Here is a 72,089-nt window from a genome sequence, read left to right as displayed (position 1 = left end):
TTCTTTCTAGTCTTTGCTCCTGTGAGCATTCTTACACGTTTCCTGTCACTGGCATGCAATAGTTTTACAAGGATACTTACGATGAACAATTTTAGAACTTTACTGAATTCCCTACCTGTTGAGATGATTGTGTGTTTTTTCTCCTTAACTCTCTTGATGTAGTAAATTAAAGTGAAAATTTTTCCTAATATTGAACCATTGGTGAATTTCTGGAGTAAACTCTACTTGATCTCTTATTGGTTAAAGAATTTTTTTACTTTTATTTTATTTAGTATTTATAGATCACAATCTGTCTTTATCTAGATTTGATATCAAGATTATACCAACCTCAATAAATTACTTAAAAGTCTTTCCCTCTCTTCCTTCCTTTCTATCTTCCTTCTTTCCTTTTTCTTTTCTTTTTTTTAATGCTTTGATAAAACCTTGTGTAACATAACAATCATTTATTTCTTGAAAGTTTAGTGGACCTGAAGTTTTCCTTGTGAAAACATTTGAATGGTTATTTAACTAGATTTCCTTCTTATTCAAAAGCAGTTATATATTTCTAGAGATTTGTCCACTTTACCTATATGTTCAAATGTGCCAGCACAGAATTGTCTAAAATATTCTCTTAGGTCTGCTAACACCTATAGCTTATTCCTTTTTCTCATTCTTATCATTGTTAATCAACGTCTCTCTCTTTTCGAAATGAGTCTTGCCAGGGTTTGCCCACCTTGTTAATCTTTGTAAAGAATAACTTTTTAGCATAATCAGCCTCTCTGGAGTATTTCTGTCATTCTTATTTCATTAGTTTCTGCTTTTTAATATTCCCTTTCTTCTACTTTAAGTTTATTGTGCTGTTATTTTTCTAATTTCTTATATCTTTAAGTCCTTTTTCTCTCTAATACATGTTTATCTCGATGAAAGTACCACTTCCACTGTATCCCACAAGATTTTAAAAAATTAAACCACTGGGGGGTGCCTGAGTGGCTCAGTCAGTTGAGCGTCCAGCTCTTGGTTTCAGCTCAGGTCATGGTCTCAGGACCTACATCGGGCTGTGCACGCAGTGGGGAATCTGCTTGAGATTCTCTCTCTCCCTCTCCCTCTGACCCTCCTCCTGCTCTCTCTCTCTTTCAAATAAATAAATAAATCTTAAAAAAAAATTAAACCCTTTATTTTGAGATTGTTATGGATTCATACACTGTCGTAAGAAATAATTAAGAGAGAGCACTTCTACACTTTGTTCAGTTTCCCCAGTAGTAACATCTTTTTTTTTTTTTTTAAGATTTTATTTATTTATTTGACAGACAGAAATCACAAGTAGGCAGAGAGGCAGGCGGGGGTGGGGGGGGGAAGCAGGCCCCCCGCTGAGCATAGAGCTCGATGTGGGGCTGGATCCCAGGACCCTGGGATCATGACCTGAGCTGAAGGCAGAGGCTTTAACCCACTGAACCACCCAGGTACCCCTCCCCAGTGGTAACATCTTATAAAACTTCAGCACCATATCACAACCAGGATATCAACACTGACACAGCCAAGGCACAGAATGTTTTCATCTCTGCAGGGGTCCTTCGTGTTGCTCTTCTCATGGTCACTCTAGTTTTCTTCCTGCCTCCATCATCTCCTTAACTCCTGGCAACAACTAACCTGTTGCCCATTTGTTTAATTTTGTCCTCTCAAGAATGTTATATAAGTGAAATTACACAATATGAAACCTCTGAGGATTGGCTTCTTTCATAACTCTCTGCAGATGTCTCTAGACTATAGGATGTATCCATAATCAAAACTTGTTCTTTCTTACTGCTGAATACTATTCCATTGTATGAATGTACCAAGTTTGTTCCACCTTTGATGCATTGAGAGGCATTTGGGCTGCTTCTTTTTTGCACATTACCAATCAAGCTGCCATGAACATTGACATACAGGTTTTGTATGAACATGAATTTTCATTTCTCTGGGATAAATCCGCAGGACTTCAATTGTTGGGTCATATGGTAGTTGCATGTTTAGTTTTTTGAAGAAATTGCTAAACTGTTTTTTGAAGTGGCAGTTGTACATTTTACATTACTACCAGTAATGTAGTAATGGAGTGATCCAGTTTCTCTGCATCCTCATCAGCATTTGGTGTTGTTGCTTTTTTTTTTTTTTTAATTTTACCTGTTCTGATAGGATTGTATTGATAACTCATTATAATTTTAATTTGCATTTCCCTAGATTAATGATGTTAAACATCTTCTCATGTGCTTATTTTTCATCTGCATATATTTTTCAGTAAAATATCTCTACACTTCATTTGCCCATGTTCTAATTGATTAGTTTGATTTTTGCTATTGAGCTTTGAGACTTCTTTATATATTCTAGATACTACTAGTTCTTCATTCCACAAGTTTGATTGATAATATTTCTCTTGTTTATTTTTTTTCATTTTGAGCATCTTCTCATTTTCACCAAGAACTATGAGTAACAATGGGTACTTTAAAGCACATTCCTTAAATGTTCAAAACAAACAGATTTTTAGAAATTATCTTTTTGTAATTTATTTGTAATTTAATTTTATTGTTGTCAGTAAATGTGACTGGACACATACCAATTATTCGAAATTTGTCAATATTTGCCTTTGGCTTATAAGGTGGTCAAATTCCATCATTATTTTCTGTGTGCTTGAAAATAACCTCTATTCTCTGGTATTAGAAATACTATTCAAAAGAAAAAGAAAGAAATACTATTGATATATGTCCATTAGATTAATCTTATGATGTCTAATTCATCTATATTCTTACTTTTTTCTCTTCTTAATTTATCAACCAATGAATGTCTCTCTCAATGACAGTTTGTCATTTCTTCTTATATTCTGTCAATTCTTAGTTTACATTTGGGGGGGAGGGGCAGACAAAATCTTAAGCAGGCTCCACACCCAGCATGGAGCCCAATGTAGGGCTCTATCTCACAATCATCCTGAGATCATGACCTAAGCCAAAATCAAGAGTTTGATGCTTAAACAACAAAGGCACCCAGGCGCCCCTGTGTTATGTATTTTGAAGATTTATTACTAAGTACAGACAATTTCCTAGCGAATTAAATCTTTTAAAAATATGTACTGACACTCATTATCTACAGTAATGCTTTTCACCTAAGGCCTATTTTCTCCAATATTAGTATGCTAGTTCTCTTTTGGTTCTTATGTACCTGTTGTGATAGAGTTGTTCCTCCAATTTGTTCTCCTCATCTTTTATGATATGATTCTTCTTCTCCCCTACTTTTAGCTGGAGACTTGAACTCCTGAGTAAAGACTACATTTCCGGGGCACCTGGGTGGGTCAGTGGGTTAAAGCCTCTGCCTTCAGCTCAGGTCATGATCCCAGAGTCCTGGGATCAAGCCCCGTATCAGGCTCTCTGCTCAGCAGGGAGCCTGCTTCCCTCTCTCTCTCTGCCTGCCTCTCTGCCTGCTTGTGATCTCTGTCTGTCAAATAAATAAATAAAATCTTAAAAAACAAAACAAAACAAAACAAAAAAAGACTACATTTCCCAGCCTCCCTTGCAGCTAGATGTGGCCATGTGACTAAGTTCTGGTCAAAGAGACAAAAATACATAAGTTGTTTGACAGCTTCAGAGAATCCACCTTAAGACGTAACACAGGATGTGTTGTTTCTTCTTCTTCATCCTTCCTTCCTCCTGCATCCTGAAATGCAGATGCTGCCATCTTGGACCTAATATGGAACCATGAAATGAAAAAACTCTAAGTTTCTGTTAGGAGGGAATGCTTTGGACACCAACACACAGGAGAGCAAAAGTAAATTTCTATGCTGTTTAAGTTACTGTCATTTGGAGTTTTCTGTTACTTGTAGACAATCCATTTCACAATGAATATATCTGTTGAATTTTTTTCTTCCTTTTGCTTTAAAATTTCCATTTCTATATTTTATGGAAATTGACTATAAACACAACTTAACTTGAGTTGTTTTGTTTTGTTTGTTTTTGCTGCTGTTGTGTGTTCTCTTTAAGTTCAAATCTGATTTGATGGGGACATCTGGGTGGCTCAGTGGGTTAAAGCCTCTGCCTTCGGCTCAGGTCATGATCCTGGGGTCCTGGGATTGAGCAGCATGTCGGGCTCTCTGCTTGGCAGGGAGCCTGCTTCCTCCTCTCTCTCTGGCTGCCTTTCTGCCTACTTGTGATCTCTGTCTGTCAAAGGAATAAAATCTTTTTTAAAAAATCTGATTTGATGGTCTTAGACTCTTAACTAAAAATTTTAGTCCATTTCTACTGTGTAATTATTAATACATATAGTAAGAATTTTATATATGTGTTTATTTATATCCTGCCTCTGTCCACTGAGTCTTTTTTTTAAAAGATTTTATTCATTTATTTATTTGACAAGGAGAGAGCCACAGTGAAAGAGAGCACAAGCAGGGGGTAGTGGGAGAGGGAGAAGCAGATTCTCTGCTGAGCAGGGAGCCCAATGTGGGGCTCGATCCCAGGACCCTGGGACCATGACTTGAGCTGAAGGCAGATGTTTAACAACTGAGTCACCCAGGCACCTAGTCCACTGAGATTTTTAAGACAACTTACAGAGATATAAGCCTTATGTAAGATAAAATAAAATTAAAATAGTAAAGGGAATTGAGAAAAAGCAAACTGTATTAATTAATTCTCATCCCCATTTTCATTAATCAAAGACATGAAATTGCCAGTGACAGCTTTTGATTAGCACATGACAACCTGAATTATGCTTATGGAACTCTACCAGAATCCCAAAATAAGATAAAGATAATATAATGAATTCAAATATATTAATAATCACACTCAATGGAAATTGATTAAACTTTCTAGTTAAGAGACCAAGATCATGAAAAATAAGCTGCTTTTTTGGCCTGTATGCTTATTCAAGTTCCATCAAACCTTCGGAAATGTTATAACTATCCCCAGGGGCCCATTCTGACCTTCACTTAGCTCATTTGAGGACTTGAGGAATACCTATTCTGAATTCCACTTGAAATCTGGAAAAGCTCCTGCTTCTCCCATCCCTCTCACTGCTGTGTAGAGTGCTCTCCACTTGGCAAAACTTTTCTTGTCCTCATGTCTCAGTCTAAATATCACCTCCTTCTGGAAGGCTTCCCTGGCCAGCCCCTGAACTTGAGCAACAGTCTCCATGCTGCGCTGCTATCACACCCAGGTAGGGCTTGTCAGAGCTGCTCTCCTCATGTGGTCACCTATTTCTTTGTTAACCCCCTCAATAAACTGTTGAACTCACTGAAGGTGGACTCTATGTCCAGGCTTTTCACTGTTGTACCTCCAGTATCCAGAGCAACACCCAGCACAGAAAGGAATCAACAATAAGTGATTATTTGATGGATGGATGGATGAACTGAAGATGTCAAGGCCACTGTAACTGATGTCCAGAGTGTGTAACTGATACCAGTATTCCAGATTACTGGTTGATATCTGCCCTTCTCCAATAACCTTGGATTATATTTCCACTGATGAGTCCCACTGACTGGTTCTAACTCCCTAAACTGAACAGAAACTGGCCACCTCTGGTGGGTGAACTCTAAGGTGGCCCCCCAAATCCCTGCCTGTGACCATCCATGGCCTCATGTACTTCCTTGAGCATGAACTCCCTTCTGAAAAATAGAATATGATAGAACTGATAAGGTGTTACTCCGAATATTAGGAAGACTATGATTTCTATATTGGTTCTCTCTCTTCTTCAGTACTCATCCAGTAAAAGTAAGCTGCCATATTGTGGCTGGCCCTAAAGAGACAGACCCATGTTATTTTGTGAGGCACTGAGGCCTTTAGAACAGCAGGCTGCAAGGAGCTGAGGCCAGCTGACAACCATGTGAGGAAGCTTGGAAGCATAAGGTAAGTTGTGGGGTAACTGATGCCCTGACCAACTATAGCCTTCACAGCACCTCATGAGAGACCTTGAGGGAGAGGCAAATACCTAAGCCACTCCGGGCTTCCTAACAGACAGAAAGCACGAGGTAATGAATGTTTGTTGTTCCACTGCCATGTTTTGAGGTAACTTGTTATGCAACAATAGATAACACGCCACCATGGAGTGGCACCTCTAAGGTGCCAGCCTCTGGGCTAAGCACATTCCCCCCATGATCTTGTTTCGTTTGGGTGTGTATCTTCATCACCTGGGAAGTAGGTGAAAATGTACTCTTATAGATTTAAGAGGCTTAGAGAAGGATTCAGTCATCTATACTTTTATTAAGTCCCGAGAAGATTGTGACACACCCCAAGTGTAAGAACCAGTGCACTTGCCTTTTAATGTCATCCGCTCCTTCTTCCTTGGCAAGGAGGGGAAGGGCAGAGGGGAGTGAAGCTGCGACACCAGTGGGTTCTCTAGTGCTAGGCTGATGGGCGATGACCGTCATCCATGCCTACAGGGGGCGCCAAAACTAGAGGAGAGGGGAGAACGGCATGCTGAGTGGACAGCTCGAGTTCATCAAGCTGTCAAAGCGTTGCTCAATGTGTTGCCAACACCAGAGAGGACATGCCTGGGAAGCTGAGCATTCAGGGAGAAGCGGAAAAGCAAGAGCAGTGGGTCAAGGGGAGAGGTTAGGGCCTTTGTGAAGGTCAAGGGTTGTCTTCTACTTGTGATGGCACCATGGGGCAGCTGCACTGTATGCACCAGCATTATCTGACAACTGGAGCCGACTCAACTAATGTGTGATTTTCCAGGAATTATCGACTGAGAAACTGGTCTTTGGCAGAGAGGGGCTGCAAGCACATAACCACTTGATCTGCTATTGGTCCGGCCAGCTCCTGAGGAGACTGCTGCTCTGTGGAGGTGAGACCCCAGGAGCCTGAGAACTGAAGGCCACGGTTGGAGCCCCACCTCCACCATCACCCTGTGTGACCTTGGATGGGTCAAAATCATCTCCCCAAGACTTGATTTCCAAATGTAGATGGGAATAATGCTTACCTCATAGTTTTGTGCGAAAGAAGGGAGAATACCTAGTTCAAAGTCCACACATGGTCAACGCTGGTAAGTTTGGGAGCCGTCTCCTTGTGGTTGTTTCCTATTTTGTGACTGATCATCCCGCAGAGTGCTTTACTACAGTTAGTGCTCAAACAGTGCCTGTGGTGTGAACAGATTCCTAAAAAAATAAATAAATAAAAGTAATGTAGTCAAAGTGATGCAATTCATTGACAAACAGCAGGCTTACCCTGTCTCTGGAACTCAGCCCCGCTTACCATGGTAAGATTTTGAGGTAAATAAATAACAGTCATGAAGACTGCTTAATAAAAAATGAATGACTCGTTGAAACAACTGTGTGAACATCAAATCCCAGGATGCTAAATGTCCACCAAAAAAAAAAATGGTGCCAGATATTTGTACTTGTTATTCAAATCCAAATGTTTAGTTACATCCAACAGCTGAATATCCAGTTAAGTTAGCCAAAGGACTGATGATTGACATAATTTTTTATTTTAATTGAGTCTCTTTCAAGATTGTGCCACTGAGACACTCTTGAGGACACAATGAAGGCGGAAATCAAGGAGGAGGCAGCCTCATGAGCTTTGGGCTGCCTCGTGAGCTCAGGCTACAAACAGAACTTCGATGTCAGCCTCACCACAGCGAGTTCACAATGAAGGAATTATTTCAGGTCTCTATTTTTAGATTCCATCACAATGAAATATGGCTTCAAAGTTTTCCAAGACCTTTATCTCATAGTTTTTAATGAATGAGAATTGCATTATCACTTAAATATATAATATTCTTGGGACTCTAAAGTCCAGCTGGTGACCAATTACATTTAAATCTATTTAATGAAATTTCCTCATAAAATATCTGACCAATGAGTACTTGTGTTGTGTGTGCTTTACACTAATAGAGGGTGACAGAAATGCCTAGTCAGAGGTACCTGTGTGCTTTCATACACCAATACTGTGTAGGTTCCTGCGTCTTATAGATTTAGAACTAATTTGCTCTCAGTGTTTTCCACATTTTTCAGGCAAACTCCCCTGTTTGGTTTAAATTTCTAATACTAAAATTTGTGTCTAGAGATTAGTCACCAAATAGAAATTAGTTACCCACCACTAAGTATTTTACGTGCAGATTTTATAGAGTTGCACTAAACCAACCATTGCAAATCTATGGTGTGCCAGTTTGCTACCTTTAAAAAAAATCTTTTTTGGTATATTAACTGCAAAATTATAAAATAAAAGATGTGAGAATTTCTCACCTTAATCAACGTGTCAAATGCAGAAGTTCAAAAAGAGCAGGAGTTCCCCTAGCTACCCAACTGAATCGGAGCACTTCTCTCCTTAGTATGTTACTCTTCGTGCAATGTTTTTCTCTAACCCCAGGAAGGGAGGGTTAAGTAAATAATGAATAAACATGTCTCATTGAAGTGACTTTGACATTTCATCTAAGTTTACATGTTAATTAAGATAAGATTGTTCTAATCCCCCAAAAGGGTTTTTTTTTTTCCTTTGAGCAACTAGACTGAAATATAGTATAAAAGTATATGAACACTCTGTTAAATGCACAGATTTAACCCCGCTGTTTTGCTCCTAATCATTATTAATTGCCTCCAGTGGTGGACATTAATTTCCCTATTGCAGAAACATGCATCTTGAGCTTGGGCATATCCTAATACATCAAATGGGACAGGTGATATAATTCAGTTGGTCACAGCTGGAAAGGAGACAGCCACCCACATGCAGGCAGTCTGTCAACCTTAGTTACACTGCAGACACCGCCACAGCCTCCGAAACAACATTGTACATTTATCTCTGGGGATAACTTTACAAGAAGTATGGCCGCTTGGCTCATCTTATTTAATCCGTTACTGTCTTAGCAGCTACAAGAATGAAACAGTTGAAACTCAAAACTCTGAATGTGTTTCTAGTCGTTGAAGGGGAATAGCAGAGACATATGGTCGGATTCCCAGTGCAGATAAAGTGATAAGTGCTTGGTTCAGTGTGGTTTATATTTCAAGATCGATGTCACCATAGGATTTAGAGTGAGTCGCTAATAATGTTTACTATGATGAGACTTCAGGGTCCTGCCTTGTTCTGGGGACCTTAAGGAGATCTTGACAAGTTGCCCATAGTACCTTGTGTTTATACATAACTGGATCTTTGGAACAGAGTTAATAGCTTTGTTATCCTTGAAGATTAGCTCAAAGCTCCTTAGTGGTAATGTGGAAATCAGAGGTAGGTCTGGTGTTAGTCTTCCACTGTGTGGCTGAGAGATGTGATGTTGGTTGTGTTGAGTGTGAGCTGACATCAAGGCTGTGACACGGACTCTGATCCCAAATTTGGGCTCCTGAGCCTGGCTCTTCCTGGCAAAGGGACTTCTTTCACTATAGGAGTCATTCTAGGGTAGGGTAGAGAAATGCAAATCAAAACCACAGTGAGTGATCACCTCACACCCATTAGAAAGGCCACTATCAAAAGAACAGAACATAAGCATTGACAAAGAGGTGGAGATAATAGAACACCTGAGCACTGTTGGTGGGAATGCAAAATGATGCAACTGCTATGAAAAACAGTATAGTGGTTCCTTAAAAAACTAAAAAGAAAACTACCATATGATCTAGCAATTCTACTTCCCGGTATATACCCAAAAGAATTAAAAGGAGAATTTCAAAGAGATATTTGTACCTCCATGTTCCAGACATTACCTCCAGAGCTGGAAGCAACCCAGATATACATTGACAGATGAATAAAGAAAACATAGTACATATGTGTGGTGGAATACTATGCAGCCTTTAAAAAGGAAGGAATATTGTCGCATGCTACATGAATGAAACTTGAAGACACACTAAGCCAAAATAGCCAGATGCAAAAGGACAAATGCTGTATGATTCCATTCATAAGAAGTATCTAGAGTAGTCAAAATCATAGACACACAGAAAGTACCAAGGGGTGGGGGGAGGAAGGGCAGGGGAAGTAGAATTTAGCGTCCAGTGGGCACAGAGTTTCAGTTTTATAAGATGAAAAATTTACACAGATCTGTTTTACAATGTGTGAATACACTTACTACTGAACTGTACACCTAAAAATGGTTAAAATGATAAATGTTATGTGGTATGGTTTTTACAATTAAAAAAAATACAGAGATAGATATATACATAGAAAATTTAAAGGAATACTGCACATGATATTAGTAGTGAGTATTAGAATTACAGGTGATATTTTCTAATTTTTTTTCTTCTCATATTTCTACATTTGTCATTTTCTCTTTAATGATATATACTGCAATTCTGTCCAGGAGTTACGATGTCAGAGTAAGTGTGTTTCATAAAAATAGCCCAAAGCCCATCGATGTCTTGCCCAAGGACAGAGAGTCAGCAGCAAAACCAGGAGGACTGTGGAGTCATTGGCTCACGCAACAAGGCAGGTAAACATACAGTCCCTTCTCTCTTGCTCCCCACCCATGGGCCCAGATTGTTTTACAGAATTGACCACACCCACCCTACCAAAGTGTCCTTGTGCTTTTCCTCGCCACCACACGCTCTCCCATTGCCCAAAGTCAGTCAAGTAACACCTGACTCGGGGGCACAACTCCTCAAGACACTTCCTTTCATCCCGCCTTTTGCATTTATCATATCCTGTCTTGTATAATCGTTCTGTGTGGACCTGTTTTCTCCTTCTCATTAGACTACAGACATTTTGAGATCAAGACCCAGCTTTGCCGCATTTGTGTGTCCCCAGACACAGTGTCTCCTCGCCGTGACTCCCGGAAGGGATAGCTGCTGGATGAGTGACAATGAATGAATGAGTGACCAAGCCAATGAGTGAATGGCATGATCACTGAACTCTCAATGAGCAAATCAACAAATCAAGTCAGGGCATATTTCTCATGAGTTCTGGGTTGATTCTTCTTTTCTCCAAACAGCAATTCTTATCCTCAAGACTTCTTCGTCCAATTTTTATTCCTTGCACTTAGTAAAAATTATGACAAGAATCATAATTTTTGTAACCATGTTATTTCCATTCTGTATTTTAAATTATATGAATCTATTTTTACTTCAGTAAAGGCAAATTTTCATTATCTAAATTTGCTTTAACGTTGATCTCAGATATTTCATACCAAGACAGGATACATGTATTATAAAATGGTTCTGTTCTGTTGGATGTCTCCAACCTGTTCTCTAGGGGGAATGTTACAGGTGGGTGCTATTTTGTAGTGAGAGATTAAACTCTTCATAAGTCAAATTATAGTCTGGCTGTCATAGGGGTGTCACTGTCAAATGGACCTTTCCAGAAGGGTTCTTTAAAACAAGATTTGCAAAGCAAGTAACCAGCCATCATTTGTACAGTCTGTAAATTTTGCAGCATCAGATTTTCTAAAAGGGCAGCAGGAAGGTATATTTATTCCTTTTATCAGTAGGTTCAAAACAACAGCTACAACAACATAGCAAAATGCATTCAGCCTCTACATGGAAGGCATACGAAAGTCAAACCACTACGAAGAATCAGGACTTCATCAGATAAATGCCAGGCCGGCTGTGACCGTCACTCCTGCCTTGCTGTCTTCCCCTCTGCTTTTCCAGACTCAATCCTTGCAGGAGCCAGGCCACCAGAACGGATGTTGATTTCTCCCTCCTTCTGCTTTCTCTTCCAAGACTTAGTTCCCTGGGAAAGTCGGCCTCCAGGACATGTGTCAGCTTTCAGTAGAGGGCCTGGCTGGGCTTGTGCACCAGCCCGCCCTGCGGGATTTGCTGTGCACCCCCACCGGGCCCACACTCCGGGGACTGCTGTCCCTCACACATGGACGTGAGCATTGCAGGGCTTCAGATGGCCCAGCACCGCCTCAGACCGGGGGCTCCTCTGCGGTTGCTGTCAAGGACTCGAGCGTGATGTTCTCGTTATCTAGGCAGCAAGTGTGTTTGGGTTAAATTGCCAGTGCCACCATGTCACCGAGTTCTCGGCTGAGCCCCTATCGGTGATAGCTACAGCAGGCCAGCCTGGGGGGCAGCTGCCTCTCCAGGCAGCCCGCTCTCCACTCTCTGCTCTCTGCGCTGCCTCTGCTGTATTTAGGGGGCACCCCAGGCTGCCTGCCAGGACTGGGATTAGCATTCTCTCTGAGCTCGCAAGGAACAAAGACCACTCCTAAGGAAACAGAGCAGAAAGCCTGACAAAATGTCCTGTGACTTCAGACACCTTTTGCAACAATGTGTAGTCGTGCCGTTAATTAAAAGAGTTAAACTTGGAAACTAGACTTTGATGCAATATGTTGTTTCCATTCTTGGAAATACATTCACGAGGAGCTAATAAATAATCCATGAATGCTAATCTTTTTAAGTCATTTCAAAGGGATGAAGTCAGCCTGGATAATTGTAAATGCAATGGCTCAACCCCAGCTCCATTAAAATAGAAAGGTGTGAACTGATTAGACCCTCAGCTGCTTTTGATAGAAGTCTTAAATTCAAATGCCACATCATTTGTTTTTAGCAAATGGAGTAATTACAATAATATTTTCTCCATTTTTAAGGTCAGATCTCTTAAATTCTACATGCTTGGGCCTTAATTTAAATGCAGCCAGAATCATTTTCCTTGCATTCATTAATTAAATGTGTATGTAGTCTAAAGGTAACATCCACCCTTATTTTCTCCGGAGGGGGAAATAAATAAATATTCCAGGTGCCTAGACACAAGGTTGGAGGGGAGATTTGCGACATTATTTCATTTCAGATATTATTACTGTAGCTGAAATGAACCTGATTTTCCACCCTAGTAACTCTTTCTTGCTGAGAAAGGTAGCTTTTGTTTACAACAAAGGTGTTTTCCTACTGCTCCAGGTTTCAAATCTATTGTGATCTTAATAAAAAAAAATTGAGAAAGGATTTGCTTGGTGATAGAGTCAATACTTTTTAATATTCTCGCAGCATCACTGCCCAAAGCAAATTTTGTAAATATTTCTCCTCATGGGAATTGTAGTATATTAACCAATATGTATTTTTCTAAGATTTTGGTAAATACCTAGGAAATTTCTTACAAGGGAAAACTATACAAGATTTTATTGTTTCAAGTGGGCCTGACATTTTAAATGAGGCAGGGGAGGAAAAAAAAAAAAAAAAAAAAACCATAAAACTGATGTCTGCTCACTATAAATTAAAAGGCTTTCTTTTGCCTCCTTCCTCCTGACTGTCAGGGAGTTAAGCTCCGGAAGTCAGCCACTGTGCAGAAGTTAAGTGATGGAACCGGAAGCAGTGGACCCATTTATTTAGGACGGAAAAGTCTGGTTCTGGCTGCACCCCAAAACCTCCAAATGCACCACAATTTTGTGCTGTCAAAATACTCAAATTTCCTGTTAGCACAAAGCTGTGGTTCTATTGTCAAGATTCTAGAAAAACAGAAGGATGAAGTATAGTTAACAAATCCTATATAAAATATATAGTAATACTATATATAGTAATTATTATATAAAAATATATAGTAATACTGGCTGGATAGAGAGACATTGACCCAACTTGGCGGGTGGGAAGGGTAATGCCTGGGCTTTCTTTTGCCTCCTTCCTCCTGACTGAGGTCTAACTAGGTCTATCAGATAACTCTAACCAGGTCTATCAGATAACTCAGCAGCACCTTCTAAAATACATATCTGTATATCTGAAATGCTGATTCCAGGCTCTAGAGGGACCCAGGTGCCTGTGCGGTGGTGATTATGGTTTGCAACCCTGGGGAGGAGCCACTCACATTTTATTTTCGCCTGTTGATCAGGAAGAAAACATAGGAGTGAGAGTGGGGTGGAGGATATACCTGGAAAAGTGTAGCATAGGCTTACGGAAGCTGGGGAGAGGCAGCCTCTGACACCAAGGACAGGCTCTGTGTTCAGGTGCTCTCCATCTTGGCTGGGTAAGCTTGCATCCATAATTTATCTTCTCCAAGACTCAGCATTCTCATCTGTAAAACCGGATAATAATATTACCTCCTTCATTAAATTGTTAGGAGAATTAAATGAGCGAGTAAATGTAAAATTAAGCAATTAACATAATGTTTAATACATAGTAAGGGCTAAGTGCTTAAATTCAGAGATTTGTAGACCATCTAGAAACGGTCTACAGGGCTGGAAAGCATGTTAAATGTCTTCTAAGCCAACCCTCCCTCCAGCATCTTAACCACATCCCAAAAGAAACTGAATGTGTTGGCTCAAAGCAGAAACTGTGGAAGATACATTTAGAGAATGGTGAGGAAGCTCGTTTGAGGGAAGGGCTTTGACAATAACCCTGACAAAGTATGTTGGATGATGTTGTAATCAACAAGGGAGTTGATACAGGTTAAGTCTCCTTTGTGGGTGTTTTGTGCTCCAGGTGCCAATTTAGGACCCGACCTTGACTGCTGGGTATAGAAGGCTAGGAAAGGCAGTGGTAGGCATCTGAGGTCACGTAGCTTTGGCCTGGTGTGGGCAGTGGGACTAGAAGGAAGGAGCTAGGGATGAGAGGGACTCGGAAGTTGAAAGAATGAATCAACAGGGTGGCCAATGATACAGAAGGTGGACTTGAGGGTTCTGTGTTTTGAGTAGGAGCATAACGTTGTGCAGACCCTGGTGATGAGAATTTCTGCAAGGATTTTTAAGTCTGTCGCCCTCTTCTTAGGTTGTAATAATTTGATTGCCCTCATCTGTGTTCTTCAGGCAGAATATTTATACCTGCTTGTAGACTTATAACTGAATTCTATATGCACGGGAGTGTAATAAAAAATAGCTGCTATTTATTGAGCACACACTTGTGTGTAAGGTAACACTTGTGTGTGTATAAGGTAATGAATTAATTTATTTCATCCTTACAACAACCCTAAAAGGTAAATACTATCATTATCCCCGGTTCACAAACGAGGGAAAGAAAGCCCTGAGAGGTCAAGTGGCTTTTTGACAGCTAACCACTAAGTAAGTGGCAAAGCAGGGATTTGAACCCAGGCATGACTCCAGAGTCGTGGCCCTTGACTTGTGTGAAGAGACAAACACCACACAATCTACCCAAGGCATATAGTTAATGGCGGTCTTGTTGAAATTCAAACCCAGGCTTTCTTTCATTCCAAAGGTGACCCAGAGACAACTTTAGCAAGTCAAAAGTCACATTCAACCAATAAGCCAAAGGGAAACTGGGGTAAAATTTGTATGGGGGGTGGAGTTCAGAGAAGCAACCTTGCTGTATAACACAGAGATTTTTCTCTTCATAGACTACAATACTTGTATGACAGGAAATGCTTTCAAAAAAGATTTTTTGAATTTTTTTTTCTTTTCTTTTCTTTTTTTTTTGCACACTAAGCTAATGACTATATCTCATTAGAAAAAAGATGACAATGATTAAACTGCAAACTATTATATTTTGGGGGGGTGGAGTGGAGTGAGAGAGCCTTTCGGAGGGGGATTTTCACTTTTCCCTCAATGTCGCTTCTATATTGTTTGAATCTTTTATAATGATATCATATTTGTGCATTACTTTTCAAAATTAAAAATGTACTTTAAAATTATAGAGATACAGAAACTTCAGGTCCTTAGACAGAAATAAGGAAGTCCTAGTTATCCAATGATATAAACACATTTTTATAATTAGTGTTCTGAAGACAAGTAACTGATTCCAAGGTAAGTAAATATTATGTCTATATATGTGTGTGTGTGTTCACAGATACACAAGGGAGACTCCCCGAGATGGCAGGCTACAGCTGTATATAACAGACTACTTAATTATCTTTCCTTTTATTAAAGGAGGAAGCTCAGAAAAGCTTCATAGATTCTAGAAGGCAAATCCGCAACACTTGGTAGATGTAGAAGAAACGATCCAGTATCAAGATAAAGCACTTAAAAGATTAAAAAAAAAAAAAAAAAGAAAAGAAAAAAGGCAGCCAATGCTTAAATGCCTACTGTCTTTTGTCGGATTCTCCTAGTTGTACCCCATAACCCCACATTTTCAGTAACAGGGCGCTCCAGAGGTGCCAAGTTTTGCACTGAAACTCACCTATAATGTGTTGATCTTCTTATATCAGTTGGCAAGGTGACACATGTCATGGTTTGCCCAGTACAGTTCCAGTTTACTCCTCAGTTCTACCTATTATCGATGGCGCTCCCCTTCACCCAGTAGCTGAGTTTGGATGAGAAGTTATAGGGATGGGCGTGGTGTTTTAGAGCAAAGCCTGTGTTTTGCCAAGCTGAGGGAAGAGAACCACCCCATTTGTCATGTGCATGTCAGCTAAGGTCCCTTCTTGGTCCTGCTGTCTCTGTGTGACCACAGAAATGTCTTCAGCCTCTTATCCCAACCCTGGTCTCAGTCTGACCTCCCCTTTTCTTCCTATTCCTCTGGGGCTTCTCTGACAGAAAATATCCACAGTGGGTGAGACCTCCTGCTCTCTGTTCGGACACATATGACTCTGCAGTCCAGCTCAGTCACTTCCTAATTACCTAAACCTGTTTTATTACCTGTACAATGGAAAGAATAAAAGCATCAAGGCATCGTTTTGAAGGTTTGAAGATTAATGTGATAATGGAGGTAAAATAAGCACAGAAATTATTCAGTAAATGTTAGCTTATATTGCTATTATTACAGACAGACTATGACAATGTCACAATAAAGATACATTGTGACCTTAAAGGAATATGTTACTGGAGCATAGTATATGCTGCATAAATGTTAACTGTTATTATCATCACAATTGTTAGTTCAGCCAATGTAGCAATTTATCACTCCAATGGCAGAAGTTGCCAGTCTGGTTTCTGACACTGGGTTCTCCACTGTGACTGTGTGTGTGTGTGTGTGTGTGTGTGTGTGTGTGTGTGTGTGTTTTTGGAGGTTGTGGGGGGGAGCCGTTCAACACCAGGATTATGTCAACCCTGGTATTCCCACTCCAGCTGAAAATATACAAGAGACACTGAAGTCAATGCCTTCAACGTAATTTTTCAGAATTTTGCTAGCCCAGCCTTCAGCATTTCCCAGTATAAATTCGAGAGAGTTTCTGATCTAAAATGAAGGGGAGCTAGTGAGGTAATTTAATACTAAAAAGGTTTCATGACATCTGGGTGGCTCAGTCAGTTAACCATCTGCCTTCAGCCTAGATCATGATCCCGGGGTCCTAGGATCGAGCCCCACATCGGGCTCCTGGCCCAGTGGGAAGCCTGCTTCTCCCTCTGCCTCTGCTCCTCCCCCTGCTTGTGCTCTCCACTCTCTCTAACAAATAAATAAATAAAGTCTTTTAAAAAAAAGAATTAAAAAAAGAAGTTTTCTCCCACTGGACATTTTCACAGCATCAGACTTACAGAGGACCCTTTCTGACCACACTGTTCTGTTGGTTTCATCATTTGGCAGCACATACAGTAGCACTTTTATACTGAAAAATGAAAGCTCTAAAATTAGATGGTGGCTGTAAATTTTTAATGGGTGCCTTGCACCATTTACGTTCTCCCTTTTCCTCCTGTGCTCCATTCAGCAGGGACAGCTTGAAGCTGCCAGAAACTCAAAGCTGGATTTGCAGCTAGGTCAGCTCGCTGAGGAGTGGCTGCTGTCCACACCAACCGCTGGCCGGGGCAGCCGACCTCGTGCCTTTCTCAGGTGACATCACCAGCTGCTTCTGTCAGTGTGGAAAAGCCATTCTTTCTTGGTCTCCTTAGACCCCCAGCGGCCTGAGGGCAAATCTGGCTCTCTGCTTACCAGCCATGTAACCCCAGGGCAACAGCTTGATCCCATTCGTCACCTGTAAGGGGAGAATGATAATATGACTCACCTCCTCCAGTGGTGGGAATTAAATGAAATAATGTGAGGAAAGGCTCTGGGACACGGTAACTCCTCCTAAGTGTCCGCCATGACGGTTGAGCGGCCTGGCATCCCCTGAGCCCCTGCTTTGTGCCACCCCTCATGCCAGGAGCCTTCCTTGGGCTATCTTACTGACTCTCTACAAACCCAAAGGGTGGGCACTGTCATCCCCATGTCCCTAGAAGGGCACCGATTCAGGGTGAAGTCACGCGCCTTGGGACTCAGAGGTGATGAGCACACAACAGGAATCTCAACCTGGCCTGTCTGATTCCGACTCTTCCTACCACAACCACCACACAGAAACCTCATAAATAATACCTCTGTCCTGGGGCTCAGGGTCTGTAGACACTGATCTTGGCTTGGCCGTGGGCGCTTTCCCACAAGCAGCCCAGCAGGGTCTGCTCTGGGCTTTGTGGTTCCCCTACAGCCATTTGTTAGGCAGGATGTGAGGTGTGGGGCCCTCACTTACCAGCCTTGCTTATCTGCTGTGGGGCAGGGCCTTCCTGACTCAGGCCTGTGGGTTCATGACTTGACACAATTACAGCGACCGCAATGAAGCTGATGGCTTTGCCTAGGAGCCACCCGGACCAGAGGCCTGAGGGGAAGCAGGATGGGGCCTTGGTTTCTGTTTCAAAGGCTGGAGATGAAGGGCTTGGCCTCCCAGCTTCCCACCCACTTCTATCTAATAAAAAAAGCCCTTTCTGGATTCTTTTGGTTCTTTCTTTGATTCAGTTTTCAAGAATTGAAAACTGAAAGAATTTTTTTTTTTTCTTTCTCTCATACCTGACTAGCTCTCTATTGCAGATGGCAGTCTCAGAGACAATAGTCACCCATTTGGTTTTTTTCCCACCTATTTAGGTCAGCTCCTGGTAGCCTTCCTGGCAGCCATTCCCTCATCTTCTGTCCCATGTCTGGAACAAACCATGTTCTTCCATTCCTCTGGATCTTTGTATAAGCTATTTCCCTTGTCTAGAATCCATTTCCCCCTTCTATGCCTAGAAAATTCTACCGATGCCTCTATCTGAATCTACATCAGGTGTTTGCTCCTTAGAAAACATTTTAGCTTCTCGGGTTTTTAATCTATTTCCTCCTTAATTAGAGCCCATATCTTGACCTGGGCATGTCCAATTCTTCCTCACTGGACTGTGAGTACCTCTTGAGTTTCTGTATCCGCAGGTGCTGGCACAGGGCCCACATGGATGGGTGGATGGGAAGACTGACCATTACGCTTAGAAAAATCAGCTCCTATATTTGCCACAGAATCCTGCTAACTGCCATTATTTCATGTCACAGTACTACTTAATAACATATAACCCAGTTCTTACGTGGGTGTAATTCTATTCATTAATTGCCAACTTCATAGCAATTTATTTCACTGTCCGTGCCTGTTAAACTCTTTGATGCTTAATATGGGGAGGAAGGCCAGATGCTCTTTTCCATCTACTTGGTCTACCTGTTTCCTGATAGAATCTGAGGGAGGAGTTGCTCTTAGAGCCATGTCAGAAATTGGCCAGCTGCCCACCAACCCCATTACCTTTCCTTTTTGGGCGCACAGTGAGATTCTATTTCCCACCCTCCCTTGAAGTTAGCTGTACCCATGTGATGTACTTCTAGCCAAGGGAACACGGTGGAAAATGACATAAACCATTTCTAAGTCTGTCCCTGTGAGAACTACCCATGTGCTCTTTCCCCAGCTCCTGGCTGGAATGAAGTGGTGTGAGGTCCCCAGGGGCTAACAGAGATTCAAGACGGAGAGATCCATCACCGTGAATCGCCATGTAGAGAGCCACTGCCACATATCACTTTGAACTGGGCAATAAATGAGAAATACCACATTATGCTCTTAAACCCAGTGATGTGCTAGAGCTGGCTTATTTGAGTTTGTGAAAGTCAATTATCAAATGTTGAGGAATTTCGCAAGTCAATTGTTCAATGTGGTCATCCTTAAAAGTTTTATAAACTTATAATTAAATACATTATATGTTTAAAAGGTAATAAATACTCAAAACTCATCCCAACACAACAATCTTACCCTATTTAACCATCATGTCCAGCTCTTGAGATTATTTTTGTGGAAATATTCTGTAAAGGGGGTGTTTCAAATATCTCTTCCCAACTCTGCATTCAGTAATGTATGTGGATTGCTTGAAATCAGCCACGATGATAGTTACTTACACCAGGGGAATTGGCAAACATTACAAACCAGACTTTCCTCCCCGCTGGAAAAGGATAACCAGTGTATCATTCTAAGGTTTATCTGATACAGGAGGAAATACTTCCCTAACACACTGACTTCCTACTTTTAGGGACAGAGAGTATACCAGATTAAATGCACCTTGGCTAGATGCAGCTCAGCATAAAGGAAAAGCAGCCGGCATGCCCCCAGCAGCAACCCGGAGTGCCTGCAGATAAAGAAGCACTCCAACGCTCAACATGGCCCAGCTGAAAGTGACATGGGGTCCTTGGGGTCCTCGCTAATCTCCAGAGCATGAGATTGTTATGAGAGAGGCACAGCAGTGGTCATCTCCCGTTTTCACGGGTACTAGGTAACCAGTGTAAAGAAGAGGGAATATGGATGATGAGTTTCAGCCCACAGCTCTTGCTAGGGAATACAAAAGTGGAGACATACTTGCTTCCTGCCCAGTTCTTTGGGGAAGGGAATTTCTAAATGTTTGAACTCTCAGCAATAGCCTATATGTTGGCAGCAGTGTCTGGAGTTGGACTTGTGCGGAGGGGAGAAGCAGGGAGGGTGGAAAGTCCATGGCCAAGGTAGGTCCGAGGCTGCAGGTGTGAGGACAGCAGGCTTTGGGCCAGAGCCTGATCGACGGTGTTTGGAATTCACCAGGTTTGCACACGGCAAAATGATCGAAATAATTATCCTTTGTGGAAGCCATAATATTTCACTTAGAGGAAGACAGGCAGCTCCTCGGGCAGCTCAGCCCACCTCCGCAGGATATAAACTGCTGAAGTAGACCCAGAGTGCAGGGCCATTTGCAAGAGACATCGCGCAATTCGCAGGATGTTTCAGTGCAGACCCTGAATGAACTAATTCTGCTAATAGAGTATTTGATTTAATGGCACATTAAAGGGGAAAGGGGCGCACCGAACCCATTCTTCAGCTCAGCAGCTGATGGGTTACTGTAGATATTATAAGCAAAGGAGCCAAATTCTCCTCTACCGTCACCAGAACGAGAAAGAGTTGCGGGAGCAGACCCGGGTCGTTTCGCAGATGGAGTTTGGGTTCAGGGATTTGGAGCAGAAATCATCAGGTTAATGCAGTTCTTCTGCACTGAGGTTATAACGACTGGTTGGAGAGACTGACCCACATGATGACAAGTTTCTTTTCCTTTTTGTTAAAAAAAAAAAAAAAAAAGTTGCTAGATCATGCCAGAGTGGAAAAAAATAATAGAAGAGAATGGAAGTAGGAGTTCCTTAGTGGATCATGACATTTTTTTTTTCTAAGTCTTTTTTTTAAATTTAATTTTATTTTTTTGATCATTGGTTCCTTCTGTCATTTTTGATGCATTCAATGTGCCAGGTTTTGTGCTAAGCTTTTTACTTGTCTGCATATGGGTTTATGTAAATTTCATCATGGAATCCTGGCAGGGAGACACTATTGTCATCTTACTTTACAGGTGAATGATCTAAGGTACAGAGAGATTAAGTAAATTTCTCGAGATCACACAGCTAGTTAGAATCTGAGCTGGGATTTAAATCAGATTTCTCTGACCCCAGAAGCTGGGTTCTTGATAAACTCAGCAAAGTCCTGTCCTTCTAGCTGGAAGGGAGGGGACAGCAAGGCTCATCAAATATCATCACCCAGAAAATCTCAAGCCAGAGTGATTTGTTTGGAGAGTCAAACAACAAAAATCTATGTCCCCAAATATATACATTTGAAGCAAACTTTAAAATTTTTCAATATCAAATCCAGTTCTTCAATTACTAAAAAGGGTTTCCCTAAAAAAAAACCAATGGGGGTTTTATGGGTAGATTTTCTTTCAAGAAATTTTCACCGTCTTTTTCTTTAAGATTCATCTATGAACCTTAGTTGGAAAAAGTGGCAAATTGTAGTGATCTTGGTTTGCTTATTCTGTAACTGTTCATAACCCCCTTTGATTTATTTTTCCATTCAGCTGTCAGAATACCTTTCCAGAAACTGAAATCTGACCAGATTAGTCTCTGCACAGGCTTTCCTTTTAAACGAGAGCTGGAGTCCGCAGGCTGGTCCACTCCTCAGAGCTCCCCATTCACCTCTCCGCTCTCTGCCACCCTCTCCCTCTGACTTGCCTTATACACATCGACTGCAATGGTCTCCTTGGAGATATTCCCAGTCTTTGCAAGATCTGCCTTCTCCGTTCTTTGTCGGGCTAATGTGCAATTCCTGCTTCGTCTTTGAAGGCAGCTCAGTGTCATCTCCTGCATTTTCATCTCCTTGCCCTCCCTCCATCTGGGGCTGCTTCTCTCTGCCCCTTTTGGAGGCTCAGGCTTACTTCTATCATGACCTTGTTGAATTTCATCACCCTGGACCATGAGGTCAGGGATCGTGTTCTCCACCTTGTGTATTCTTGGCACCATAGTCATTCAACCCATACTAGATGATAGAATCACCCAGAAAGTCTGATTTAAGCCAGTGGTGGGCTAGGGTTGAGAACATCTAGACTCACTGAGGTTTGCTGAGCGACCAACTGAACAGCTGAAGGAATGAATGAACACACCAAGCCACCGAGCCTGAGACTCTTTCCCACCTCCCCTAGCCCTGGAGATTTCGGACTCACTCTGCCCTCAGGTACTTAGAATTTGTCTAATGGGGCTTTTGGTCATGCCCTTGGTCAGGAGGCTGCCAATTCAGACCTAGAATGTTCATGGGCTCCTTGTTTAATTTCAAGGACACGCTTGTCCCAATACACAAAATGGGAAAGCTGATTCCTCTTTTGAGATGGAAACCAAAATATGCCTTCTGGAACGGAATGGGAGCTGCTGTGAAGTTACCCATTCTGACTCAAAAGGTTATGTCCCTTTCCTCCTTGACTAAGGAGTCAAGAGCTCATCTGGAGTTCTCCACCAATTACGTATGCCAGAATCCTTGGTGGCCGGAGGGAGGGTTAGCACTGTCAGCGACCATGGGTAACACCCCTGCGTGCTATCGAGGCTGCATCGTCCTCACTCGGACCCCAGCTAAAGCTTCCTCTGCCCTTCCTGTAAGTGTGTCCGCAAGGTCAGAGTGCAGCCCACCCTCACTGTCACAGCCAAGTGTGGGAGGCCCATTCACAGAACCAGCCAGCCTGGGTCTGCCGTGGCGGACAACCACAGGCATGAGAGAGAGACCCCTTTCGAAACCTGCTCCCCTTTGTCCTCATTTTGAGGAGAAAAAGCCAGAAGTCCTAGAGAGTTCAGCTTGCAGAGCCCAATCTCACACGCTATAAAATAGTTGGAGATCTCTTGCATTTGAAAAATCACAGATGCATGCTCTGCCTTCCAGCACCAGGCAGGAGAAATGAGACAAACAAGCTTCGAAAATAAATCTGACTCTCTCGCGGCTCCAGATAGCCGACAAGTGTTCGTCCATCTGCCGCGAGCATTCACACTGTGAATTTATTGATTTGATAATACTCGCGCATAATTGATTGAGGACGAGACCGGCTTCTTGACTTGCCTCCATGTTTGCTGTCTGCTCTCTTCCCAGCACCGCTCTCTCCACTTTCTGTGTGACGAAGGAGAAACCAAAGATTTTTCTGGCACTTTCTGCTGGGATGACACACAACACTATGGGCTCTCCCGATCAGTATACTTTTTGACTTTTGAATGGCAGGAACTGTTACTTGAGGGTCCTCCCCACTGACTTCTTTTACTCATCTTCACAATACTGCACACATCCCCTTTCCACTGGCTGTCCGATTGGATTCATAGGTAACAAAAAAATAGCTAGAGGTCCGTTGCTATCCCTGAAGTCCCTCCCTCGTAAGAGGGGCATAGCAGCAACCACGGACCGACAGAGAACAATAATAACTGTGGAATTGTTGTATGAGATATTAGCCTGGGGAATAATACTGATCTTTCTCCTCCCAGCAACCACAACAACCCGTCCGCCTCTCTGCAATTGTGACATTCACATGTCACCACCATTTCATTAAATGGAATCAAAACAGCTGTGAGGATTGCTGTTTTATTTTATAGCACAAAGCCATCATAACTTACTTTACAAAGCAGCTAGCAGCTAGCAAGTGCCGCTGAAACCGAAAAGCCGATTGCAGAAAGAATGAACAGGAAAGGGGACAACTCAGAGCTTAGTGGAATTGGGAGGTAGCAGGGAGCCCCTTGGCTCAACGCAAATCATGCAGAAGCATGTGATTAGATTTTATTTTATTATTATTATTATTATTTATTTATTTTGCAATTCATGATGAAGCAAAGATATACCAGAGAACAGATTTAGTTTAGTGTCCGGTGAGTAGACAAATACCTAGACACTAAGATTCAGTTCAGCCAGAGAGATCACTATCTGGCCAGTCCTAGAGACAGAAGCTCAGACCGTAGAAGGCTCTCCTACCTGTAATACTCAGCCCCCAGCCCGGAGGTAGTATAAAACCGAGACATGGTATTTAGATCTTGGGAGGCTCTCCAGCTTCTTCAGCTGGACCGCATGGCCCAGGCAGTGTGGCTAAGTGGTTAGGCCGCTGACTTTCTAATGGACCAGAAGCTGGCTTTGCCTTCTGCCTGTGCTGCTTATTAGCTGAACTTCACTGGGAAAACGACTGAACCTTTACTTATATCTCAGTTTACTCACCTGTAAAATGGGCTTCATGGGGCTAGCAGATCTTGTCATTGCCCTGCCCTTCCCTACCACCATACCCCTTCCAACTGCGTTCTTTGCCTTAAAAGCCTTTTCTGGTGGCCAGAGACACCATATGCTTTCTCATCTGGCAGGCTGGCAGCCGCTGAGGATTCATGCTCCCCAGAGACACTCTCAGCCTGTGAGGCTGGGAGCTGGTGTTTAAGTTGGTATTGGTGGGGCGCCTGGTGGCTCAGTGGGTTAAGCCTCTGTCTTCGGCTCAGGTCATGATCCCAGGGTCCTGGGATCGAGCTCCCTCTCTCACTCTCCCTTCTTGTGTTCCCTCTTTCGCTGTCTCTCTGTCAAATAAATTTTTTTAAAAAATCTTGAAAAAAATAAAAATAAATTGGTATTGGTATATAAATACCTCCGTTCCCTTACCTCTTGAGTGACATAACTGTAAGACGCAGGCTGTATATTGGCCCCCAGATTTCTACAGCAGATCGGGCTCCAGCCGACCACAGTGGTAGCTTGCATCATAGCGCACGCACGCTTTCCTGGCTGTCTTCCTTCTTTATCTTATTGCCCGCTCACCTTCTGGAGTTCCCTGAAATCATCTCCCAGATCGTTTCAGAGACTGACTTTTTCTCATTTGTCTTGGGAAGCGGAGGGCAGCCTTTTTCTTACTGGTCTCTACTGGTCATCTCCCCCAATAAATATAGTTTTTTGGTTTGTTTTTCAACCCTGTGGTCAGAGAGAGCCTACAAATCTACACATAAGTTTTTCCAGCTCCCAGATATATTTGTTCTCTCTTCACAGCCAACCCCAAACTCCTGCAGGGATCCTTCCCAAGGTAGTCTGCATCTCTGTTATTCAACCCTAGCAATATCCTAGGACTATCATTTGAAAACTCCATATTTAGGACAGTGAATTAAGTTTGTATGTTGTTATTTCCCTTCTGAAGCTGGTAGATTCAGCTCCATATCATATTTCTACAATGTGATGGATCAATACTAGGATACTAGGTTCTGACAGAGTAAACCACTTACTGTCCCCTAGGATAACAATCCCACATCTCCAAGGACAGCACGGCGAACTTCCTTATTAGAAATTCCATTTAATTCTTGATTTTCAGTACATAATTGGGGATATTGCCACAGAGGAAGAAAAAAAAAAAAAAACCCATGATTCAGGTTTCATCTCTTAACCTTGGAGAGTCTTATAAGAATCTAGGCATTCAAAAAATGAGCAACTATACACCAAGGGGTTAGGGTTCCTTGGTAATGGTACTAGCTGAAAATTACCACTTATTAGTAGGAAGAAGTCTAGAGCTTGTTAGCAGATTTAGTTGGAACAGAGGTGTTAATGAAAGTGGTATTTGCATTTATTTCTCATCAAGGGTAAATGAAACTACATAGGAAAGTCAGGTCAAGTTCATCTTCTGGGGGAAAAACAATTCAGAGCACCTACGCTCTTAATAGAGAGACAGTCACATAAGAATAACAACCAATATTATTATGAACCCTCATTATCTTAACTCCAGTTTTTGGGACAGGGCAGCCACACAAAGGAGAATCTGTAAGTCAAGGCTCCTGGGAGTCACACCCAGAGATCCCATGGGATCATGGTGCTTTGCGTGGACGGCCATTTTCTGGATGGCAGTACCAGCATCAAGTGCCTCTGGAGAGCTGACTCCTCTCCAAGTGTCCATAATCCACAGGAAGTCTGGTCATTCTGATGTGTCATTCGGGGTAACACTAGTTTCAACTCTTCCCCTTTTTAATCAGCTCAAAGTCAGCCCCATTTCAGTGCTGATGGGCCAGCACCATCCTTAGGGAGTACTCATGATCTCTTTTCTGCTTATTTAAGGAATTTAGGAATGCCTGGTAGACAGCATCTTATTGGAACCAATGAGGCTACATAAAGCTTAAGGGACATTGACAAACCTGCTCTTGGCTTTCATAGAATGTCTCCCTCTGGTGTCCTGGGCAGCTCCATAACTTGCCCATGGAAAGGGCTGCTTCAGAAAATTGCACTCTTCATGGTGGCAATTCAGTCCCACATCTGAGTCCTTGCTGGTAAAAGGTATTTAAATTTAAAAGCATATTTTGATGTAAAGTCTATAGAAACCCGCCCCCTCTCAGTTACGTGGATACTCGCGCCAAGCTGAGACCTTGGGGCTGGCGGCTTCATGCCGATTTCGTTTTCCCATTCAATCCATTTTCACTGAAAAGGAGACATAAGCAGTGAAGCCAATATAGTTTTATTGGATCCAATGCACTGCCACTAAAACAAATATATGTACACTCAGGCCAATACACTTTTATTAAAACAAATAGAATTTAATTCAAACCAGCATTCAATACGTTTTCTCAAAGCAATGAAATTAAGCTCTACCAGTACTTCTGCTCAATATGTTTTCCCAATCAAATCCATTTGAACAAAGTGAAATATATTTATCATAGATAACACATTTTTATTAAAAACAAATTCATTGAAACCAAGTTTCCCTTTGAACTGATAGATAGAAATTCTAACCAATTGTACAATTAGATCATAGGAACGGATGTATTTTTACTTTAGCGAAAAGCATTTCTATTTAGGTCCACTTTAAAACACACTAATGAATAATCAAAGTTGCTCCAACAATGTCTTTAATGGAGTATTTTCTCAAAAGTATGTCCTTTGGGGTTGAAGTACAATCTTGAAAACAAAAAACACTTAGGGAAAAAGAATAGTATTGGGAATATGATTACAATAAATTCAGATTGGTAATGAGTAAATCTTTATGTCTACCTACGTGCACTTAGAGTGAAGTTGTTTCGCGTGCAAATGAATAAAGAAAGATGTGCCTGGGGACATTTTGTAGTCATGTTTGCTTCCAAACCACATCACCCAGAAAAATCCTTCCTTATTGGTGTTCAGACATATTATAAATGTCCACCTGTCTGACCTTAACTAGGAATTACTGTGCATGGGAAGAACTTGATGGAAGGGGAGGGCGTATATTAAGATAGCTCTCTGGAGATTTCAGTCTTTGGTGTCTAGATCGCAAGCTGTGTTAGTCTTCCAAAGAACCACAGAGAGGGAGAGTGACTTCCAAATACCACACACCTTCTGGGGAACAGGAACAAAGTCACCGCATACAAGCGAGAGCTCCAAATGTGTTCCATCTCTATGCAGGACCATCGAGTAGAGGCAGAACCTCACGTAGAGGGTCTAGAGAATCTAGAGTCCACTCCCTTCAGGGAATATTGGGGCTCCACTCAGTTGCCAACGTGAGCCCCGTCTTGTCTGCCTCTTCAGTGATCCCCACATCCACCTTCTTCATTCTCTCCTACCTCGATGCTGCAGGATGTAAGGACAGAAATGAAGAATTTTACCGCCTTCTATAAGCAGCCTGGAAAATACTGTTTATATCAAGCTTGTGTGTTTCAGTACTATTTCCTCCTTCTGGCCTGGAAAAGTGTACAAAGTGCAGGTTATGTCTACAAGTCATTGGACAAATAAATTATTAGCCTCTGGGGCACTCAGGTCTTAATGGACTAAACCTGCCCTCCCTGAAACACCTCCCTGAAACGACTGGTCACCGAAGACACCTTGAGAACAGTTAGCACAAGATGTTCGGTACAGAATTGCTTATAAAAGTATTAGAATCCCGAATATCTAGCATGCAGACAATTGGCTAAATACATTGGAATAACATTTTCCTGACACATTCTCTAGTATTGACATCACCACAGTAATGCAAGCATTCAAAGTGATATTATAGAGAGATTTACTGAATGGGACATATTTGCGTTATTAAATTTTAAAAACATCTAACAAAACAAAATAGACTCGTGTGCCAAAGATATACACACACAAGAAGCTGAAGACAACACTGAAATGTGAATATTGGTTAAGTGAATGTGGGGTTGGAGATTTCTCTTTTTTCAAAAATCTGTATTTTCTAAATTTTCTGCATTGCACATGTATTACTTCTGATACAAGAGAGATTTATTTACAAAGTGATTATTTTTTAAAAGATATGTTACATGCAAACAATGAATCACAGAGCACTACATCAAAAACTAATGAGGTACTGTATGGTGACTAACACGACATAATAAAAATACATAGATAAATAAAAGATGGTGTTAAATCCAACCTAAAGGTAGTGTCCATGTATGGGGTCTGCCTCTGTAGCCTGAAATCCCCCCATCCTTTCAGACAAGGGAATATCCGTGTCACAAAGACGAAGGTCTTTTTGTAAGACTCTATTTGAAAGCTTTGTTCAGCTAGCTGTCCAACATGCACTTATACAAGGACCCAAGTAATAAATTCTTCCCTGAGTTTGTTCTAGGAAGCAGTGGTTCAGGAAAAAAAAGGAATATTGTCAGATGATATAAACAATAAATATCACCCCAGATTTTCCCTTTTGCCTTAGCCCAGAGCTGAGCTGTTCTAATGTTCTCATCTTAGACTTCTGGTAACATCTGAAACTTTTCCAGTGATTTCAATTCTCTTTTCTTCCTCTAGCATTCTGTGTTTTGTTGTTGTTGTTGTGTTTACTTACAGAAGGGATCCATATTTATTTTGGAAATAAATTTGTATTACTAAAAAATATTTATAAAAACAAATCCCTAACAAATATAACTATTTGACCATGATGATGCACAGAGAGTTCCTACCTCCTTCTTGGGGACACAGAGCCCCAGTGACACCAGGTGAGTAACGCCTGAGGAGGAGTCCTAGGGAGAAGTTAAATGTGGAAGGTATGAAATCTACTTGCTCAGGTGCAAGATCCTCTGTCCACTGCTTGGTGCTGGGAGGGACGGGCCAGCTTCTGGGGCTGGGGGAATAGTTGGGTCACCCCCCCTGCAGCCAGGAGGCCTTGGACAGTGAGCCCCAAAATGGAAGGTGTCCTCTGTCCCCCACTAGGACCCTCCATGTGCTCTTCTGGGCAGGGTTTACTCTTCTGGGCTTCCTCGTGCACAGGGCTCCTGGTCATGGGGTCAACCCCTTCAGTTCAACTGGGTCCTTATTCGGTGTTTTCTTTGTCTTTTTTTTTTTTTTTTTTTAAGATTTTGTTTATTCATTTGAGAGAGAGAGAAAAAACGAGAGCAGGAGCAGAGGGAAGGAGGAGAGAGAGAGGGAGAAGCAGGCTCCCCACTTGAGCACGGAGTCCGATGCAGGTCTCAATCCCGGGACCCAGGGATCACAACCTGAGCTGAAGGCAGACCCTTAACCCACTGAGTCACTCAGGCGCCCATATTCAGTGTTTTCCTGTGTCCGCTGGGAGAACAAAAAACGGGGACAAGAAGAAAGAAGGAGAGAGGGATGGTTTGGTAGCTGGGGGCAGAGAGAGAAATACAGACAAGCAGAAACAGAAGAGACGATACAGAGTCCACAGAACATGTTTAATTAATACTGACATTTCTCCAGCTGCAGTTGAAACCCCGGGTGGAAATAATTGCTGTTCATTGTATTGTTTTAGATGAAAATGGTAGAAATAAATGGAACTGTCAGAGTCGTAAACCTTCCCAACTTCATTAAAAATAAAGAGTTAAGAAATGAAAAGCAGTAGGCAAGGAGGAGGGAGTGCTCCAAGATTTCTCCCCCCTACCGACCCCCTTGAAGGCAACGTTCCCAACCAAACTTGGCAACCAGGTGTCCCATTTTCTGCCCTGCTACCAAGAGTGACTTCATTTGCTCCTCCCTTGGGAAGGGTGGCTCCGAGCCCCATAGCCCACCTCCAGGGCAGGCCTCTCCGTGCACGGCTTCATGGACCCGTTCCTCTCCCCACTCTGCTTCAAAGCATCCCACTCACCAGACCTTCCTTCAAGTCTGGGAAAACGTCTTCTCCAGAAGCTGTCCGTGCACGAGCCCGTCTAAACTCTTAGCAACTCTCTGAGGTCTGAGAGAGAGCAGCTTCGTTCCAACCTCTTTCTCCATCACTTTTTTTTTTTTTTTTTTTAAACCAGAGACCTAATAAGCAGCCCCGCTGTGCTTTTATATCATCCCCTTTCATTTCCTCCCCCTGCCCTCGGGTGGGGGTGCCAGTGTGCGGCAATGTGGATCCAAAACGGACCAACAGGAGGAGGCCGGGCCCGGAGCGGACAGGAAGAGGGCCAGCCCACTCTCGCTCTCTTTCTTCCTTTCCGCCCCAGTATCCTTCCCATGTCCCCGGGAGTCCAGCCTCAGTCTGTGGGGTTTCGGAAGTCACCGAATCCAAAGTGTGTGGTCTGCGAGGGAGAGAGCGGGGCAGACCCACCATGGAACTGAGAAGTGTCCCAAGACACATTCCGCGGCGCAGAGAGCAAGTCCCCCAGGCCATTGTCGTCTGCTGCTTCTCCTTGCATGGGACAGGGCCAATCACCTACTTCTAGCAAATTCATAGATCCTATTAGGAAAATGTGTTGAAACATGGAGGTTTAACTGTTGATCAAGACACACAGGGTGGTAGAAAGAGTACGGATCTGAGAACAAGCTTTGGTTCAAAGCTGAGACGAAACTACTAACTAACCACTCAGCCAGGGGTCTTGGGGGAGTTAACCACTCTGAACCTCAGCTTCCTCATCTGTAAAATGGGACACTAGCACATAGTGGGCTTTCAATATGTATTTGGTGAATTGAAATTAGAGTATTCTAACTCATTTGGGTTGCTGGTTTAAAATAAACAGAATATCCCAATTCCCATTTATCTGAAATCCAATTGTCCAGTTTGGAGTTCCAAAGGCAGCAAAGGTCTTAATGGCTGAATGACATTGGGGTAATCTAAAATGTATTAGGAGAACTGCAGGCTCCACGATGATGGTATCTGGGAGGCCACGAGCCATGCATATAGGGAGACCTCTCTGTTAGACCGTCTTAATTTCTAGGACCACTCAGTTATAAGTTCTGGTATGTGTGAATGTGCATGCACACACGCGTGCAAACACACACACACACGCAAGACCAAGGAACTCATGCTAAAAGGAGGGGTGAAAATCATTGCATTCCACCAACATGAGCTCCTACCGAACTTACCGTAACCCTAAGTTCGTTCCCTAATATCCCAGTAGGCAAGATTGGCCACAGGCTTTTAAATAATGTATTTCTTTTCCAAACACTGGCAGGCGTTTTCCTGAAATCCAGAAGCGTTCTGTCAAGAAGAAAAAGGAACTAAGTACGCCGAAGATCAGTGGCATCTCTCCGCTGTTTCATCCCATCGCAACCTCCACAAAACCAAGCCTGTCCTTGCCCTGTCCCCGACGGCTGTGCCAGCCGAGGGAGTGAATTGGGACACATTTCGGTTTTAGATGCTGCTAATGTCATTTGGGCAAATTAGCTTACATGGCTGGACCTTGTGTTCCAGGCAGAGAGAATGTTCTTTTCCTGTCAGAATCTCCGACAGACAGCCCAACGGCATGGTGAAATATCAGTAACCTCTTAACATTTTTCTTGATTTCTTTAAGAGTGAACATTAGACATATTAAGAACAACAACCCAATCATTAAGCCCTGTGCGGTTCTCCTAGGAGCCAGCTCTATCGCTGTAATCAGATTATGGACAACTCATTCTCATCCCGGCCATTTATCTTCTTTGTTTATGCACGCACCAAGTGGCATTTGTCTTAGCATCAAAAAATAGTAATCAGAATTGAGAACAACAAAAGACCTTTCATTATTTACGGTGTTAACTAACGTCCATTTGCTTTCATTAGTTTCCAAACAACAAGGACACTGGTTCTGATTAAACCTGGCATGTGTTAATTATATCCGAGGTCTGGGTTTGTTTTGTCCATAATAAAGGATTACTTAAGGGTGAAGCCCGAGTGAAATTTGAGGTCCTGGGCCTCAGAAGTCACCCACCTGCCTGCGCTTCCTCAGTGAAGGTTTCCAGTCTCCGAATGGCAGAAGCGGATGTGAGCTTGTTACAGAAAGTTACGTTTTGGGGGGGTTTTGTTTTGGTTTTAAGCCTTCAGCTTTATCACCCGTTTTATGGGCTGGAGTTAAATGGCAGTACAATGCAGTTTGCTCTCTTACGGCTCGGCACTAACAGCCATCATGAGCCATAATTAGAAGTAAAACCACCACATAAATAACGTGGCAGAAAAATTGCCCCTATGATGAGCCAGACTTTGGCTACGGGAAACTTCAGGGGTCCCCAGTATCCATCATACTTAAGGGGCACTGCGTGGTTTTGTCCATATTTGTCTTACTAAAGCCAAAATGGGAGCCGTTTCGACTTTCAAATAAGCTTTTAAAACTATACGATGCCGGTTGAAACAGACTGTCTGCTACTAAGTGTGATGTAGAAAGACTTCGCCTGGCGGTCAGAACAGCTGCACAGGCTGGAAGGGAGAGGGCGGGAGCCCAGAGGCAGAGAAAGGGAAAACGCAACTGTCCAGGAAGAGCTGGACCTCCCCCAACAGGGAGCTGGAGAAATATTTCTCTCCAGAAGGGAAAAGTTCCTGCATACCATGAAGCACGGAAGGTCACACACACGCCAGCGGAACGGGGCAGCTGGGTTGCCTTCAAAGGCTTCTTCCGTGACTTCCACTCCGCGATGAAGCAGGATCTGGGAGACAAACGTTTTTGAGCACTCGGCGTTTTACATTCGTTTTCTGTAATTCTCATAGCAGCCTTAGGAAGTCAGAGAAAATAAAATAGAGGCCCGTGCCTGAAAGCAGCCCTGAGGACACAGGTCTGGCGGTCGGCTTTTTGCATGTGGCCTGCCTATTTCCAAAGAGCCAGTAGATAGGAAGTAACATGAGGGTGTCGTCCTACGCTGATCAGAACGAATTCTTCTTCCTGGTCAGTCTCCCTCACACAAGGAATTAGGAGACAAACCAAAGAGAGTAAACCCCTATTAGAAGGAACATGCATTGCAGTAGACAATGTTTTTCCAAAGCCTGCCTCACTTAAAAAATATATATATATGTTAGTACATTCACTTTCTTTTAAAAAATAAGTCCCATGTATTTTTCTATAGATCAGCCAGAATACTTAAGGCCTAATCTTCACGTGGAATGAAAGAGAATGTTCCTCTGAGTATTCTAAAAGCCCACACGTGTTCTCTAAAGACGATGGTTTGCTTCCATTCCTTCCTTCCTTTGCAAAAACAAACAAATAAAAAAAAAGATAAAAGCAAAACAAATTGATCAAAAACGTGGTGTTGAGAGCTAAAACAAACCTAAAACAAACCAATTATTGTGTCTGGTAGTAAGCAGTGCATTTAGTGAAATGGCTTGAAACTCACGCAGGTAACCGAGCTCCTTTTCACATACGGGTTTTTGTCTGCATTTATATCTCTGGAAACCACATACAGTGTGACACCGCCGTTTTTTTAATTAAGATATGAAGTGCTCATTTTTTTGTGGACCTGCTATAGTCTAACAAATTTACTACACGTCTCAGAAAACACATAGCTTTGCCAAAGTTGGTGAGTAGCCCAGCATGGTTTATCTCCAGCCCACAGCTCTTTCCCTGAATTCAATACTGCAGGCACAATTTAATGCAAACCCAATTTATGACTTAATGCTCTAGGGACCGTAGTGGGAGATTGTTACATTATTCTTTTCTAATCCTATTTGTGTTTTAATTTGCTAAGTCTGTAATGAGGTGCATGCCTTGAATAGATTCAAGATCTTTCACATTGCTTTTGACTTTGTTTAATATAATAGATTTTACAGTTCGCATTAAATACCCAGGTGCTACGGTCAGTATTATCTCTTTATTTTCTCAACTAGAGTGAATAAAATTACACCGTGAAAGTAATTGTGTACATGTTTCCTTGTTTATTGTAATGGTTTATTTCCTATTATAATTCTTGATTCAAATTACATCTAGTTCTCCAAAAGTCAATTCCCCACGGGCTCCTACTTCCCCTTTCCATGCGACTCTTACTCTCTGAAGAGAATGAAGGCTTGGCTGACATTTGATTAGTTGAACAATAACAAAACAAGTTTTCTCATCTAAGTTATGATGCTTCGATGAGGTGGAAAGGAAGAAAGCGAGGAAGGGAGGGAGGGAGGAGAGGAGAGGAGAGAGGGACAGGGGACGGGAGAGGGGACAAGAAGGGAGGGAAGGTGCTGTGTCACCAAATGCCTGCTATTTTATGTGTGGTGTTCAGCTGAACTGAACCGTCGCTAATCAGAGCTGCTACATCTCCCAACCCCACGGTGTGTCATTTGCCGTCCATAACTGTGTTATAGCCAATTATAGCTAAATTCTCTGTTCTGTATGCACAATCAAAGGGTGTCTGGAATGCATTTTGCTCTTTTCTGAATCCTATTATTGCAGACATGTTTATTACATTCAGAAGATGGCTTTCTGAAATTACACTGGAATTGCACCACCCACCTGCCATTTTCAAACAAAGGGACCTAAACATTTCTTAACGAGGAGAAAGTTCATTTGGCTCTTTCCTGGTAACCCTCCCCGCGTTATTTCCTCCCGTAACCATTTTTGCAAAATGTGTTGCCCCAGCCTCTATGTATTTGTAAAACAATATCTAAGCTCGCCAGTCGCTGTTTATTTTTAAATTAATCATAACACGGCAGGTCAAAAAAGGAGTTGTAGATTCGCTGGTGGTGCCTGTGGTAGGTGCTTGTTGCAGTTTTCGCTGCGAAATTCCCCTCGGACTATGTACAAAGGGATTGTAAAATGGATCCGAAATTATAAGTATTCGATAGCCCTGAAATAACTCCTTTAGGCTTCCTGTCAAAGAAAAAAAAAATTCAAGTTCTGTCTTTAAATTTCATTGGGGGCCATTTTAAGAGCAAAGTGAATGGTGTTAGAAAGACACATGATATCTATTTGAAAACATAGCACCTCATCATTAATTATTAAGGGAAAACGAAAGTCTTTCTAAACCAAATGCTTTGCTTTTCCCTTCTACTGAAGTTTATACTCTTAAATTCCCCCCTCCCAATACACATACACAACATACCCAAGCTTACTTTATTACTGGTATTTGCCTCGCAGAGCCAGGGGATATTACTACCTTTTTATTTGCTATTTTTACAGGACCCAACAAAAGTGCTTTTAAAATATATAACCACTTAATTCAAGTCAAGCTTCTTCAATACTCCTTTCATTCAAGCCCTTTCTAATTTGTTTTCCTCCAGCCAGGAGCCCGCAGAAGACACTGTGATTTATGTTTTCATTTATTTATTTTATTTGGGCTTTTCATTTAAGAAAAGAAACTCTGCACTGCCCCTACCATCCTCAATTCTGCATCATCTGCCCACTCCGCCCCTTTGTATTTGGACCATTAAGAATTTCTCAAGGCTGGACGTTGGAGTCTTAAACAGATTTCTTTGGAGCTTTGACCATGATCTGGAGAAGGTGTGGCTTGGGATGCTTCTGGGTGCACCAAGGGTCAGGGGCTTTTTTATACAACTCAGGGGGGGGAAATTCAGGGAGGAATTCTGCCTTTCCCCAGGGATGAAAAATGCTTTGCTATGGAGCTTACATTTCTACAAAGACTAAAAGTGTGTGCCTTGGAAGCAAGAAAGATATCACTGTTCAAATCAATATGTTGTTTTTGTATGGGAGCTGGGGATCGGGTGGAGGAAATTGCTAGATGGCATTTAAGAGCTCGGCCTCAACAGTCCAGCCATGTGGGTTTGAGTCTTGGTTCCAATTCCTACCCAGAGGCCTTGAGTGAGTTACTCCTCTCTACACCGATTCATTGATCCAACCAGTCAGTTGGCAAATACTTAGTGGGTACCTACCATAGGCCAGGCACTGAGTTAGGCACAGTGGGTAACAGGTAACAACATAGATGTGGTTCTTGCCCATATGAATCTAGTGGGGCTGACAGATAGACCAACATTTACAATAAAATGTGGTGAGCGTGATAATCGAGGAAGCTAGGGAAGCCTTCTGGAAAAAGTAATATGTGGGTGAAATGAAATCAGTATCCTCCCATGTAAAATAGAAGGTCATCTACCTGCCTCATGGAGGCGCTATGAGAAAAAGGGTGGTAATGTCCAACAGGGCTTTGTGTTGCTCCTCACATAAAGCCAAAGGCTGGTTCAAAAAAAGAAAAAAAAAATCAGAAAGTGATAAGTGATTTTTGTCATTATTGCTAAGAATCATTCCAGGATTCCCCCCAAAATTAATATTAAAGAACCACATTTCACTATTTTTTTTTTTTAAAGGAGGCTTCATTTACAGTGTGGAGCCCATTGTGAGGCTTGAACTCATGACCCTGTGATCAAGACCTGAGCTGAGACCAAGAATGGGACGCTTAACCCACTAAACCACTCAGGTGCCCCCACATTTCACCTTTAAAAAGACACAGACTTTACCCTGTAGTTCCTGTTCTTAACAGAAAGAACTAAACACTTATGTTGTCTGTAGAACATGAAAGTAAATTTGAAGATAAATGAACTAAACTTAATAGACTCTCTCTAGTAAACATCATCAGCAATTGAGTCTTTATCAAACACCAACTTCTCTAGGGCAGAGAGGATCTGGCAACTCAGTTCCACCCACCTCAAAAGGGCACTCATCCTCCCCACTGAGTCTCGGACATTCCTAGCAGAATAATGCTCCTTCAAAAGGTTCTTACCAGTTTAAAAGGTGATAACATTTACTTTCATTTGAAGATAGCCAGGAAGCACTTTTAGACAGAAGTTTACACACTGGGAATCGTATTTGTTCATTATAGTTTCAGGAATGCACCTGAACAGAGACAAACTTTGGCCTTGCTTAACCATAAGAGATCATGGTTCATTCCAGAAGGTGCTATGTCTTGGTGGATGCACTGTGGGTTATGGAGTTCTCCAATACAATTCCTGAAGATATATCAAGCACTGATGCACATGATCTTTTATTACTTATACAAATACTACACATATTTGGGGGAAATCATCTCTTAGTTGAACTGCACCAGAATTCATCTTAGGAGAGAGAACTATCATCATTTTAGCAAGTACTTATATGGACCATTTGCTTGCTTTTGGATTGGGTCCAAGACAGTGGTCAATTGCTCTGCCTAGTAGCAGATGAGGGATTTTGAGGCTCTGGGTACAGCCTGAGAATCAGAGAGAGAGAAGGAGTATTTTGAGAGAGAAGGGCAGAGCAGCTGCTGGGAGATGTTTAGGAGGAAAGCTGGCCTTGCCCTTGATGTAGATGTAAAAAGGAACTAGTACCAAAAATGATACCCAATATCAATTCTTAGTTAGCAGTTAGTTATCTGCCAAGCTGGATGGCTAGGTAACATTGGTTATGTGCAAGCGTGCACACACAGACACACACACGCACACAAGTGCAATTGGCAGCATAGATCCATATACAGTGCCTTCAATGAGTAGGAATTGGAGGCCTCCAGGAAACTGGGTATGTCCAGGTGGTCACAGGGCCAAAAAGAGAGCAGCCTTGAGGTCCAAGACAGGTCCTGAGGTCAGCAGGACAAGGTATTGGAGGAAAAGACCCATGAGAACATGAGGCCCTAGAAGTCACAGAAATCATGGACAAGGCACATGGACAAGAGGATGTGACCTGTTCTTACTCCACCTGGGCTATATATCTACACGTAAACTATAAGAAGCCTTCAGTTCTTCTTTAATTGGAAATTCTTACTAAGTCAAGGTGACCTGAAAATTTAGCAGCCATAGTAGATGAACCTCCTTTTAGGTTTTGGAGTACCTGACAGTTGAAAAGACCATGTGGAGTTACTTTTTCAGAGTTTTCAGAGATGCCAGCAATGGCCCTTTCGCATTCCAGCAGCACTATCCCTTTAAGTAGGAGAGCCCTGTCATCAACCAATGGTTGCCGATCTAATGACTAATTGATGGCAAAGAGTCTCTAATGATCTAATAGCTCATTAGGGTTGACTGAGCCAGCAGGGGTCTTCGAAAATGTTTTTTATTCCACTCTGAGGTTTTGTGAGCTTTCCTGTACATATATCAGGCAGCCGCCCAGGTTATTAAACCTACAAATGAGAAACCACAGCAAGAGCAGGATGGACCTCGACAAATATAACCTGGGAGTCTAAGGCAAATATGAAACCCACTTGACAGAGATATATGACACTGCCCAAACCATATGATGGGAAGCTAGAGAGAGACATGCTGGGAATGAAATGTGTTCCCACTAGGTAATATCTGATGCCAAGAATTTAGTTGTCACCAGGATAGTGTGGAACAGCTTCATAGTGGGTACATTCACCATTCATTCATCATTTAATAAGTTGTTTATTAAATGCTTATTACCCATACATAGTCTATATAAATAATCTATACACATTTTATCAATTTTTACAGTTGCTATGGCCCTTTCACAAATGAGAAAATTAAGCAACTAGCAAACTAGGACACACGAAAGAGTCACACAATGTGTTTTATCTATTTACGACAGGTAAGGAATAGATCTCCTTCTAGAATTGCCACATTTTTGTTTCTTACCGCGTTGTCCCTTGGCAGGGTTGAAGCAACTCAAGCATCTTATTTCTTGGAAAATATGTCTCTAAAGATACAAGGAATGGTGATTACTGTCGGTACCCATTTAATAAGAAATAGCCAGTTCTGATAGCATGAAAAATTAAAGTCTTCAAGTAAACCTCAAGCAACAGCGACGAAGAATTCTCACTCAGCTCTTCTTTTCCAGCACGGAGCTCTCTGCTCCTGGGCCGTCACTGGGATACTCCAAGGATGGATGAGTTCTTTCCTGGCAACGGCCCCCATCCACTGATGAAGCTGGGACTGCCGAGAAACAGGAAGAGAGATGAGAAGAGAATACCCGGAATACTGACCTTGTGGCTCAGAAGTGTCTCCAGTTAAATTTGAGAAGACACTGCCATATTTTTGCCTAGCGTAACAAACCCAATTGGTATTTAACAGAACTAAAATTTTAACTGAAAACAATCATCAGGAAAGCAACCAGGTCAAGAGTACAGGCAAAGAGCAGAGCCTGAAAGAGAGCTATGTCCATACGTTTGGCCAAGATATTTACTCCCCGGCTCAAGGGCCCCTCCCAGGGGCATTCACTCCCTGGCCCTTCTTCGGGCCCCTGCTGGCCAAATGGAGGCCGCCTGGTGGAGATGCTTGCTGAAGAAGGCGTAAGACAAATGCCGCGTGATATGAACAGGGCTTTGAAAGCATCTGCTACATCTGCTTTTTTTTTCTAGAAGAATGACCAGAACAGCCCCCAAGCCCACATCTGTTCATGAATATAAAGAACAGGAACATATTTTTACCTTCGCAGTGTGTAGTTGATACACCCTCCCCAGGACCACGAGAGTATATAATACTAGCATAAACATCCTGAAATATGTCAAGATATGGAGAGGCAGCTGTTCATCGCTCTTCTAGAGAATTCCGGCAATGTTGGTTGACCTCTATTATAGAACTGGCATATATTAGCTGAAATAATACTTTAACAGTTTTTTAGTACCCAACTATATGTTCTGTTCTAAGGAATAGCAAATGTTTAATCATAAATATTTTAATGGCTTCGGGGATTCATGGTATTCAATGACCGTGTTAAATGATAATAATCACATCTGGTTTATTACTATAGTAATTCAGCAGCTTCTCTTGAGCAGCTATTTTTTATTATATGTGCTGTGCTACTGTCATGGTCATTTATAGCAGTAATATTTTAAAGTGGCTCATTTGTTTGTTTAAGGACAGTTTCACAATCTATTTCTGTATTAATATACATTTTGCACTATTATTGCCAAGCTGCCACTGGAAAATTGATCCTAGCCCGTTACGACTGGAGAGGCCAGGGACAGACCCGAGCAGAGATGGAGCGGGGGCCACGGACCGGGCTGTCCCAGCGCCCCCTGGGGTGGTGTCCACCGCTCCAGAGGCTTACTCAGAATGAAGGTGTGCACCCAGAAAGAGTTAAGGAATAAGAAATACAAAGGGAGGACCCGCGACTTGGGGAGGCATTTCAAGCGAAATACCATCCGGAGGCAAATGCATTTGGGAAGAACCGCGAGATGCATGGTCTGCAAGGCCCGAGGCGGTCATCAGGCCTTGGCAGGCATCTCCGTTTCTATCACAGAATAACAGCAAGGAGGAGAGGAGTGAAGCAACGTGAACTCGCAAGGGAGGTGCAAGGGCAGATCAAGGTTACCCACTGGGTGGCTTCGACACTGACGGCAATTTCAGATCTGCTGGAAGTGGGCCTTGGTGACTTGCACAGGAAGGGCGAGCTGTGCCCCTATCCCGGCACCTTCATTCCGGGGGTTCGGAGCAGCAGGTGTGACACCGACCTCGTGTGCAGCGCCTGCGGCTTTGGCCCCGGATGACGTCACAAGGTGTTGCTTGGGATGGGGTACATATTAGCCTGAAATCATATACTGCTGTCTAGTAGGGAGGGGGAGAGGGAAGGGGTTCTTAATAACCCAGGAGAGTTAATTTTCTGTAACATTCTGCTGAACCAGGTTGAGGAAATTCAGAGGAGCCCGGAGAAAACTGCCAGGCTCCTGCTCGGCTTCCTCTTGGCTGGATCCTGATTGGTTGGGTGACAGAGGGCAAACGGCTTTTACGGCTATGAATGATGTATGACCGTAAAATGGTCTGTAACCAGAAGTACCAACTGACATGCCTGCTGATTTAACGGACACCCAGGGTTATGTTTGCACAGAGACGCTTAAATAAACACGTGCTAGGTTTGAGGCCGTTTACTAAGCCATCACCTCGCTCGCTCTTCTTTTCCATTTTATTTTACTTCATAAAAACGGGGAGAGTAAAATCACGGTTCCCTTTTTCACAGTAATGAAGATTTACTCCTCGCAGCGGCACTTCCTCTTCCTTCCTCTCCTGCGGACTTCTGGCCCCTTTTCCTCCTTCTACCTGCAGGGGGAGCTGCCGCAGCCTTGCGGAAGCTCGGGAAGGGGCGGGAGGGGTCGGGAAGGGTCGGCGAGCGCAGCCGCTTTAAGGAGCTGCCCTTTGGGAATGGAGGCGATGTAGTCTGGTTGCTTTTGCATTGCGTGAGTGAGAAGAAAGCCCCGAGGTCCCTGTTTGATCGGTGGAATGGGGAGATTTCTGTTCCGCCACCAATCAGCAAAGGCACCAAACACGGGAGAGATGCTCTTCCCGCGATGGTTCTCGAACTGAAAAATAATCTCATGAGCTTGTATGAATAAATTCTCTCAAATAGGTGAGAAATCTGCAAGATATCATACAGGAATTCTTCACTATATGTGTGGAAAATTTCCCAGAAGATCCGTATGACTTTATATTCCAAGCTAAATCAGGAATGGCAAATCAATCCCCAATTTGTCCTCCCTGGATCTCAACTGGGCTTTAGAATCTCTTTCACAGCGTTCTTCAAGAGTGCATTTCATAATGTCTAAGTGTATTTTTACCCATCTTTTGATTATCTGTGTCTAATGGTATCAGCATTTAACTAAAAAATGTAGCTGATCTCTATTCTCCAGCTTGATAGAGGTTTTTTCCAATCCTTCCATGTGACCTGTTCTTCCCGTCTGGTCCTGTAGGCATTGGGGTTTATTGTCCGTGGAGTATTTTTTTTTCACACAGTATTTTTTTAAACTTTCTAAACCCATGTTCCCCGGAACACTTTTTGTCATGAAAGATTGTTTTATTTTCTTATTGAGATATAATTGTTATATAACGTTGTGTAAGATTAAGGTATATAGCAGGTTGATTTAATACATTTATCTATTGTAATGTGATTACTGCTGAGGAATTAGCTAACACCCCTATCAGGTCATATAATTATTATTTTTTTTTTTTGTGGTGAGAACAGTTGAGATCTAGTCACTTAGCAACTTTAAAGTCTATAATACAGTGTTGCTAACTGTAATCACTTGGCTGTGGGTTCTATCTCCAGCCCCTACTTACCTATCTACTAGTTGCAAGTCTCTGAGCACTTTTGGTAAGATGAAATTCTCCTGCCCTTCTTTAATAAAAACTTCCATTCAATCAAAATTAAACCAAAGCAATGGGACAAAATATTGCTCTGTCTTTGAAGGGTACATTTCTGAGGTACTGCTACTCCATCTCTAGGGTTGACAGTCACTGCTCCAAAGAAAATTGTTCTAGTCTGATATTTCTGACCTGGTGGGACACCAGGACTCCTTAGTTACTCTAGTGTTCTCATGATCATTGAGATGACAGAGTCCTTGGTGGACCACGAGCAATTTGGACAAATATATTTGAAACTGGGTATCAGTAAATCTGCTGATTCAGTAAAATAAAGATATTGAAGAGTACAGGCCATGAAGGAGGAAGTAACACTAAAATTCTTTTTTTTTTTTTTAAGATTTTATTTATTTATTTGTCAGAGAGAGAGAGAGAGAGCACAGGCAGACAGAGTGGCAGGCAGAGACAGAGAGAGAAGCAGGCTCCCTGCTGAGCAAGGAGCCCAATGTGGGACTTGATCCCAGGATGCTGGGATCATGACCTGAGCCGAAGGCAGCCGCTTAACCAACTGAGCCACCCAGGCGTCCCTAGAATTCTGATAGTATCACACAGCACACCAGATAGAAGAAAGGACTTAATTACCTAGTAGAAACTTTCAATCTTCATGTGCTATGTGAAATTGTAAGTTGATCGTACCTGGAGACACTGTTTCATGTTGGTAAGTCTTGGAGAGACTGGTTTATTAAATCGTATGGCAACATATTTATTTACAGTGAGAAATGGGCTCTTGTGTGGGTGAAACTCCATGTGGACATGACCAGTCCCATCATCAGTGCACTGCACCACTCTTCTTCCTTCTGCATATTTCTGTGGTTACGCAAAAGTACCACTGAATTTATCAGCTGGTGAATGGATGAATAAAATGTAGCATGGCCACACAGTGGAGTATTATTTGTCAATAATAAGAATGAAGTAACAATTCATGCTATCACATGGATGAACCTTTAAAACATTACGCTCAGCGAAAGAAGCCAGTCACAAAAGAATACATAATGTATGATCCCATTTATATGAAATGTCCAGAACAGACAAATCCATAGAAACAGAAGGTATATTCATGGTTGCCTCAGGATGGAAAGAGATCGGAATTTGGGGAGTAAGAGGTAATTGCTAAAGGGTATGGGGTTTCTCTGGGAGCTGATGGAAGTATTCTAAAATTGATTGTGATGATCGCTACTCAAATCTGTAAAAATACAAAGAACCATCGAATTATATACTTTAAATGGGTGAATTGAATTATATGCGAATGAAGCGGTTACCAAAATAAAAGGATCACTGCCATCATTTTGGATCATGATGCTTCCAGGTTGGTATTTTCACATCTTTCTACGGACTTGAAAGGAGTATTCATGAATTTTGATATATGAGCATCTCATTCAAGGACATGTCCTTCTCACAGTACATGGCAGAAGTGTAAGAAGCAAATAGAACTACTCAAGCATATTTAAAGCCTCTACTTGTATTGCCACCATTAACATTCTATTGATCAAGCAAGTTGCATGGGCAAGCCCTAAAATTAATGGCAAGGGAATGTATTATCCACCTACTTTACAAGGAGGCATTGCCAATGTCAGGTTGCAAAGGGCGTGGATGTATAATCCTATTATCACAGGAAGGGGGTGGGGACTAATAAAAAAATCTACTACAGGTGATCACTTTCCGTGGGGTGGTAGTGAGGAGTATGACACCCCACACAGTGGAATGCTGGCAGACTTGGGCCTCCTGACCCTGATACACTGGGAAATCAGGTCTTCCTCTTCCACTGATAGTAGCTTTCCTCGTTTTCATCGTCTACCTTGACAAAAATGTTGAGATTTCTAAACAGTTGTCAAACAAATTGAATGGTGATTTTTGTTTCACAAACATGCAGAGCTGATTTCATTTACATTGATCCTTCTACTTTATCATATTTCCAACATTTATCATTTTCCTCTGGGAAGTTGGGGGATGTATTGGTAAGAGTTAGGTTTGGCCAAAAACAACAAAGACCCAAAATAACACTGTCTGAAGCAAAATAAAGATGACGTCTCTCTCAGGGAAAATCCCAGGGAAGGCAGTTCAGACTGGTGTAGGAGTTCTCCTTCACCCAGACTGCAAGTGTCTGAGCTCCTTCCGGGGAGTGACTCCTGCTGCCATGATCCAAGATGGTAGCCATCGCATCCACATTCCACAAACCAGGATGGAGAAAGGGATCAGGAAAAAGGAGGCAAACGGCATGTGCCAATCATGAGGAAATTCTCCAGAAGCTGTCATATGACACTCCTAAATATTTCACTTGCCAAAACTTTGCCTCATGGCCACACCCAACTGCAAGGAGAGCTGGGGATTATAATCTCTATACCAGGCAGTCAGGTGCTCAGATAAGAATGGGGAGTTCTAAGAGAGAATGCATGTTGAGGGGACATGTAGCAACCTCTGCTACAGAGGACAATTGTCCCTGACCCTGCAGCCTCAGGGCTACACAGGTGGGTCAGTATTCACCATCTCTCATGAGGACTATTACCGACGTTTCTTAGACAGCAGAGTTCTAGTGAGACACCATTGTCTAGCGTTTCTATCTGCAGACTCTGGAGTCACGCTGATAGGGTTCAAATCCAAGTGGCCCCTTCTTAGTCACAATGTGAACCTTGGGCTAGTTTCTTCTCTGTATTTCAGCTTCTTTATCAGTAAAGTGATAATAGCAGTACCTACTTCATAGTGTACTTTTGAAGACTGAGTTAAAACACAAGCGGCTCTTATTATTAACTGGTCTCTCTGCCTCTAGTCTCAGCCTTTCTTGCTACAGTGGAAATCTGATGCTCCCATTCCATTAAATCCTTGTCAGGTTCCCTGGGTGTGTACATATAAAGCCCCAGATCCTTGGTGTGGCCTGGAAATTCCTTCTTAATCGGGACTGTTGGCCTTACTTGGCTTGCCTTTGGCCTCCCTCACATGTAACCTGCGTTTGACCCTATCACACCCCTTCGTCTTGAGACAAAGAATGTCACACGCCTCCCATTCCTCTCCCCGGGTTTCCTCCATCTCAAAGTCTTCCTTGCTCTCCCCCTTTCCTCCAGACACAGATAGCTGCTTCCTCTCCTGGCTCCAACATATTTCCTATATGTGATATGAAGTGAGATGAATGATATGACTCTTTATGGAAGTATATGTCTCCCTGCCCTAGAACTTGGCCTCCTTGTGCACAGGAACCTAGGGAATACATTCCGAGGCCCTAGGAAGACGAAGTAGGAGCTGAATATTCACTGAATAAGTGAATGAATTTATCCAATACTGCATAAATATTTGGCAGCAGGCAAGAGAATGAAAGACACAGTTGTTGCAAAGAATAGGGAGCTTAATGTATACATCTCCCAAGTTATACACTCCATAAAGGAAACAAACACGCGAAAGCCATAAAATCCAACGCCAACAATCACCTTCCAAATAGAAAGAGTATCTTAGAGTCATGTTTTCTTAATAATATATTGTGACACAGACTCAGGAATTGCAAGGCTTGCAGAGCACGATGAGCTCCTCCTGACTAGCCACAGAAGGTGTGCCATTCAGGGACGACAACAATAACAGATGACCCCTTACTGAGCCTTACTTGGCACCCACACACATACCGGTGCCTTACTTAACTCATAGCAACTAACAACTAAATACTATGATTAGCACAGTTTTATCAATGAGGAATTTGTTATGTGGAGAAGGTGAGTGATTGAGCTGTGTTGGGAACCCAAAAGAACATCATATTACAACACAAAATACTAGTGAGACCAAGATACTATGGGGCAAAAGAAACTTTTCATTACATAGAGTAGTAACAGAAATGCTTACAGTCAACCTCCCAAACAACAGGGCCAGCTCCCTCATTGCTCCAGCTCCGTTTTTTCGGCCCATACTGGAAGGCCTGGGAAGCGGTATACTTAGTGGAAGGCTGTGGGGCCAGCTGGCCTGAGGTCAAACCCTAGCTCCTCTACTAACTGTAAACTTGAACATGACATGTTCTTAGCCGGGCTTCCCGTCTGTGAAATAAAGCCTATAATGCTTTCCTCCAGAGATGTCATGAGAAAGAAATTAAATAATACACATAAAAAGCCCAGAACATAATGAGCATTCTACAAATGGTGGCTTTGTCTTTCCTCTCTAAGGCAACGGGAAAAAACACAGAATGGCTATAAATTATCTAAAATAAACAAGCCAGTCACTCTAATTTAACTACGATTAGTGCAAGAATCATAAGCCCAGGGTGTACATCTAAGAAAGGCAAAACCCATTGCTTTGCACACCATAGACTCTGGAATTTTGCTCTTTACCACAAATGGCAAATTAGTTCTATTGCAGGAGAACCAAATCCTACCCACTTTCTAAATATATGTAATTGCCAAGCATAAGAGATTAATCAACTAGAAAGGGAACTAACCTCGGAGTCAATTTGCTTAAAAAAAAAAACAAAAACAAAAACAAGAAACCCAAACCAATGAGTTCCAGAAACCACTGTGCTGAAGCCAGCAGAAATTCCTGCATTTAACCTACCCATACCCTGGCTCTCTCCTAGTTAAGGCAAAGCCTCTGATTGGGCTTTTAAGAAGCTGGAGGGATCCAATGCTGGAAACAGATGGGAAGATTTTATCAACCAGACAAGAGGCCCGTGGGGGCATTAAATGCTGTCCCCATATTTCTAATGAGAAAGAAGCCAGTTAAGCTGCTCTAATTGAAGGTGATCAAAGTGCCTGTGCTTGCCTATCTCCCTGGTGGCCTATGCGGGTGCCTGTCCCACACGGCATTGACTCACATCCCCATGGCAAGCACGGGGGAACACGCAGCTTCCTTCCAAGTGTAGAACAGTAAAGACCTGCATGTTCTGCGGAACCACTACCCTGTGTTCCCAGTTCAGGTGCATTTAAAATCCAACCTGGAGTGAGGATTCTTTGTTTTACTAAACCTCCGCACACTTAAGGCTGCAAACCCCAAAATGTCCATAGGAAAGCTGGTTCAGGGTAAAGCCCCATGCACCAGACCCTCAGCCCCCGCTTCCATGCGAACCCCAGCTGAGTCTGAAAAGCAGTGCCTCCTTAGAGGAACAGGATGGGAGCTCCTACCAGCTTCTAGCACTCCACGGGCCTTTGTTACGGGCTTTGCAAGTGCATAAACACTCAGGACTCGGAACCACCCTGTGACACAGTATGAAAATGGTCCTGGTTCCACGAATGTGGAAGGGTTACAGTATCTGGCTGGAGGCTTGTCTTGGAATTCTTGCCTTGCCACTCACTGGCTGATCCTTTGGTGAGTTTCCTGGCCTCAGCCTCAGTTCCTCGTCTGTAAAATGGGAACACTATGCACATCAAAGAGACTTTGCAAGAACTAACTTCAGATGTTAGAGGGAAAGCACATAGCACAGTGGCTAGCATCTAGTAAGCTCCCAAAGATGATAGATTTGAGTATTACAGGTTTGAGAAAGGAAGTAACAACCCAAGATTATGTGGGAAATGAGATGCCCGCCCCTGCCTGCCTGCCTCCAAAGCCAGACTGAAAAAGTAGTATGATGTTTGATACATTCATAAGAGTATTAGATAGGAAGCAAAACAACAAAATAAACAAGTGCTAATGAATCCACCACGCAGCTCAAGGTGTAGAATATTACCAACGTCGGTGCACACACCTATGCTCTGCGCTCCCCTCCTGTACCAAACTGTGCTTACCGTTTGATTTAAAAAAAACAATTTATCATATATATGTTATATATATAATCCTAAATAAGATATTGTTCGGTTTTGCTTTTGAAGCTTTTCCACATTATCATCCCACTCTAAGTAGCCTCCCACTCCTTGCTTTGTTCACGCAATATTATGTTACCCAAGACGGAGCCAGACTGACAAGGAGAGCGAGTTTGGTCACTCTCATTCCCATAGACTGTTCTACTCTATGTAAAGACCACCAGTTATCTATCCAGTCTTCTGCTGATGGACGTTTGGGCTGTTTTGTTTTGTTTTCACTCCTCATGTGTCTTCAAGGTCATATGTGAAGAGACTCTCCAGGTGTATGACGGGAGTGGAATTGCTGGGTTGTCAGGTCTATATGGATGTTCAAATTGGTTCCAAATTGCTTTCAAAGTGATAGTGTCAATTTAGACTCCCACTGGCCGTGTATGAGAGGCCCCCTTAGTCCGCAGCTTCCCCAACACTCATGTTTTCAGATGGACTGCTTAATTTTTGACAATCAGGAAGATATACATTGTACATCCCGGGTGTGTCTTCTCTTGTTATTAGATTGGAAGGGCAGTAAGGATTTGTGAAGGACGGAATGAAAGGACGTCTGGGAAAATCCCACCATCCAACAAGAACTTGGTCTTCTAGGCTGTGAACACCCCGAGACTGGGTCTGACCCATTTTTTAACAATTCTCTCCTGGCTCCTTTCACACCATGCCGTGGTCAGCAAGTGCTCACGGATGCTCATGGAAATCACTGTCCCGACAGAACAGCATCACAAGGGAGCCTCATCTTGGCCCTACTGTCCGCAAGCAGGTCCAAGTGCAGAAACTTGGAAGGGGAGAAACTCAGCAAACTCAGCTAGGAAATGTCGGTCCCCTTCCCCACTGCTCATTGCAGTCGCTGCGGGTCCTTGCACATGTCATCTCTGCTAGCCACTGCGCCAGAGACTTGGCAATCTGTAGCGCCCTTTCCTTGTGACAAACACCTGTGGGAGTTGGCATTATACCTGCTTGATAAATGAGGAAACTGAGGGCCGAGAAATGGATCCCTTGCCCAAGATCAAAAAGCTAATAACAGGCCGGGTTAGGATTCAAACAAATCCTGCCTGCCTCAAAGCCCACATTTCTTCATCATCATGAGATCCTGCCTCTCTTCTTCTCTGGTCCCTCCGAACACACACGATCTCCTCCTCCCACTTCGGTCCGCTGTCTTCTCCGGAGGAAGGGTCAGTGACGGCCTCTCCCAACGCGGCACAGATCCTCCGCTGGTGTTTTGGGCATCGATGAGGGGATGCTCTCAGTAATGGTGAGGAGAATGAGGGCAAGACCTCCAGACACGAATGACTGCTGTCCTCCCAGAGACCTGACACCGTGAACAAGGTCCCTGAGGAAGGTGATGCTTAACTCAAGGCACGGAGTAGAACTCTAATTTGTGCCACAGAAAGAGAAACCGCCGACACACTGGGGCAAGGGAGATACTGGGATCGGAGCACAAGGCACAAAGCACAGCTACGGGAGATCCCCAAACACATCAGGACCTCTCTCTGGCCACACACACGCACTCCCACTTTCAGGGGGATAAGGCGATCACACATTGTCAACAACCCAAGGTGGGGTGTGACAGGTGCAGAAGTTAGTGGTCAGGGTCTTGAAGAGCTCCTGGAGAAGGTGGCTCTCAACCTGGTCCCAGGGGGCTCTGGATGGCCAGAGCATGGGAGGGGGCATTCTGAGCTGAGGGAACGGAATAATAAAAGGGCCACGTCCAAGGAGAGGGGTTCAGTCACATGTTACCCCATTCACATAGCAACCTGCTGCCATTTTTCAGAGAGAAGACATTTTCAAAGCTACCACAGAGGAGGAGGCAACGGAGAATAAATCCAGCACCTTCCTCTCGTGCTTTCATCCCACAGCTTCGGAGTGTGACCTCTGGACCAGCAGCATCAGCGTACTTAAGATGTCACTGAAGAGGTTAGAAATGCAAATTCTCAGGCCCTGCCCCAGACACCCTGATTCAGACATGGGGGTGTGTGCTTTAACCAGCCCTTTAAGGGATTTAGAGAACAGGTACCGGGGTATATTCCCCATTACGTTCCCCCATCAGGAGCCATAACTCAGGAGCCATGGGGTCCCCAACAAGGAAGTCTGATACTCAGGAGGAAATGTTAAGACCAGGCTGCAGGAACCCATCCCCATCCGGGCCACGAGAGCAACCACAAACAGGGATGACAGCAGGGCCCCGTGGAAGCGGCAACATTTGAGCACAGACCAGAAGACGGTGAGAGAGTGACCTAAGGGGCCAGCTGAACAAGGAAGCAAAGATATCTGGGGGAGGAGTGTCCATGAAAGGGACAGAAGAAGGTCAGCGTGGTTGGATCAGTGAGCAAGGTGGGGGGGGGAACTGAGGTCAGGAGGGCCCCAGTGACCAAGAGGGGGACCTGGACTTCTATTCTGTGTTGGGGGAAAGCCGCTGGAAGATTTCACACTGAGACGTGACAGGGTCTGCCCTGTTTTAAGAGGCAAACTCTGGCACCCTTGTTGAGACTAGGCCACAGTGGGGCAAGAGCAGAAGCATGGCGCCAGGCTACGTCACCTAGAGGAGTGGCGGAGCCCCTAGGAAAGGGGAAGAGGTAGTGGGATGGTGAGAAGTGGTGAGGTGTGGTACGGAGGTGTTCAGAAATGAAATCCTCTATGAAGGCAACTGGGCTTAATTGTACCCAGTGGTGGCTGCGCCTTGTTCACAGGGATTTACTGAAGTGTAGAACCCATGCATGGAATCTGGGGAAAGCCAGAGTTCAGGGAAGAACAAAAATAGGTCTGTAACCAAATTCAACCCCCTCGCAGGTAAACTTTTTTTTTTTTTTAAAGATTTCATTCATTCACTTGACAGACAGAGGTCACAAGTAGGCAGAGAGGCAGGCAGAGAGAGAGAAGGAAGCAGGCTCTCCGTGGAGCAGACAGCCCGATGCAGGGGCTCGATCCCAGGACCCTGGGATCATGACCTAAGCCAAAGGCAGAGGCTTTAACCCAGTGAGCCACCCAGGTGCCCCTCGCAGGTAAACTTCTAAAAGGAAAAAACAAACAGATCCTGGTTTCAATTTCCACCCTGATCTTCCCTACGGCAGTTTTCATTCCTTTTCCTCAAGTAAATCCTCTTCACTTCTCTCCTTTTCTCCTGGGGTCCCTCCTGAGCCCTTTGTAGATTTCCGGGGGATGCCCTGAAGCTATGAGGACCCATGAATTTGGAGTCCTCTGACTGCCACCTTCCAGTGCCTCGGGACAGCCCAGCCGGCTGGCCACACAGAGACTGTCCTGCTGGGCCTGGCCCCTGGCCAGGGATGGGTTGTAGAGTTAGCAGCTAAGCGAGGGCAGATGGCTGGAGTTTGGTCAAGAGAACAGATGTGCATTATGGGCCAATCTGACCGCAGAGAAACATTTCCCCGTACCTTTTAAAGGTGCACAATTGCCTGGTGAAGCCAAGGCAATTTGACACACATTACCTTGTTCATAAACAGAGAGAGAGAGAGAGAGAGAGAGCCCTTCCTCCCTGAGGGTATGCAAACAGTAGGAGAGGAAGCCAAGGACCTCAGGAATGCTGTAGCACAGCTTCGGGAAACAAATGTCCGTGGAAAGGGCCCAACAGTATATTAATGGGCTGGATGTTACCACACCCAGGCCAGAAGCTAGAAGCTATTGATCGTCTGTTCACTCTTCATTTCAAGGCAGGAGTGCCTTTACACACGGGGGGCAGAACCTACCATTTCATTTAAAGGAGCCCGCCTCTGCAGACCTTTCACTCACCCCTCCAACACCTACCCAGCGACTGTTCTTCTTAATAGTTCCTGCTACTTCTAGCAATTTCTCTCAATCCCAAGGAAGTGGCAGCATCTTTGTTCTTAAGACACTTAACAATAGAGCTGGGGAGACCAGATGTCTGTTAAGAGAAATACCCAAGGCAATTTATCAGGAGCGTTGAGAGAGAGAGATGGGGCTTCATAAACAAGACCAGTCCTATATTCTCTCCCCTCTGTCTGGAATGTTCCCTCCCTTTCCTCCACAACCCTCTGCCTTCTGCCATCCCTTGCCATGCACCTGGCTCCATCTTCTTCACAACTGAACTCCAGCACCAGTTCCTCCAGCGCATACCTCTCTCCCCTTCTCCCCGGTCCCTGGGCATCAAACACACGGAGTCCTTTCCACACGTCTCTCTTCCCCACCAAACTATTCGCATTGCTTGGCACATGTATGCTCAATTAATATTGATGTCCTTGAAATGAAAGTCTGGGCTTTGATGTATCTGAGGGAGCGGAAGGCAATAGTTCCTATGAGGGGATAGGAGAGAATAAAAGCAAAAACCATTAAGCCAAGTGCTTTTCATGATATATGGAATGGAGAAAACCCTAAGATCATGCAGAATATGAGAGGAAAACAGTTGATTTTAGATCCTTGAAAGCTTTCCTGGGGGAAAAAAATGACAACTAGAAATGGACATAACGTCCATGTCACCAAGATGGTGGAGAGTCCTTAGGGCCGAGGGAGTAGGTGAGTTCGAGGAGACATGGAAGGCGTAGGCAGATGTGGGACAGCCTTGGAGCACTTAAAGGAATCAGGGTCTGAGACATGAAGTGTGAGGACAGAAACACTGTGTACCTTGGGAGTGACTATCTAGACGTTCTCTGGGCAAAACTCAGGGTGTTCATCGGCTGTGATGAGGTAATTTCAAGAAAGACACTGTCACCTGGAATCACAGGGGAACCTGAAACCCACCCAATAGAAAGAGAGGAAAGTAAAGAGATTTTCTACAGAATGGAGTTATAGAGAAGGTGAATTTAGGAAAATGAAGGACCACCAAAACAGTTTGATTCACAGGGTAAACCTGGGCCAAGTTAAAATGTGTGCAATGACTCTGGACATGGATAAGAACAACTTTTCCTATAAGGAATAAAAAAATCCTATACTACAGAAAGAATCTTAAGTCACAGCTGGTTTCAAGAAGATAAAGTGATAGTGAGTTACCAGGATACTGCCTGAAGAGACCATTCACTCATCCACTCATTCACTCGGTATGAACAAATTTTTTTTAGTAGCAACCATGTGCAGGGTATTGTGCTGGGTATCTAGAGAGAGATACAAAACATGCATCTATCTGCCTGTTTCCAGGCTCTCAGGCCACGTAGACAAATACAGTATATCAGAGATACTTTATTAACTAAACTACAAGATAAAGAAATAAATGTCACAAGTCAAATGCTATGTAAGTCCAAAAGAAAGTGAGGTTTGTTTCCATGAAGAGAGGACAGGAAAGGGTTGGTAGGGGTTGCATCATTTGGGTTGGGTTTTGAAGGATAGGTAGGAATAAGGAAAAAAAGCTCGGACAGTTCTTGGTAGCTAATAAGAGCTCTATGGGAATTTGCTATGAGTATTTTAATTCAAACCACTATGCTTGTAATTCCCCAAGGCAATTTGATGCCTTTGTTCATAACTATTCTTCTACCTGGAATGCCCTTCCCCTTTCTGACCCCTTTCTCCCCTGGCCAACTCCCTCTTTGTCTTTCAAGATCATCACCACTCTACAAACACTCCCCTGACCCTGCCTTCTGTCCTGCCTTTCTGCAGCCTATACTGTGAGCACACGTCTGTCATAAACTAGTTACCTAATAAGGGGGCCACCTTTGGCCTCCTGCATGATTGAGAGCATCCAGAGGCCCCCACTCAAGTTAGACTCACTTTGAAAGACTCAATGTCAGGCACTGGGTAGACGCAGATGAAAGAGGAAGCTGTGAGGTGAGTGGGATTGCCAAGGGTCAAGAGCAGAGACAAGGACCTCGGATAGATCTTTGGAAACTGTCTGTATTTTGAAGCTAGTACAAAGAAAAACACAGATGTAATCCCAGGGACAAGCCTGCCTGCCCAGACAGTGCATAGAAGGTGACCTTGGACATCTTTTAGACTTCTCTTACTGTTTCATCAGAGAAAAATAGTTCCGCTGTCTTTACAGGGATATCGGGTGAGGAGCGGGTCTGCAAAGGCGCTCGCCCCCACTGCACTCCCTCACACAACATATTCATAAACAGTTACATAGGGCAGGGTTTTTACCCTATTGGCCATGCACCAGCTGGGCCTATCTGCTACCCCTTAAACAGGCAAGACTGAAGGCAAATATGGATCGTGGGGACCCTCATCAGGAACCACATGCAAATCAGCTACTAAGGCTGCTCCCCCGGGGTCCAGACAGGAGCCTAGGCAAAGGGGATAGCTTTTGTTTAAGGAACTTACAAAGGAAGAATTGTTCACAATCTTAGATACCAAGACAACACACAGTGAAGGGTTTACCCCTGTCCTCTAAAACATGAGTCATGCACAAGGCCATTCACTTGGAAAACAGAGACAAAAAATTCACTCCTACCAACATACCAAATCCCATAAGGGTGACATAGCTTACTTTCACAGTGAATTCTTTTCTTGAACCTTCAGGACTCTTCCTCCACGAAGTCCTCGCTGCACACAGTTTTCTGATCTATGTGTGTTCCATAGCACACTACGGGCATCCAGCCCACAGCATGAAGGCATTTTAATCTAGCTTTTGGTGAGGGGGAATGTGCCCAAAACCTATTCCAAAACCTTGTTTATAACAGATGTCGGCAGGCTGTGTTATAAAACTTATACTATTTGTCAATGAAATATAATGCTCAAAGCAAAATATATAGTATGTTTACTTTGAAACTCTTGGCTACTTTGCCACACAATAAAAGAAAGTTGTATTTTTATCAGATAGTTCTCTCAAGCCAGTGTGGCAATTCCCTTTCCCTTCTCCTGGCTCTAATGGAAGCCAATCTGTTCTATATTCTACAAAACTGTAGAAATTATAGAAGGAGATGGGAGGAAGCAAATTTAGTATTTATGAATTTGTTGTGCTGCGTAGATAAATACCCTGTTTCCTACCTCTCCTGGGCATCTGGGTGGGGGAAAACTCAATTAAGTAGGAATCGAATGATCCTTGGAATGATTATAAGGGAGGTCTTCCTCTCCTATTCTTTCTTACTTATGTGATGAATGCATCATTGTTTTCCAGAGCCTGAGATTTCAGTGAGAATTCAGTCAAGATGTGGAGTTTTCTCATATGTAATATTTCTGCATTTCAATCTATGAAAAAATTTGGTTAAAAAATTGGCTTGTATATTTTGAACACTTAATGAAAATAAATGCTATTATTTATTCAAATGCTTGTGATTAATTTTTCATTTTAAATCCATTTCATTGAGGTATAATGACATACAATAGAATGCCCCCTCTTTATACAGTTCAGTGAGTTTTAACAAATGTATGCACCCCTAATGTAACAATCACCCAAGTAAGAAATGGACTATCTCCAACACTCCAAAAAGTCTTCTTGTACACTGCTGTGGTCAGTCTCTCCACCCTACCCCTAAGAAAGTATTGCTCTGCTCTCTTGTCACTACAGATTGGTTTTACTTTCTCAATGATTAAGTAGAAATGAAATCATACATCATGTATGTAGGCTTTGGTATCTGGCTCCTATCTCTAGCACATAGTATGTAAGAGTCATCTACGTTGTTTCACGCCTCGGTAGTTCTTTTCTCCTTATTTCTGCATAATATTCCATTGCAAGGCTATACTGCAATTTGCTTATCCACTGAACAGTTGACAGCCATTTGGGTTCTTTCTGGTTTTAAACTGCTAGAAGTAAAGCTACTACGGGGCACCTGGGTGACTCAGTTGGTTAAGCTCCTGGCCTTGGCTCAGGTCATGATCCAGGGGTCCTGGGAAAGAGCCCCACATCAGGCTCTCTGCTCAGTGGGGAGCCTGCTTCTCCCTCTCTTGCCTCTTCCCCGCTTGTGCATGTTCTTTCTCTCTCTGTCTCTCTCTTTCTCAAATAAATAAAATCTAAAGGAAAAAAAGGAAATAAAGCTACTAGGAACATCGATGCACAAATTTTTGCTGAGATATATGTTTCAATGTCTCTTGATTAGTTATCTAAGATTGAAATCATTGAATAAATGGTAATGGTATAATGAACTTTATAAGAAATTGCCAAGCTGTTTTCCAAAGCAGTTGGACCACTTCACATGCCCATAACAGCATGCGAGAGTTCCAGTTGCTCCACACACTCGCTAACACTTGGTATTGTCGGTCTTTTTAAAGATTCCCTGCTCTTATGGGCATGTTGTAATATTTTGTTGTGGTTTTCATTTTTAGTTACCTGATGAGATGAAATGTTGAATAGCTCTTCATGTGCTTTTTGGCCTTTTACACAATTTCTTTTGTGAAATTTCTCTTCATATTTTTTTTGCCCATTTTTAAAAACCAAGTTGGGGTTTTGTGAGTGCGTGGGTGTGTGTGTTACTGAATTGTAAGAGGTCTTTCTATATTCTGGATACAAGTTTTTGTTTTTGTGATGAGATATACGTTTTGTTAACATTTATCTGGCTTGCTTATTCGATCTTTCATGGTACCTTTCAAAGAATAAAAATTTTTAATTTTAATCAAGTCAAATTTATCTTTTTTTACAATATTACTTTAGTTTCATATGTACAACAGAGTGATATGATGGTTCTCTACATTATGCAGTTCTGACACAGTAAGTGTAGCTACCATCTGTCAGCACTCCCAAATTTATCTCTCTTTTAATGATTATTGCTTTTTGTGTCCTAAGAAAACTTAAATAAGACAAAATCATGAAGACAGTATCCTTTCTTTTCTTCTATGTTCTATAACTCCAGCTTTTTATTTAGACATATTAGTCCTTTCAATTATCTTTTGTGTATAATGTGGGATAAAGGTCAAGATTCACTTTTTTTTTTCCATATAAATATCCAGCTATTTCTGCATCAATTGTTGAAAAAACTACCCTTTTCCAATTGAACTGCTTCAATGCCTTTGTCAAAACTCAATTGAGCAAATATATGTTGATCTAGCTCATTGGCTTTAAAAATTCAAATATTAAACTTTGAATCCCATAAATTGAAAAAAGTTAAGTTCAGTGCTATTGAAGAAGGATCAAGGAGAATATGCTCAGGGCATTTAAAAATAAAAACAGCCCTGAATTAAACTGCCCATTTGTATGTGTGTGCTCTCACCAGGCAGCAGCAGCCCTCGGAGAACAGACACAGGCCTGACTCCAGCTTGTGGCTGGCACACAACAGGCTCCCAATATACATGTTCACTGACTAAATGAAGGAACGAAGGAAGGAAGGAAGGGAGGAAGATCACTTTTTATGGTGATACCATAAAACAAAACAGAACTTTGTGGAATACTGCTTTCCCCAGCTGGGCTATTTATTCCCCCAAATTTGTTGCCACTCACCAAAGACTTTGAGTGGTCTTTGCCTTCCATGAAACAGCAGCCTGGACTAGAACCAGGAGGTTCTCACCACCCTTCAGTGAGGGCAACATGTCAGTAGAGGGGGCTCCTGCCCGAGCTCCTAACCTGCTCCTCTCCTTATCCTCTCCCTATTTGTTTCCTGAGCCGTCCTTTACCACATTTCTGTGAGGAGTAGGTCTTCCAATGCCTCCACAATCTCAGGCATGCCAGAAAATATTTTCCTATAATGCAAGTCACTTGTTTACTGAGTCCTCACCTCTCCAGGACAGGAGAGACAGGGAGCAGCTGACTCACCGTCTTCAGTCCCCGAAGGTCACTGCTGAGAGGTCAATGTTCTTGGCCAGATGGTCCAGCCGGACCTTGCCGTTCTCTGCTTCTGAGCCCACTGGTGGTGGCAGCCTCTGTGACCGTCCCCGGGAGACTCCCCTCTCAGGCGCAGTGGGTGGTGGGAGACACAGGCAGCAATTCTGGTTAGGAAATGGGAGGCAGAGCCCCACACCCTCAGCCCCACCTTGTCCTTTGCTCAAGAGTGTCTCTCAGGGGAACTGGTTTCTAGTCAGAGGGTGGAAGCTCCCCTCTCTTCTCGCTTCTCGTGAACATTTTCTCTTTGCCACGCATCCTCTACATTCTAGTCACATTTGACTCCTGACTAGCTGCTTGGGAAGGAAGATGGAGAGTGAAGAAAGAAACGTAAGGGCAAAAAGAACAAAGGGTCTCAGTAAGATAGAGTGTCTGGAATCTGGAACAGTGTATGTGATCAGTTAATGTTGTTGTTATTGTTATAATATTATGGAGGGAGAAGCTGGAGAATGAGGAGTCCCAGTTTCTGACAGAAATTAAAATGAGGCCTTACCACCAGGCCAGCCACAGGGAGCCACCTTTCTCTCCCTGCTGTTCACCGAGTGCCAGCCAATTTTCAACCCATGTGACCACGCTTCCATCCAAGACAATTTGAATTAATTTTGTGCATGAAATTTGGTGGGATGCAGTGCCAAATGTTTAACTGAAATCAAGATGCAAACTTCCCTTCATCTACCCGTTCTGTAAATCCTGTCAAAAATAAAATAAAAGCCATTAAGCTTGTCTGGCAACATTTGTCCTTTATGCACCAAGTTATTCATTGTTCCTGATTCCCGCAGCCTCTGCCTGCCCGCCTGCCACCCCCCACCCCATATTTGTTCTGTTCTGTTTACGGTCCCTGGGCAGGCCAGCACACTGTCAGCTCTACTGACTTTGCCAAGTCTAAGATGCCTTTTAGGGACTTATTTTATTTAAAGAGCACCCCATTAATGGGTTTAATGGCCTTTCAATCACTTAGTATGTATTGTCAATGAGGGAGAATCGATTTCCTGAGAATTCCTGTTCTGGGAGGAAAACAAACAGCCTTTCCCTCTCTCTGCAGTTTGGCCCGCGAGCAAACGAGGGTGCAGGACACCGTCTGGGCTGGCGCTCTCCCTGCAGCCAGCTGCGGCACGGAGGGCACCCCCTCTTTCTCCTTTCGGGCTACAACCGCTGCCCACGGGGACACATTGCTTTATGAACTTTGGATGAGGCTGACTGTTGCTCTCACAAAAGATCCACTCCGGGCCTCATGCCACCCTCTTTGGGGAAGAATCAAACCACGACCCTTGGGGCTTTACAAGATCCTCTCGGTCCACAGGAACAGACGGCGAAGGACAGCGAGCCTGCCAGGGCTCCCCAGACACAGACTTTTAGAAGGGCACTGCCCCTCCGCAGTCTTGAGTTCCAGAATCTTGCAGCAATGAGCAGACATATAACCTCTCACTGGGGGTAACTACTAATTCCATAAGCATCTGTTGATGGCTTTCTAAGTACAGGGCTTGTGCTGTGGGAGACACACGCAGGGGCAGGGAGGCATAAAGAGAGTAGGAAGCCACCTCAGTGCACACTCAGGGTTTGTGTCTTGCTAGTTAGCATCTCCTTGAGGTGTTGTTAGCCAAACTTCTCTCTCCTCCCTCTCTGATTCTCCTCCCCACCATGTCCTGCTCCCTGTCCTCTTCTTCCTCTCTCCTGCCCTTCCCCGAGCATCCTGCAGGAAATCCCACACTCTCAATAACTGCAGCTCTGTTCTGTGAAGACTGCCAGGACAGAGAGTCTCTCCTTGGCACTCTGCAGTCACCGGTCTGAAGGATCCTCACCACGACTCTACGCAGATGCTATCACGTTGGGACTGTCCCTGTTTTTTCAGAGAAGGAAACCGAGTTTAAAGGAGGTCAGGTCATTAGCTGTGAGCCAGACCCATCTGACTTGACAAACTTTTCTCTGAAATCCTGTGCCCACTTTTTTTTTTTTTTAAGGTACTTTGCTCCCCAGGGAGTCGTAGCCAGCAGGTACCCACTATCCTCAGGTAAGCAAAGCAAACTTGCTGACACTTGGCTAATTAGAATAACAATACCAATAACATAGCTCTCCACCCTGATGTGACCATCCTGTGCCAAACACTTCATAGATCTTTTTTCACTTAATTCTCACAATGACCTCAAGAAATGGAGAAAAGGGCCCTGTGAGGTTAAGGCACTTGCCCAAGGTCTCATCCTTTGTAGGTAATATGATGATGAAATTGCTAACATTGTTAAAGGCTTATTCTAGGCCAAGTGCTGGGCTAAGGTTTTTATATCTGTATGTTTTAAAATCCCAACAAAGCAAATGTTATTTTCAGCATACAGATGAGGAAATGGAGGCTCAGAGACAGAAAGCAACTTGCCCAAGGTGAGCCAGCCCAAAAGGAATGGAGCCAGCATTTGACCTGGGTGACCTGGGCTTACTTACAATAGTGACCCCACCAGCGTCATGCCCCAAAGCCCACACTCTTCATCTCTGTCCTGTCTAAAAGCCTTTTGGAAAATGGCCCATAAGTTTTCCCAAAACAATAGTTGAAGACCAACCCAAGAGACATCAGGCTTTGCGGTGGGGAGGCTTCTTAACAAGCTCCTACCCTCCACAAGAAGCTCATTTGCATTTGTCCTTCTGCAGTAGCTTCCAATTCCCAGGCAGAACACAATTTAACTGTAAAAGTCGCCTTCACTAACCAGCTGTCTGCCGCAGTCAGGCACCAGGCTCAGGTGCGACTCCCAGTAGGCTCTCTCGAATCAGCTTGCCAGCCTCTGCAAAGCAATATAAAGTCACCTCCGAGAAAAGAGATGCCACTCGGAAGAGGCACGTGCTGCCATGCCAGCTTGTTGTCAGCTCAGAACAGTGGAGAGGGTGCCAATCACGGCTCAATTACTCACAGGACTTCTCCTGAAGGCTGGCCTGTCATCTATAAGAACTGGTACAGGCAAGACTACCAAATATCCCGGGCCAGTGGTGTTACTTAGGATGGGACCCTGGAACGAAGGGGTGAAGGGCTTAATTGGCTTCGTCTCGCCACAGTGTCAACGGGCCATGCAGTGGAGGGCTCCCGACATCCAACAGGCAAGACAGTGCCACTCAGCAAATGTCATCTGAGCCTCTACCGCATTCAGGACATTATGCGAGGGAGTACAAAGGTGAATCGAAAGCCCAATCTTAGGGCACCGGTCTGGCTCAGATGGAAGAGCCTGTGACTCTTGATCTCAGAGCCGTGAGCTCAAGTCCCACATTGGGTGTAGAGATTACTTAAGTAAATAAACTTAAAGAAAGAAAGCCCAGTCTCAGCCCTACAATTCGACAAGTATATAGAGTGCCAAATAGAGTAAGAAAAGGTACCCCTAGAAAGATATAATCACTGAAGTTCAAAGACATCTGCTAAGAGGCCATAGTTGCTCTAAGGAAGCAGATGAGATCATTGGGAGAAGACAGATAGGGATAGTGGCGAATAATACCCAGAAGGGGACTTCTGTGCAGGCTTCAACAGAGGCAACAGCAAAGACATCCTAGACACGGAGCAAGGAAAGAGAGTAAGAGCTCAGCCCCCCATGGAGCAAAGCTGACTCATGGGAGGGACACATCCATTATGTCCAATGAGACAAACATGATGAGACTGGAGAAAAGGCCATGGGCCCCAGTGACAAGGTCAATGCTGACCACCACCACCCCACCCCCGAGAAAATAGTGTATGTAAGGGAGGCCAGCAGTTTCCCCAGGGTCAAGGATACACCTGGGTAGTGGGGAAAGTAACTGAAGAGTGTGGACTGCTACTTAGGAATGTTTATTAGTGAAAGTCAAAGAGATGGAGGCAGTGAAGGAAGAGGGTAGCAGGCCTGAGGAATGTGTTTGAAGGACGGGGCGATTCAAACATGATAGCAGGTTCCTGACGGAGCAAGATTTGAGGGTAGGCAGGAGTGGCCAAGGGCGCAAGGGGACAAATTCACATGAGAAAGACAAAGAGGCCCTTTGAGACTGAGGCAGGGAAAGAGGAAGAGGGATGGTACAGCCATTCGACATGGAAAGGGGGATGCTGACCTTGGAGACCTTGACTTTGCCATGACATCGCAAATGATCTCCAGAAGTGTTTGTCCTATCAGAGGAGTGTGGGGACTGTGCTAAGATGGCCACCTTCTGAAGGAAAATGCTAGAGGAAATGGGGAAAGATTCACTATGTTTGTTTTTCATCAAGCAAATGTTCATCTTTTTCTTTCTCATTATTTTGTTCGCTTACATACAAAATTATAGTAAGTTTAGTTATTCAACCTGCTCTGTCTTTACTTCACCTTATGAGTATCTTCTGACATTTATCTCAAGGATTTGCCTCTTCTTAATACCATCAAATCTAGAGTTCATAGGGGCTAATTACCCAGGCTGAAGTTTACCTGGGTCTTTCTCTTCGTCTTCCTCCAGACTCTCTGCATCACAGCCATTTCACTGCTCATCAGTCCTTTCGCCGGGGGTGGGAAGGGGAAACGTGAAAAGCTAAAACCCAATTCAGTTCACTTTATTACTTATTTTGGGATCCAGCCAAATATTTTAAGCTATTAGCTCAAATGAGGTTGGGGGCTAACTCAAGTTCGTAGTTATTTCATTATCCATGAGTGGAACCACCCACAATTAGTCCCAAAGTCAGAGAGCTGAAAAATGTCAATGTGAGGGGGAAAAGGACACGCTTAGTGAAGGCCCTCCTGGAGGAGAGCTAAGTAATATCTCTCGTACCATAGTTTGGTCTATCTCCTTGTGGTTCACTCTTGCTTTCTCATTGTGGCTGTTTAATTTGGAATTCCACATATTGTATTTTCCTACTGGAAGCATGGAGAGTGAGTACTGCCAGTATTAACAGACTGGTGCTTCTTCCAGTCCCTGAAACGCGATGCTCAGAGTATTCATTAGCGTTATGGTTTGGGCAGCTTCCAATGCTTCGTAGTCTGCCTATCTCATTGACAGTTGAGGTAGGGCGTGATCAGATGTTTCCTGGTGTCCGTTTACTTATTAAACCTTGAGAGGTGTGTGTTTTTAAAAGGATCCAATAGGTCATGAATCATTGCCACAGTTTTTCAAGTTGTTGCTATTAGGAGAAAATGGGTAAAAGATCCATAGGACCTCTCCTACTGCTGTGAATCGACAATTACCTCAAAATAAAAAGTTTAATAAAAAATTTTCCAAGACCTCATCATCAGAAGAGCTAAAATAAAATCTAACAAGGACTTTCATGTATTCAATATATACACAAAAATGGCTAAAATTAAAAAGACTGATAATATCAAGTGTTGACAAGGATGGGAAGGAACTAGAACTCTTGGATACTGCTTATGGAATATACAACCACTTTGGAAAGTAGCTTCACAATTTCTTATAAAGTTAAACATACACCTATGATAGGATTTAGCAATCCCACACCCAGACATTTCCTCAAGAGAAATGAAAATATATGTCCACAAAAAAAGACTGGTATACAAATGTTGATGGCACTTTATTCATAATAGCCCCAAAGTGGAAACAACTGAAATGGCCATCCAGTAGCAAATGGGTGCATTTTGACATACTCATGCAAAGGATACTACTCAGCAATAAAAAGATTAACCACTAACACATATAATATAAATGAATTTCAAAGTCATTATGTTGAGTGATAGAATTTAAACACAAGGGTGAATACTATGTGGTTCTATTTACTTGAAGTTCTAAAATAGGCAATGCAATTTGTACTGACAGTAAGCAGATTCGTGTTTGCCCAGAGACGTGCAGGGTTGGGGGGAGGATCAGGGATGAGCATTAGCTGCAAAAAGGCACGATGGAACTTTTGGGAGGGATAGAAATGTTTAATATCTTGATTGTGGTGAGAGTGGTGGTTACACAAGGGTGTACGTGTGTGTGTGTGTGTGTGTGTGTGTGTGTGTGTGTGAGTGTTTTATTTAATGTAAAGTACACCTCAAGAAAGTTGACTGGGGTTAAAAGGAAAACTCCAAGAACCTCTAACCAAATCAGAAAAACAAACTAAAGCCAGCAATGATTTTCTTATGCTCAGTACATTAACTTTCTCATCTTAAATACATCTTCGACAATGAACAGATACCCTGAGTCAGAAGACCCTGACTTAGATCAGCCAGTAGAGGGAACTCTTTCTCAAACTGAGGCTCCATCAACTTCGTGACCTACTGAGATTAATCTCTAAACTGTGAAAATATAACTCTCTATGTCTCCACTTTCTCTTCACTCCATAGGTGTAGCCACATAACCTCAAGTAGGAGGAACCCAAACTATCCCAGTTAAGAAACTAACCCTGTTCCCATTGAGAAGTGGGGGAAAGGAAGAACTCCAGACCAGCTGGTTGGTGTTGCAGCATCCATGCTGACTTCCTACTGTGCTCCCACTCTGATCTTTAGATGAGGCTGGTAATTAAGGATGCTTGTAAACAAGCCCGCCTCTTACTCCCCAGGCATAGCAATCACAGCCCTGCCATGCTGCTAAGCCTGGCTTCTGTCTCAGTTGCCTGAAAGTGGGGTCCTGACTTGTTTTTGCCAGTTTTTTTATAATCTAGAGTCCCGGGGCTACCTAATACCAGACCTAGGGGCCAATCTTGTCTGCCATTTGCCTGCAGCCAGGCTCCCATGTTGCTCGTCTTTACCCTCTTGCCCTAGGAGTTCCTGGAAGTCAGGCCCTTGCCCACCTGTGCTCCAAGTTGGGTCTGCCCAGCACTGGCAAGGCCACCTGCCCATCCTGAGTGTCCTTATCATCATCTCTTGAGGCCCTCCTAGATTTATGAATCCCAGATTCATCCCCAGGGATACCCACTCACCATCAGCTATACACGAGTTCTCAGAGGCATTTCAAGTCATTGTTCACCAGAAAACATCTTGGTGAGGAAATCAGAAGGTCTTAGAGGACAAATTCTGAGTCACTGTAAAATAATTCTCTTTGTGACATCTAGATTCATTGAACTTTAGGGTTAGTTTCAAAGACTACATACTCAAGGAATGCCTTGATAGTAATTGTTGAGAAGTGGACATGGAGGTCTTACTTTTGAACATTTCCATTAGAGGCACTCAGTACTTTTCAAGATAATTTCAGCCATTATTAGGTATATTTAGTTGCTAAAATCTCCTTTATACAGACTTCAACTTCATCACCTTGAAAACCCACCGATCATCTTGGTTTCTACTTTTTTTTGGTGAGGAACACAGCACTCGAATTTTTCAAAGTCAGCAATCATATGTTCTTCTCCCTCCTGTTTGTCATATTATTTCTTTGCCAAACTAAGAGGAAAAAAAAAGGCAAGTAAATTTAGCTCAGTTCCTACTCAGTTTTAAGCAGCATTGTGAGTGCTTGGGGTGCAAAGATGAGTAATGTATGGTTTCCGCCTTCAAAGAGTTTATAGAATGGAAGGGAAGAGTTGGAGAGTCTGGGGCGGACTCTCAGGGGAGAAAGCAGCACTGGATGTGCAAGGAGCAGGTGGGAAGGTATTCCAGACATTGGACTGTAGGTGCAGAAATCCAGTGATAACGCTGGAAAGTTTCTGGAAGGGGGGCGTGGAGTGGGAGTAATGGGAATGGGAGTAATGAGAGATAACACTGGAGGAGCAAGCCAGCACCAGATCACAAAGGACACTACAGGTCATGCTGGAGTTTTACACAGGGAATCATACAATTCTATTTTAGTTTTAGAAAGATGACTTTGGGGCACAGGAGATGGAGTCAGTTGAGTGTCCTACTCTTGGTTTGGGCTCAGATCATGATCTCAGGGTCGTGAGATGGAGCCCTGCATAGGACTCCATGTTCAGCGTGGAATCTGCTTGAGATTCCCCCCTTCCTCCCCTCGGCCCTTCCTACTCATGCTCACTTGCTCTCTCTCTCAAATAAATAAATAAATATTTTTTAAAAAGATGTCTTTGACTGCTATGTGCCCAAGTAGTTTGAGAGGGACAGAAATGGAGACAGGGTGAGTGTAAGGAGGCTTAAGATGAGCCCCAGGGCAGAGATGCCCTTGGCCTTACCTGAGGAAAGTAGTGGTGGGAATGGCAAGAAGAGGGCTCATGGGAGAGGTGCCAAGAGTATTGATTCAATAAGGGTCAGATGTGAGAATGTGGGAGAGGGAAACAAGTCCATTTTCCGGGCTTGACTGAACAGTGATACTATGACAATGAAGATAGACAATGGATGGGGGGAACCTGCTGTGGAGCATGGAGCTTTGTGCATGTTGAGTCTGTGCTGTTGGTGGCAGGCCAGGTGAAGTTGTTGGGCAAGTGGTATCAGAGCTTAAAAGAGAGATCTGGGCTAGAGATGTGGATTCGTGAGTCACGAGCCCAGAAGCGGTCATTGAGGACTTGGGTGTGGATGAAGCCAGGCAGCAGATGCATAGAACATGACAAGAGAATGGGAAATAGGGGCACCTGGGTGACTCAGTCGGTGAAACTGCTGACTCTTAATTTCAGCTCAGGTCATGACTTCAGGGTCATGAGATCAAGCCCTGGGTCAGGCTCCGGGCTGGACATAGAACCTGCTTAAGATTTTCTCTCTCTTTCTTCTGCCTCCACGTGTGCTCTCTCACTCAAAAGAGAGAGAGAGAGAAAGTGAATGGGAAGCAGCATGTGGGGGGTGGGCATAAAAGAGGGAAAACAGGAAGTGAGGCAAACAGGATGCAACTGTTTCTAGCACAATAAGGTTTCTAAACACTTTGCCACCCTGGACATTTCAACCTTTTGTTGCTGCTGTTTCGTTGGGCACTCAGTATCCTTTATTAGGTGGGGATTTTTGAATACTCCAGATGTAGTAGAGAAGAATCACCTTCCATGTTCTGGATCCTATACTCCTAAAAATGCAGGACCCACGCCCTCATCGCTATAACTCTTATGGAACTCGCCCAGTAGAAAAATCCTCAGTGTTGCAACAATTAGGCAATCAATCAATGACTTGTTATTAAGCCTGAATGTGCTGAGGTTTTCTATGGAGAGTTGTAAAACCACCATGACTGACTCCCAGAAATAAGCCCTGTGTTCAGAATGGTCAGAGACAGACATGGAGGTAGATGTAGGGGACACTGCTCTGATTACCAAAACGAAACATGGCTGCTCCCAGAGCATGGCGTGCTCTCTCAGACCTTCCTGCCCTTGCATGTGTCCTTCCTTCCCCTTGGGATTCCCTCCTCTCTTGTGCTGGTTATCAATTTATTGCTGCTTGCCTCCAAATTCATCCTTTTTGTCTTCCTGGTAAAAATTGATCTGAGCCCTTCATCTTTCCTTTGCCAGCCACCACTATGCTAAACTTTATCAGTAGAGGGCGCTGGAGAGACATTGCAGAAGGAAGAGGGGGCTCCCATACTAGTTTCCAAGTGCTTGTTGAGCAGGCATCCCTGGTGCCGAGATCTGCCAGTGCACAATGGCTAATAGCTTCCCCTGGCATCTCTCCATTTCCAACAGAGTTGCAGCAGGGCACCTGTCTCCCATGAGACACATCACTATGAACAACTTTCCCTTACACTGAGGGTGGGTGTGGGGCAAGTTCCAGATGGCAGATTTCCAGCAAGACCCATTGATAACACAGCATCTTCTTTGCCAGCCAGTAAGCTGGGCCACGTACCTCTGCCAAGATCTGGATTTCAGCCCCAGATAGAGTAGCTGTTCCTTGTATCTGCTGTTCTTGTGTTTTTTGGCATTCTCTTTACTTCTTACAAGCCAGTACCTTGTTATTCCAATCCCTGTTATAATCAATATTTCTTCATTTTAAGCTTCCCCTGTTCAAATTACAGGGTAGTTTTATTCTCCTAGTTGGACCTAGATTGCTACACCTCCCTTATCCATGTTAGACTTCTATATACTCCTTGAGACTGGCCTTGGACATCATTGCTGCTTAGCCTGGCAGAAAGTCTGACAGGTACATGTCCAATGTATTTATACATGCAATGAATGAATGATTTCCATTACTGCTGGGAAGTTATTCAGGAGCTAGTTTGGCAAGTGAGACTTTTTTTTCTTATTAATGACCAGAATCCCAGAGAACCCAGGGTCAGACGACCCTAGATTTGGTGCCTTAGGGACAGAGCTTAGCCCTCTCAAGGTCTGTTGTTCAAGCTGGTGTCCTACTATCAACATAAGCAAAGTTTCCCCATGCCCAACGATGCTAACTTCTCACCCCATCTGCTTCAGATGTACTGTGAAACTCTGCTCTGCACGCTCCAAACTGACTTTTTTTTTTTAAAAAAATTATTTATTTATTTGACAGATTGAGAGAGCACAAGCAGGGGGAGCAGTAGAAGGAGAGAGAGAAAGTAGGCTCCCCACCAAGCAAGGAGCCTGATGCAGGGCTCGATCCCAGGACCCTGGGATGAGGACCTGAGCTGAAGGCAGATGCTTAACCACCTGAGCCACCCACTCACCCCTGGCTTTTCACAGCCCAATCTTATGGCACAAAGGTGGCAACCAAAGGAAAAGTCCCTGGGAGATATTTATCTCTGAACTGTTTTGAAGACCTTAGTAAGCAAATATTTTTAACTGGTCAATTTTAATACCAACCAACCAAGTTTTAGCAAACTAAATCTGCAAAACCCTGGCTTCCTGATACCCCTGGATATTTCTAGTTACCTCAAAAATTATTGCAAAACTCTCAAAAAAGATCTCAATGGATAAAACAGTATTTACTTTATCTTAAAAATTAAATACATGCTTTGTGGCACTTCAAGGAGGCATGGAGTAAGAATAGGAACGTTACAAAAAGAAAATAATAATAGGGTAGGAAAATTTCAAAGTGTGGCTATTATTTATCTACATTATAGGAAAACACAGAAGTCAATTAACATTATCCTGGTATGTGCCATCTCTAACTGCCTCAAAACACATGGCCATGAATATCACTGACACACACACACATACACCTATTTACTTTACTTATCTTACCCACATAAATTGCCCACATACACAAATATTTGTATATATTGACATATATTTCTCCTATAATATTATTCATCGCACTGTTTTATTTGCCTTTTACCATCCCTTCGTTTTGGTACCCCTATCTCAGTTTTCCTCCTCTACAGAATACTAAGTTATAAGGATTGAAAAAGGTAACATTTGTAATATTTTTGGTACAGGGCCAGGCAAAAATAAAGCACTAGTTTAGTGTTAAAAATAAACTAGCATACAGGGGCGCCTGGGTGTTTCAGTGGGTTAAGCCTCTGCCTTTGTCTTAGGTCATGGTCCAAGGGTCCTGGGATAGAGCCCCACATCGGGCTCTCTGCTGAGCGGGGGGCCTGCTTCCCTTCCTCTCTCTGCCTGCCTCTCTGCCTACTTGTGATCTCTGTCTGTTAAATAAATAAAAAATAAATAAAAAAAATAAACTAGTATACAGTAGAAATAAACTTAACAGAGGGGACAAAAGATCTGGATGCTGGAATCTACAAAACACTGCTGAAAGAAATTAAAGAAGACACAAGTAAATGCAAACACATTTCATGTTCATGGATTGGAAGAGTTCAATTCTACCCAAAGCGATCTGTAGATTACAGGCAAACCCTATCAAAATTCCAACATTTTTTTTTGTAGAAATTAAAAAAAAAAAATCCATCCTAAAATTCACAAAGAATCTCAAAGGACCCTGAATATCCAAAACAATCTTGAAAAAGAAGAGAGATAGAAGACTCTCACTCCTTGATTGCAATGTTTATTACAGAACTGCATCAATCAAAATAGTGTGGTACTGGCAGAAGGACAGGTGCATGAACCAATGATACAGAATAAAGAGCCTAGAAATAAACCCTTTCCTATGGTTTTCAACAAGGGTGCCAGACTGTTCAATGGGGGAAAGAACAGTTTTTCCAACAAAGAGTGCTGGATACCCACAAGCAAAACAAAGGATATAGTGTATGCTACACTATATACAAAAACTAACTCAAAATAGATCAAAGACATAAAGAGGTAATACTGTAAAACTCTTCTTAAAAGAAAACATAGGGGTAAAGTTTCATGACATTACATTTGACAGTGATTTCTTGGATATGACACCAGAAGCATAAGCAACAAAAGAAAAAAATAGATACTTTGGACTAATTAAAATGTATAACTTTCGTTCATCAAAGGACACTGCCAAGCAAGTGAAAAGGCAACCCACAGCACTGGAGAAAACATTTGCAATCATATATTTGATAAGGGATTAGTAGCCAGAATATTTAAAGATCTTCTGCAACTCAGCAGCAACAACAAAAACCCAATTTAAAAATGAGCAAAGTGGGGGTAGGGGGATGTAGAGCCTGACTGGCTCGGTCAGAAGTGGGTGCAACTCTTGATCTTGGAGTTAAGAGTTTAAACCCCATATTGGGGGTAGAGATTACTTAAAAATAAAATCTTTTTAAAAAATGAGCAAAGGACTTGAACAGACATTTCTCAAAAAAAGATATACAGCTGACCAATAATACATGAAAAGATGCTCAGTATCACTAATCGCTAGAGAAATGCAGCCCAAACCACAAAGAGATACCACTCACACTCATTAGGATGACTAACAAGAGAAAGAAAGAAACAAACAAACAAACAAACAGAAGTGTTGGTACAGATGTAGAAAAATGGACACTTCTGCGCTGTTGGTTGGGATGTAAAGTGGGGTCACTGCCATGGAAACAGTATAGTGGTTTCTCAAGAAATTAAACATGGAATCTCCATATAATTCGGCAATCCTATTTCTGGGTATATACCCCAAAAAACTGAAAGTAGGGACTCAAACAGATGTTTGTACACCAATATTCATACCAGCATTATTTACAATAGCCAGAAGTGAACACAACCCAAATATCCATTGACAGATGAATGAATAAACAAAATGTGGTGTGTACATACAACTCAATATTATTCAGCTTAAAAAAGGAATGAAATTCGGGCACATGTTACAACATGGATGAACTTCAAGGACATTGTGCTAACTGAAATAAGCCGGACTGCCGATATGTAATACCTAGAATAGTCTAGTTAATAGAGACGGGAAATAGAAGAGAAGTTAGCAGAGGTATAGGAGAGAAGATGAAGGGGATACAGAGATTTTGCTTGGGGTGATGAGTCAGTTTAGGAAATGGTTGAGGTAGTGTCTGCACAACAATGTGAACATACTTGATGCTACGGAAGTACGTATTTTTAAGCAGTTAAAATGTAGACTGTATGTTACATGTGTCTTACCACAATAAAAGTCTTATGAATAGAGGCGCCTCAGTAGTTCAGTCAGTTAAACATCTGCCTTTGGTTCAAGTCATGATCTCGGGGTCCTGGAATTGAGCCCTGAGTCAGGCTTCCTGCTCAGTGGGGAGTCTGTTTCTGCCTCTCCATCTCCCCATCCCCCACTCATTCTCTCTCTTGCTCTGTCATAAATAGATAAAATCATTTTTTAAAAAATTTAAGGAATAAAATCAAAACAAAACAAAACATAAAATCCTGTGCTTACATGCCAGCTGCTGTCCTAAATGCTTTTGCTTGTCACTTGAGTTGAGCCTCTCCACCATCCTACAAAGCAGGTACAACTGTCATTCCTATTTCACGGATGAGAAATGGAGGATCCATGAAGGTAAATGTTTTGTTCATGGAAAGGGAGACAATTGATGGTAGAGGGAGGAAAGGGAGCCCAGAGAGTCAGAGTCAGCCCCTATAATACACACTGCATCCTCTCAGCTGACTGAACACATCATGAGTGTTATCTGTGCATGGGTAGAGAGGAGGTTATGTGAGGGGGTCCCAGCCTGAGCCTCCTCCTAGCTCCTAGACTTCCTGTAGGCCCTCCATGCAGTGCCTTCCTAATGTTGGGCCAATCATGCCTGCCCAGGCCAGAGTCTCCTCCTTCTGACTCTTACGGCTGGTGGCAGAGGCTTTTGAGGGAAGATGCAGCCTCGGATGCAGTCACTGTCAACATCAAGGGACGTGGGACTTACTCCTGACTAGAGCAAGGGGAGGCTTCCTTAAACATTCTCCAGGAAAAGGTCTGAGGGAGCACACAGCAGTCTAAAGCTGCCTGGAGATTCGTGGGCCCCTTGTCCAGCTAGAAATCTTCTCAAGTTTAAAAAGAAAAAAAATAATGGAATAATTAACCCATTGGTGAACCATTCACTAGAATATCTGTACAATCTGATTTGGGGGAGATTTCTTAGCTTGGAGATTTCGAAATATTAATGTCTTGCTAATGTCTATGCTGGTTTTCAATAAATTAATATATTGAATTAATGTATTATTAATTAGTAGTATGCTAGTTTTCAATATATTAATACAGCTTTCTTTTCTGAATGCTCTCTCTTTCTCTCTCTCTCTCTCTCTGGCCATAAGAGTAACCAGTATTATCATGAAGGCTCTGTGTTATTAATATTTATTGAGAACTTACCACTTGTAAGCTCCT

The 72,089-nt window shown here is 43.1% G+C and overlaps 3 long non-coding RNA genes across 5 annotated transcripts in view; all 3 read right to left on the bottom strand.

Moving 5' to 3' along the window:
- The window catches only part of LOC106006828, a 5,668-nt gene extending 1,987 nt beyond the window's left edge, over positions 1–3,681 (bottom strand). The window contains exon 1 of the long non-coding RNA XR_001181112.2: positions 3,598–3,681. This is a non-coding gene — a long non-coding RNA (uncharacterized LOC106006828). The remainder of the gene's footprint in view (positions 1–3,597) is intronic.
- Positions 3,682–6,246: 2,565 nt separating this feature from the next.
- Positions 6,247–18,144, bottom strand: LOC101694153. The gene is made up of 6 exons (XR_001181111.2): positions 18,005–18,144; positions 17,585–17,627; positions 15,902–16,091; positions 13,704–13,847; positions 6,910–7,084; positions 6,247–6,382 (listed from the first exon to the last, which is right to left on the bottom strand). It is a non-coding gene; the product is annotated as an uncharacterized LOC101694153 (long non-coding RNA).
- An 8,585-nt stretch (positions 18,145–26,729) lies between these two features.
- On the bottom strand, positions 26,730–58,009 carry LOC101693971. 3 transcript variants are annotated; one of them, XR_006601348.1, is made up of 6 exons: positions 57,661–58,009; positions 38,994–39,135; positions 38,839–38,899; positions 32,901–32,999; positions 31,467–31,581; positions 26,730–27,803 (listed from the first exon to the last, which is right to left on the bottom strand). It is a non-coding gene; the product is annotated as an uncharacterized LOC101693971 (long non-coding RNA). The 3 variants fall into 3 exon arrangements; XR_200194.3 differs by having other exon boundaries at positions 38,839–39,135; XR_006601349.1 differs by lacking the exon at positions 57,661–58,009 and adding an exon at positions 40,521–40,877 and having other exon boundaries at positions 38,839–39,135.
- Between the last annotated feature and the right edge of the window lie 14,080 nt (positions 58,010–72,089).

The sequence above is a fragment of the Mustela putorius genome, unplaced genomic scaffold (genome assembly GCF_011764305.1).
Source record: "Mustela putorius furo isolate JIRA1106 unplaced genomic scaffold, ASM1176430v1.1 tig00003845_pilon_pilon_pilon, whole genome shotgun sequence".
In the NCBI taxonomy this organism is placed as follows: Eukaryota; Metazoa; Chordata; class Mammalia; order Carnivora; family Mustelidae; genus Mustela; species Mustela putorius.
This window is presented reverse-complemented; position numbering and strand designations above follow the sequence as displayed.